The sequence below is a fragment of the Lynx rufus genome, unplaced genomic scaffold (genome assembly GCF_022079265.1).
Source record: "Lynx rufus isolate CCGP_SWC_20201006 ecotype Redwood Valley unplaced genomic scaffold, mLynRuf1.p SCAF_4, whole genome shotgun sequence".
NCBI classification, from domain to species: Eukaryota; Metazoa; Chordata; class Mammalia; order Carnivora; family Felidae; genus Lynx; species Lynx rufus.
In genome coordinates, this window is record NW_025814856.1 from 133,478,989 (window position 1) to 133,551,077 (window position 72,089).

The window sequence follows — 72,089 nt, forward strand, 5'->3', positions numbered from 1 at the left end:
ATTTCTCAAAAAATTTTCAAAATAAGTACTCTGTCCACAATTTGCACATAAGAAAACTAAGACTGACGTTGAGTAATTTCTCCACAGCTAGTAAGTGGAGAAAGCCAGACTTAGTCTGTAGGCTTTTCTATATTCAAAGTCCATACAATTTTACTACTATAAGTTGATGATTTTATTATTAATTAAAAATAAATGCCATAAGAATTTCAGAGAATTACTGTCTACAAAATTTTATTTAAAAAATTATACTTTGCCTGTGCATACAATGTTAAACCTTAGAACCCTATTAGGTATGTATTATTACTTTCAATTTGACAAATAAGAAATCTGAAGCAAAGAGAGGTTAAGGACAATGTCAAAAATCTATGAATTTTTTGTGGTAGAGCATATATTTGAAACCAAATCTTCCAAGGCTAGAGTCAGTATTGAAAGGAATGTGGTTACTTTGTCTTTTGCAAACCTAGTATTCACATTGGTCAGTAACAAATGGTAATGGGTAGGATTTATTGTAAATTAATTGTGTTGTGTTATGTATCATGTACAGATTTGATTGTGTGATCATACAAAATTAATTTGTTGTATGACATACATGTGCATTTGTGTCTGAGGAAGATTTAGATTATGTGTGGCTGTTCCTCGTATGTTATTTTCTATTTAAACAAAATTATATTTTATTCTCAGAGATATCATCACTATGTATGTAGTGGAAGGCATGGGTTCTTTGGCAGATTTATACCTAATTCATTAATATCTTTAGTTTGTTGCATATTTTATATTCAATTAAAATTAACTTCTCATATATTAGTTCATGTAGAGTATTTATTTCTATATATCAAGGCATGTCTGGGTATGTGATTTTTTGGCACGTTTTCACCATCTATGAGTGTACTCCCTAGTGAATGTAAACACATCAGAGCCTCTCTTCATGCAATTACAATCCATTATCTATTTTAATTTTGCAACAAATATTTTCAAAATGGAATGGTTCCTATTACGGGAGGTTAAACTATAATTTGAGTTTATCTGCTTCAAACTAAAATCAGCACAGCAGTACACTGCCTTTGTGATACTATTAAACACTGTGAAATCTTCTTTCCCATTGGTTTTCTGCCAGAGAAATCCATTCTTTTTACAAGTATAAAAGAAATGAATTTTATATCTATTATTAAAGTATAAAAGAGAGAGGGAGGATGCATAATAGATTTATATATGACACATGTGTATCCAGTGAAAGAATGGGTTGTGGAAAGGTCTTCTCCTCACTAGGAAAAGGTAATCATTCTAAGCAAGAGTTATAATGATTTGTCCCTCCCCCATCAAAGCTGTAACATTGCAAAAAAGGGAACACCTCCCAATTTTCCAGTTTACCCAATTACTCATTTTTAGAAGCAATATTATTTTCCTACCAGTTGGCCATTCAAAAAGAATTGCATTTCAGTATTCTTGTAAGTCAGTTTTATTTAAACAGTATGAAATACCATCAAAGAACTCATAATTTTCCTTCTAGGAGCAAGTGCAATATAAAAGCTCTGATGCTATTGTTATTTTTACAGTTTATCTTTATTTAGCATTTTACTCTCCCCAGTGGCTTCCTAGCTATTACAACTAGGAAACAGACGAAGAAGTTCTCACTTTTCTAGATTAACACTAGATGTTACATGTTAGATCTGGAGTCATTCTTCAAGGTGTCGAACTCTATAATTGAAAAATCTGTCAATCCTGATGCCTATCAGTATTTTGGAACTGAGGGGTTTTGTTTTGTTTTTCTGTATCACCCTATGTTTGATTTTCAAGGCAAGAGATTGTGATTTTGGCCTCATCACAATCTTGATACACAGAATATGTTGTGGGAATTCTTTGTCACTAGAACCTTCCCTTTTTAAAATTCAGCACCTTAAATCCCTCTTATTCTCTCACTGCAACTCCTTGTTTTCACTTTTCCTTATTATTCCTTTGAAAGGTGCTTCTTTTGTTCACTTCTTTGACCGTATCCCAGTCTATCTTTATGTTCAGATACCATGTTTAGTACTCTTTGAATGAGCCAATGCTCACTGTTTGTTTGTATTTTCTGCATACTTCAAGGTTTCTTACTTTTTATTTTTTTTTTCAGGGAAATTTGGAAATGCATTTCATCAGGCCTCCCTCTTCCATGCTTCTTATTAGATTATTTTTTGCTGATACTGTTGAGTCTTTTTTCTCCTTATCTGCCAGGCAGTTTCCCATCCCTTGCTTTGTCTCTAGTTGCAAATGAGATCTGCCTGCTTTCCAACATCACCTTGTCCCAATAAACTGGAAGATAGGAAAGCAGTTCCTCTTGGCCACCATTGTCTATGAGTGGGGTTTAATAACTAATCCTCATTACAGAAATGATACTATATACTCATCACTTTATCTTTATGTCATATCAAAACATTTGTTTAGGAAAATTTTAATATTTATTGTTTTTTAATTTTCTCTTTGCTATTTATCTGTGCTAGTAATCATTTTATCATAGATTATAATATTTTCATTGATAAGGGATTTATGTGTTTTTTACTTTATGTTTTCAGGTTTTCAACATTATGTAGAGATAAATTTAGTTAACACTTTAAAATTTTTGATTTTGACACTTCTACCAACAGTCTATAAGTGTTCCCAACTTAATGTAAAGTTGTTCCCCATATTAAGGTAGAATCTGAACACTGGAAAACAGAGAAGTTAGATAATTTCTGAATGTTCTTGCTTCTCATACCATTTACCCAAGCTCTTCAGAATTTAAGTGTATAAAATTACTAGTGTATGAAATTGCAGATAAGCCCCCATTTTTGTGTCAATGTAGTCTCTGAAATCTTTTCCTTCAAACTGAATTAAACATTTTTGCTCTCAAGAAAATACAAACTGTATGCAAAAATGACACTTTTGTACCGGGTCACATGGCAAGTTTCAAAATATAGTAGGAACTATGAAATTAAAACATCAGTAATCAAGATGGGTAATGAAAGAATACTGGATTTTTTAAAGCAATTATCTCATAATACTCACATGTCTATAAACATTATATCTCCCTTAAAGAGTTAAGTTAAACGTAACTTAAACTCTTAAAAGAGTTATAGGAGTCTGTATATTTTATCATTCAGAATAATTTTATTCAATTTAAAAGCATGATAGTAAAGGGCAGAATCAAAGTAAGGGAAAATATATGGGGTAAATAGTAAAGCTGGGATAGGAAATAGCTCACAAAAATAAATTCTCTGTAGGCCTTGCAGTTGCTAGGTTTGACTATAAGTCTGCCTTTGAGCTGTTTAGCAGGTAAATTAAAGAAGGTAGCATACTTATACTAGAAGATGAGTAGCATTTATAAAAGTTTTAAAAAACACACACAATTTCTGGAATAAATCCTAGTTTCTCCAGGTACTTATACCTGCAGAGATTTTTTCCTGGTCCTCATGAAGACACGCTGTGTAATAGTGGATGAGTAGTAACCCCATATCAGACACAATAAAACTATTTCTTACAATATCTGTCAGCATATGTCAAATAGATAATTCAAATGTGAAGTTGGATAAAAGCAACTTGAAGAGGTGCTAAAGCATTACATTAGTAGTTAGAATTCGTTCATTCATGGTCTGGTCAGATTGAGATGTAAAGTTTAGACAATCTGGTCTGAGTAACGGATGTGCTGTATGTCATTCAGGCAATCCTCCATAAATATTATTTCTTTCAACTAGAATTTTGATAAGGATTAGATAGCAAAGAGTACAGACCTTGTACTCTTTGGCAAGAATGTGCAGTTCAGAAATCATACATGGCTTAGACGGATTAGCTACAGAGAATGTAAAGTTGAGGTTTCTATAAAATAAGGTACCAAAATCAGACCGCTGTCTGAATAGATGACTCCCATTTCCACCTAGTCATGGGAATTGGTTTAGAAAGGATGAATGGGAAGAGCAAAAACCTTTTGCAAAAACAATTTTTAATTCACTCCAAAGGAGATGATTAGGAATTTAAGGCCTCGAAGTTTATCTATTGTATAATCTGTGGCTTCTGATATAATGTCTGGTACTTATTTGGGGGCTCAGGGACCAAGTTCTCATTGCATGGTATCTGTGAATCCGAACAGCTGTTCTCTGGTGTCTTTTAGTAAACAATAAAGCCAGAGTAAAGACTGGCACACTGTGGCATCTTTCATACAGTATTTTGCCAGATAAAGGTAGACTACACATTTTTTCTGATCCTGGCTATGTTAATCATTTTTCTCATGAATATACTCAAAGCCATTGTTTGCTATCACCTATCATAGCCACAAATAAAAGATGAGAAAGATTTCAACAATGTTTACTTTTAAGCAGGTTAGCCCCCACTGAACAGCTTAGAACACGTGTCTTTAATGGACCAATAAAAGTTAGGGATAATATGGTTAGGAGATTTACCTACCCTGGATAGAGAGTCTTTCAGATAGTCTGTAATGCTCTCCTTTCTCAGAGGCTTCACATAGGCATAGATTTCTCTTTCCTGTCCCTCACACCTGCTTTGTTAATGCCATTTCATTCTTTGGGTCAGAGTTCAGAGATTCACTTCCTCTGTAGAGCCCTCTGACATCACAGGCTTGATTAAGTCTTCCTGATACATGTTCTCATTGCATGGGCTTTTTCCTTTCACATCAGTGATCATAGTTTGCAGTGATATATTTGTGTGATTATTAATTTTGTCTACATACCTCATGAAGATACTGTGTCCAGCACCTTCTTCTTCTGGTACTTAGCAGTAGCTGACACACAGTTATTCAGATATTTGCTGAATGAATACATGAATGAATGAGCAAATAAATGAAGTATCACTAAACTTCTCATCTAGTCCATAAAACTGTGATTTGTTAAACTTAGTCATCATTTAATAAGTGTCTTGATTCTTGGAGTTATTACATGTAAAAAGCAGTATTAAGTATTTCCTGATATTATATAAGTTTATAGTATACTTTATAACAGATAACTTTACTTTGTATTTTCTTTTCATCATATTCTGTTTTTATTTTTGGACATGAAATAATAATAATTCTGTTACCTGGAGTTTAAAATTTAAGATATTTGAACTAATTAGAACAGAACTATGAACTCAGAAGCAAGTAAATGAACAAGCAAAGAAATACAAGAAGTTTCTAATTCATGTCCTACATTCCATTATCTTTATAGTGGAATTGATGCTCTCTACCCCTCGTCCCTTGTTTATCTGACTTCCTAGTCCACTGGCCATCAAATTCCATGCCAAAAGTGATAGCTTCATATCAAGGGAAATATTAAAATCCCTTGAAATAATGCACAGATTAACCATGTTATACTCTCTGGGTTCATCAAGTGAATGGTGAGTGGCCCTACATGTCAGTGGCCCTGTGTAATTTTCATGTTAGAACATTGTACTGATCACCATAGTAGGAGGAGATCAGGTTTTTTGTGTGTATCTGTATACCTTGAGAGAGAAAGGAACGATACATTAGTAAAATATTGTGAAACCATGAGCTTCCATTTGATTTAAGCACTCCTACAAACAGGAACATTATATTTTTGGCCTACGTAAAAAGCCGGATTATATACTGATTAATGGTGTTTGCCTTTAGCTACTTGGAAAAATAAATAACTTGTGGCACTTTATGCCCCATGATAATGGGTAAGTGAAAACATTTAGTTGGATAATAGGAGTCAGTTCTCTGTGAAAACATTTCATGAGCAGGGGCCTACCTCCTTACTTTATATGAATATATAACAACAATATATGTCCTCTTTCATTATTTGAGTCTAATATTTTTAATTGCTTCAGTTCTCTTTTAGGTTGTTATATTATGTACGGAAAACTTCTATTTCAGTTTAACTGATTTTGATAATTTTAGTTCATTACAATGAATAGTTATTGTTACTCTTGATTCAGGTCTATAGATCTTTTTCTCTGATAGTATTTTAATAAATATTATCCCAATGTCATGAGGTTTATGCCTTCATATTATTAATTTAAAAATAGGATTAGATTTAAACGTTAACCTGGGATGGCTATTTGTGAATCTCTTCCTTTGTTGAGCAATTTATATTCTACCATTAAAAAGTTTCATTCTGACTTAGGAGGCATATGTGAAACATGGCAAAGATAATGAAAGTTTATAACTGAAGGAAAAATATTATATGAATATACATATGTCTGTATGAATATATGTGCATGAAGTGTTGGCAAAATGGTTCTGGAAGGAAATATTTTTAACTCTGAAGAGATTTATATAAATCATAAGCATAAAGTAACTTACAGGAGGGCAAATTATTAAAGGTAATCCAAATTAGCTTTGAGGACAGCCACTAAAAATATTGGTTATACATTGTCAGCAAATACATGCTTTTTTAAAATGTTCATTTATTTTTGAGAGAGAGAATTTTGTGCGCGTGAACAGGGAAGGGGCAGAGAGGGAAGAAGAGAGAAGATCCCAAGCAGACTCCGTGCTGTCAGTGCAGAGTCAGCCCCGGGCTCGATCCCACAAACCGTGAGATCATGACCTGAGCAGAAATTAAGAGTGAGATGCTTAACCGACTGAGCCACCCACGTTCCCCAAGATATACTTTTTATAAAAAGAAGAAATAATACATTTGACACAAATTTCTGTTGATATTCCCCCCAAAACACCAGATAAACAAAGATAGCTATGTAGGCAACATAAGGCATTGTTTCTAATAACAAAAACACAAATCTTTTTATTAACAGTAAATAATAATTGGCAGCCTTTTTTTTTTTTTTTAAAGAGTAATATTTCCATTAAACATTATGTTGCCCAGGGGCGCCTGGGTGGCTCAGTCGGTTAGGCGTCCGACTTCAACTCAGGTCACGATCTCGCGGTTCGTGAGTTCCAGCCCCGCGTCGGGCTCTGGGCTGATGGCTCAGAGCCTGGAGCCTGCTTCCGATTCTGTGTCTCCCTCTCTCTCTGCCCCTCCCCTGTTCATGCTCTGTCTCTCTCTGTCTCAAAAATAAATAAAAACGTTAAAAAAATTTTTTTTAAAAAAACATTACATTGTCCAGTAAAAATACCCAAGATCATATTTTAGAAAACAAAATTGTGTAGGTGTGTTCTTGTGTGTCTATATTGCTGGGGCATATGTGCCAATGCCATTTAAGTTTAAGAAGGAGGGGAAAATATAACTCAAATTTTTAATGGTGGTTACCTCTGAGGGACAAAGGGGTAAAATTAGATGTATGGAGGCATTTCTGTATATATAATTATTTTTTTTAAATGAGAGCATGAAGAGGGTTTGGTGTTTTTTTTTTTTTGCATTTTTTCTTTATTTTTGAGGTCTTTTTTGGTTTGGGTTTGGTTTTTTGTTTTTGGTTTTTGGGTTTGTTGTTGTTGTTGTTGTTATTGTTATTTTTTTGCATTTTTAAAGCACAGCCAAAAAAATCTCAGAATATAAGACTGGCATTATTTAAGCTTGATTGTGTCCTATAAAAAGCACACTATGAGAGTAGAATTTTTGTTTAAAAAGACAGGTATAGTCTACCAGGAGGCTGAAGTAATAGGCTCCTTGAAATCATTGTCTTTGAAATTTTGACTTCTAATATCTCACTGGACAGAAATGGGCCTCAGAGTTAATTATGTCATTACTGAAGACAGAAGTTAACAAGCTCTCCATAGGTTTATCGGATAAAGATCAGTTTGGTGGAAATATTGGATATATTAAAGGCGAGTAATTCTGTTGTTAAAAAAATCTACTCTTTATATGACAGTTTATGTGAGTGGATATACGCTGAAAAAAGGAACTGGAGTGTTTTTAAGTTTTAAAATTACCTTCTAATTTTACAAATCCCTTTTACATATACCATATTTGCTCCTTGAAAGGTAGTATTTTAAACTTAGGACATGTTTTGTTCCTCAATACAATCTCCTTATATACTTAACTTAGATATATGACATATGACTGCCAAGAATCTAACAAAAACTTACAAAGCTTTTCTACAATTTGTTGTTGAGTGAGACTTCTCTCTGCATTCTCTCTTCCTGTGAAGTCCTTGGGTGACTCTAAAGTCCATTGTGAAGTTTCCTTATTATTTCTTTATCAAATTGTCATCACTTATAAATTAAATAATTGGAATGCAGATCTCAGCAGAACACAACCTTATGAAACACTTTATGATAAATAGGAAAAATAAATCTCTTAAGGATCAAAAATAGTTCACAAACTGTAAAAAATATGCATTTGAATTATAATTTAGTTTTATATTTATATATACTACCTGAACCAATGATAATATCCTATTATAATGTGTTTTTCAATTCCATTACTGGACATAAGTCTCAGGCTGAAGTGTTAGGAATAATGGTTAAAACAGGAAAAGACATTATAGTGATCAAATATAAAGAGGATCTTTCAGTAAGTATATATAACTGTGGAAGAATTAAAGAGTGTGTCAGCAATAATAGCTAAGATTAAGCACAAAAATGAAGCATGAAGATAAAGCTTGATGTATAAAAGTTAATATTCTTGGCTACTGTGTGGAGAAATGTGAATTGGTCATTGGATTGGTTGTGGAAGAAAATTTGTCACCTTCTACTCAGGCTAGGAAGTCTGTTCATTTTCTCCGAGGAATAACACTACTTTCTTACAAAATGTCAAATATTCTTAACTAGAATAAGTGCATCAAGTCCTTGCCTGACATTTTCAACAGCCACATATCATATGTGCAAACCAATGACAACTCTGTATTAACAGAAAGGCATACCCATCTGGTAAATTGCCAATTCTTTGATGAGACTGGTGACGTTCACCCAGATTGTTTACTCTCTGTGCCTGTGTGTGTAGGCGTGGAAGTGTGTGGGTGGGTGGAAATGTTAGAGAAGAATTGCAAGTGATAGAGGTAGAAGCAGTTTGGTGGAGTGAATATGGACACATGCAATGTTTACTGTTATTTTAATAATTTAGTAGACAAAATATGTACTTTTCTCTCTAGAAGAGAAAAAAAATTATTAGCCTATCTAAGGATTTTTTTCTTCATCATGAAATGGGTTTATAGTTATGTACCAAAGTGCTGATTTGGGCAATTAGTAACAAATTATTATTTTGTTTTACTCTTAGAACTTATGTATTTGATTACTTTTATTTAATTTTTTTAAAGTTTTTTTTTTAACGTTTGTTTATTTTTGAGAGACAGAGAGAGACAGAGCATGAGCATGGGAGAGGCACAGAGAGGAGGAGACACAGAATCTGAAGTAGGCTCCAGGCTCTGAGCTGTTAGCACAGAGCCGGGCACCGGGCTCAAACTCACAGATCATGACCTGAGCGGAAGTCGGACGCTTAACTGACTGAGCCACCCAGGCGCCCCAAATTTTTTTTAAGTTTTTATTTGAATTCCAGCTAGTTAACATACAGTGTAATACTTGCTTCAGGTGTACAAATGTAATGATTCAACACTTCCAGACAACAGCTGGTGCTCATCACAACAAGTGCACTAAATAGGTGATGAGAATTAATTAGTAACAAATTATTGCTACCTAGGGTTCTACCACAGTTTTTCAGTGGGGGATTGTTCTTAAAGGTGTTTAAAGATAAAGCTGTATAAAACAGAATTTATGTCTTGTGTCTTGATTTGTACTTTTTTATCTGTCAGTCTATCTGTGGGGTGATTGGAAATTACTATTTCACATGTCAGCATCGCGTATTGTATTTGTCTTTCCTGAGTAACTCCTTTTTATTCTCTTTTTCCTAACTCCAAATACTGCTACTCTAGGAGAGAGAAAAGTTGAGACTCAGCTATAAATATGTTAAGAATAATGGTGGATTGGGCGAAGCAGTTCATTGCCTCACTCATAACGTTGTCAATGCTGTTGCCTAGAGTTTGGTTTGTAAGACATCAGTCAGGAGTGAGTTTTCGCAGATTGGCAATGCTAACTCTTCCACAGCTGAAAATGTAGAAGCATCCATGATAAATCTTATCCTAGAAGGAAAAATATGTTATGTTACTGCAAACTGTCAAAAGTCTTCTCTTATTTCTCTAAAAGATCTAATGAAAGATCAGGGTCAGTGCAGGTTGGAAGAACTGATGAATTTATAGAAGATGCATTTCATAAAGAAAAAAAAGGTTAGGGTACTGTGGGTTCCCCTCTCCTACAAGGCAAAAGTTGGCACTCCAGTTCTGGAATAAAGAAATAGTCTCTTCCCAGAGGAAGAGTAATATTTCCAAATAGAAAATCTGCCAGTGAGCACATGCCTCATGTTATTGGGGGAAAGGGTAATAGTAATAATAATAAAAGGTTTTAGGTTAATCTCCAAGCCCACCCTTCTAGAAAAGATTACTCATTTGAAGAGTTGTTCATCTATTGGTAGCTTCCATTTTAGTTAGTTAGAGAGGAGTTTTTTAGAACCAAAGACTATATAAGTCATATTTACTTTTTCCTTTTCCTACTGCTAAAATTTTCCTTAATTTTTTTCCGTGACTATAGTTAAGTTCTCCTCAGGCTTCTGTGATTAGAGGTTATTTTCACCATTCACAAAACAAGCAACTACACTTAGGCTTGCGTAGATAAAAGTTTCCTCAAGCATTTTATTCCTTCTTTCTTTAATTCAGTTTTCTGTGAAATTTTAAGTATTGTGTTGCAGTAATTTGCAAAGGGTATACAAAAGGATTGGATTCAGGGTAGTTATTTAAGACCTGTTTTTTTTTTTTGGAGTTATCAATATTTTAAAATCTTGCAATGTAGTTTAGTTTTCTCACTTCTTGGTAAAAAAATTAAACTGAAATGCCTTGGATTATATGTATACTAGAGTAAAATGTGCTGCAGATCAACCACGAGTCATTAAAATTAATAAGCATTGATTCATTGCTCGTGTTCTAATGTTGGGTTAGCATTGTATATATTAGTGTTTGCATGACACCCACCTGTCCTTAAAATGTAATTCTATATTAGTATGGATTAGGTCTGGCAAGTAAGAGAGTAGCTCCCAAATTTACACCTCCCACTTAAAAAAAGAAAAAAGCAATTTTTAAAAAAAGAAATGACAATAATGGTGTGAATTATAGGAAATAGAATGGGGTCATTTGTGGTGTAGATTTTCGTATTTATGAATGATTAGTATTGGTTTTTAAATTTAATACAGTTCTCAGCTGATTTTGAAATTGAAATAAATAATCTAACTCCTGCCAAATCTAGCATTTTATTAGCTTGTGGTGCTTAGTTCTTCTTAAGTTAGTGGAAAAAATATCTATGTTCTTCAACTTAATTCAAAAAAAGCTAGAGAAACAGTTCAAATTTCAGACATGAGTTTTATTTGGGTTGTAGTAGATCTTTACATTCCACCTGAGTTTTTCCTTCCCCAACAACTGATTTTTGTTCATTAAAGTAATGAGTTTACTGTGTTTATGAAGTGACACTTCTTTGTTTTCAAAGATTGAAGTTGATTGTAAAGGAAGAAGGTTTGATGGGCTGGAATAAACAATAAGTAGATTTTTAATAAAGAATGTTTTTCTGTGTGTATACACAAATGCCAGTACTGACTTTATACATGTTTGTCTTTGAAGAATTAAAAGGTGTTCCTAATTTTTTACATAAAAGCATGAACACTGGATGTGGTTGCAAAATACTGAGTGACAAATTATATTGCCACTCTCTGCTTTCCTACAAACTCTTTTATCTGTGTAGTAGCTATGTGCTCAGACTTTGAGAATATAAGAAGTGAAGTACCCTGAAAAGTATCACATGATGGCACTGTTTCCATTTCCACATCCAATATTATGAAATAAAGCTATAATAAACTGGTATTAAGAATGGGGTGTAATGCCAATGTATTTTGTATAATTTATGTAAAATAAAAATCTAACTACTAAGGGTATTAATATAAGTACAAAAAGTAGAGTCATAGATTTTTTTCATAAAGTATTTTGTAAAAGTTTGTGTTTTTATCATGTCTCTAACTTAGGACACACACACACAAAAACAAATTTATCCAGAATGCTAGAGATTTCAATATGACAGAAAGCAGTTTCATTAAATATTTGAGTTGCTTTATGAATTATTTCTTATAAATAGCACAATGTATTTTGTATTTCAGTTTTATTTTGGAAGGATTAATGCTGTATGTCACACATGAGATTTAACTGTGGTAAACACGACCATTCGCAGAAAGACTTCTGAGGAATGCAAAAAAAGTGTGGAAATAAGGCTAACAAGAAGAAGGTACATAGATCAAAGGTTGAAGGGATCAAGAATAATTTTAGAGTCAACAAAATTCAAGTGTGGTCAACGTGAATATTTAAAGGGTTCATTAATCTGGAAGAATGTAGATGTTAAATGGTGTGTGACTTCAAATACCATATTTTATTATGGTAAACAGTCTCTCCTAAATAAAAAACATGTGGAGAAGGGCATTGAGCAATTATTTCAAGTATGAAAGTACAATAATTTTCCATTCACAACAATCAAGAAAAAAGATGGATCAAAACATGGTGCAATATACATTAAAGTGTAACTTATGTAGATGTGTATATTTAAAGATTAACCAAGCGTCAGAATTTCACCAAGTTGTATCCTTAATAATGAATTAACAAGAGCAGATATGGACCCGTCTTCCCAGTGGTATGATATATAAGTGTAAAGCTGGAATAAGCTGAAATAAGTTGTATATAAGCTGAAATGATGCCCCCCCTAGAGCTGAAGAACCAGATGGCCAGAAATTTGAAGTGTAGCATTTGAGTGCTTTAAGACTATTTTAAATTGTTGTCATTTTTGTTTGTTTTGATAATAACAGAAAAGAACAGACTTTGCACAGTTTTTCTTTCAGTTTATCTGTGAACTGAGTCAGGGAAAATATATGGATAGGAAGTTTTCCTACTGTCATTCTTTTTAAAATAAATATATAAAACCAAGCATGTAAGCAAACCACAAATATTTATCTTAATACAATGCCAAAAATCTTATATGTGTGAGGCATAAACCTTAAACCTTTAATCATAAAAGAGACAAGTACCTCTTACAAAAGAAAACGTGCATGGGATGTAACTAACTGCTCTGATATATTATTATTTTTAATTGATTTTCACTTCTAACTTTAAACAAATTGTTACATTCTCATTATGGAGATAGTAAATACCTTGGTAATCCATTTTAAAATAAGAGATTCTCATACTTTATAGTTTTAGGGATACGTTGGTGTCATATCACCCCTTTTTTAAAATGGCAGTTTGCATAATATTTTTCACCAAATGAGAAAATTTTTAATTGTGATATTGAGGAGATTGTTGAAAATTCGCTTAATGATACATTGATAAAAAGTATTCATAAATCTGTACTGTAAAAGAGAAAATATCCACTGCAACATTCCTTTCATTTGTCTTATATGAGAAGCCGGGCTGGGGTGGGGGGGGAAACCCCAGCATACTGAAATAGGAGATTTCCACGTTCACTGTATTTCACCATGCAAATTACTTGCAATTTCCAAATGCCAGTGTTACTTTTCAGGACAAATTTCACACAAAAGGAATTCAGTGATTATTCATCCAGTTTAATTAATTCAATTAAATAAGTCTGATGCTGTCAGGTGTTCTTTTAATAATTGAATCAACATGCAGATACATAATAAGCATAAAAGCGTTTCTATGGCTGCAGTTAATTTAGATCCAAAAGAATCTGCTGCTCCTCTATATTTGATATAGATTATTCTATAATATTTCAGTAATGGGTTGCACAAAGGCTGGCTTTTAATTCTTTGCTTTCTCGAATGTCTTTATATATAATGGTTTAAAACAGAAGGTGTTCAAGAGAGGGTGACCTTTTTTCCATTACCATGGTTCCTGTCATTAATGCATTATAATTTTCTTTAGAAGTCTGGAAAAATGTGTATATGTGCAGTACATAGCAGGTATGAATCAAAGCATGTTAGTGAAAGTTTAGAATTGTCTGTTATTACTTTTAAAAAGAAAAGATTCATAGGACACATTTTATTGTTCTCAGTATATATTTATTTTTCTTACTATGAGCAGTTAGACTGTTTTTACATATTAATCTCATCAGACTTAAAAATTCGGTTTTCATAAACTATAGTCATCTTACTAAAAATCCAAAAGTATGTATTGTAACTAAATTTAAATCAAAGAATAAAGCGGTTCTTAATTTTGATTTTTGCATAATGGTAACCTCACATACAGCATTATATTCTAAAAGGATGTTAATCATATATAAAGAGGAAGGTTTGGGGTAAATGATTTACTTGGAGTTCTCAGCAGTGCTTGATGTCATAATTATTGTAAATATTAATTGCTGTGCTAAAAATGTAAGCAAGCCGATTTTGTATTAGATGAAAAATGAAAATAGACTGTGTACTGGTAAATAGATAATCATACAAAAGTAATTGGGGTTTTAAAACCCCAATCTATTCTGCCAGCATGAGCTCGTTTGCATGTTAATCACAAGAGTGATTTCCTACTTCACAAGGAAGTCCACACTCTTTCATAACCACTTTTAATTGCATTTAAAATGATTCAGGTTTGTAACATTAGAAATGAAGGCGTATCTGTGTCAAATTAATAAAAATGTCCCTGAAAATCTTTATAGACTATAAATACTCAAATATTTTAAGGACTTCTATTTTTAATTGGAATATGTAGAGGCCTATTACATATTTTGAGTGTTATTAATGATAGCATAGCTATGGTATAATGTGCCAATTTTAAAAGATCACTTAAAAATAGAGTGTTTTATTATATTTTCAATTATGTGGAATTTTCTCTAATTTTAATATGCAAATACTTATACTGAGACTTGAGTTTTAAGTTTTTATAACAAAATCTGGGTTTATAGTAAAATAATGCATGCTGATATTTTGTAGGTTACACACACACACATATATATATATATATATACACATATACGTACATATATGTATATGTATGTATATGTATATGTATGTGTGTGTGTATATATAAATATATATATATATATATATATATATATATATATATATATATAAATTGCTAATGGCAAGTGACTTCATTGTTCAGTCTTCTTTAGATGCACACATTCTCAGTATTAAATTTTTTACCAGCACTACGTTGTTCACTGACAAAATTTAGTGCTTAAAGATACTAAGTATTTTTAGCTGTGTGCATTATTTTAGTCTTAACTAAAAAGCACTTTATTACTAACAATAAATATTAAAACTATCTTTTAAAAACTATTATGGAATAAGAAAATGTGTTACATCAAAAAATACTTTATAACTCTTAAAAATCATCAGTGTCATTTGTTTCTTGGCCCATTGCAAATGGTAGCTCAGTGTTCATGTCACGAAAGTACTCTAATTTGCTCTGCATTATGCAGTAAGTGTCAGAGTTAAGGCACAGTTATTTATTTACAGAACATAAGGAAGGACTACATTTTTGGTAAATTCACCAGGATTACAGTCTTATCAACCACAATGGTACAGAAACTACATTCTAGTCAGGATGTTTTTGTACACACACACACACACACACACACACACACACACATTCACATTCACACACACACCTATATACATACTTGATGAAAAGTTTGATGATTAAAGAAAAAGCCCTCACAATTTAAAAGAGGGTATATTTGCTTTCATCACCAGGTGTTCTTTCTAACATAAATGACCAAGATGATGTTTCCATAACATAGCTTGAGGTGCTCTGGAGATTAAAACTACCAAAACAGATCTATTAAATTTTTCATGGAGAGAGTCCACAAGGGATAATAAGCCAATATTTCTTGTCCCATATTCCAGATGTTTTATGTAATTCTGCATCTTTCTAAACTAAATTGTAGCTTTTCCAGAAAAAAATGTGCTATAGAGACAGAGATGAAAGGCAAGAGCTGTTGAAATGTTAATTTTACTATCTGCTGTTGAGGTCTGCTACCTTTTTGTATTTTTTTTTTTACTCCCAGTAGCTCAGGTCTGTTTTATGAATGTTGTGGTATTTCAGTTGTTTGAAGTTTAGCAACTAGGAGCATGACTTTTGCTTAATAGAATGCCACATGGCATAGGACAATGTGATAGATGAACTTTATCTTAATGATACCCTCTTTCAACTTTAGTGTATTGGGAATGGTCTAAATGTTGTTGTGATTATCAGAAATATAATAATGAATATAGAGTTCTTTTGCTTTCTGTGAGCTTTTAAAATTGTAGACAAGTGATTAAGGAAGAAAATGATTGCTGATGATGACCCTGTTTCTTTCATGTGCTTAGTTTTTCCTTTAGGTTTGGTTCGTGGCCACAGTTCTCCATCATGGGTTCAATGCAGATCATTTCCTGAGGTTTTACTCTTTTTCAGCATGTAGCTGGGTGTCAGTAAATTGCAGCCCTTTTGAGATGATAGGCCTGTGAGAGGATATCTTGATACTCTAGTTGCAAATCTTTGTTTTCCGATAGGTCATGTTGTAGCATTTTAACCCTTACATTCATTTTATTCTTTTCACTGAACATGTAACAATTTGTGTGACTGTGTGTATTTACATATTTAGGTATAAGAAAGAGGCCCTTTCCTTCATTTTTTGAGAATGTATTTCTTTTTACTGGGAATAAGATGCCGTTTTATGATCACCTGGGGGTCACAGTGGTTTACACAAACCTCCTTTACAAATGGGGATTCTTATACTTTTTTTTTATCTTATGTAGTGGGTAAATATCTTTGAGTTTATGTTTTTGAAATGGTTTGATTTTGCCTCACAGCTGTAGCCTTGTTTGGTGTCTTTGTTTCCGTTGTTTTTGTTTGTTTCCAACAGGTTGTTCACAATCAAAAAAGCAACTACCTTGGTCATCTCAATCTAAATAGTAACTGGTAGTGTCTGGTCTCCTTAGGCAATTTGGTCAGAAAACTTTAGAGAAGGATTCCTCATTCCCAATATTATTTAAGTAAAACTCTTGAACCTCAATGAGTAAAACCATTTTTCTGTTTGTATTAGAAGAAATTACTGTGGGGCGCCTGGGTGGCTCAGTCGGTTAAGCGTCTGACTTCGACTCAGGTCCTGATCTCACAGTTTGCGAGTTCGAGCCCCGCATCGGGCTCTGTGCTGACTGCTCAGAGCCTGGAGCCTGCTGTAGATTTTCTATCTCCCTCTCTCTGTGTCCCTCCCCCGCTCACAGTCTGTCTCTGTCTCTCTCAAAAATAAATAAACATTAAAAAATGTTTTTAAATAATAAAAAAAGAAGTTACTTTATGTGATGATGATTTCTTAGGAACCCCTAAAGCCATTTTGTATAATTTCTTGGTTTTCACTTGAATTTGTGAAGATGATGATTCAGTAAGTTGGGAAACTGAGTAGCGTGTGTTATGATGATATCTATGTTTTGCCATATTATCTGGAAAAAGTGTGACTCATTTAATTGCATGCACAGATGCAGTAAGAAACATAGAAAATAAGAACTGTGTTGTGGTGACAAAATAAAAATTGTGCCAAAATGTATGGTACACATATATTCTTTAATTCCCTTCCATATCACCTAATTAAATGCTTATCACATGTTGTGTTTAATTCTGGACTCAAATTCAGGTATATACACTGTTTATTCAATCTTGCGATCCTGGATTGACATTTATAACCTCTTGGAGAAAGTTACCCTGCCACATGCTTCACATGCCTTTTTACAGTATAAAACTTAGAGATTTTTCTTAACCACTGGAATGTGATTCTGTAGTTGGTGGCATTTGTTGACAGTACTTTTTGAAATTTACCGGTATGAAAGTTGAGTTTTGTCACATTAATGTTGCAATTAAGTTGTTACTGCCTTGTGTTTTTGCTGTCACTGTGTTGCAACACTGCCCTACAGAATTAAACTTGTTCAGTTTTAATTTTCTTGTATAAATATCATTGAAATAATTTGAGGTTCAGGGCACCAAGGCGGCTCAGTCAGTTAAGTGTCTGAATCTTGATTTCAACTCTAGTTATGATCTCCAAGCCCTGCATGGAGCTCTGCACTGGCAGTATGGAACCTTCCTGGGATTCTCTCTCTTCCTTTGTCTTTGCCCCTCACACACACACGTGCGTGCACACACACACGCGTGCACACACGCACACACACACACACATATACACACTCTCTCTCTCTCAAAATAAATAAACATTAAAAAGAAATCATTTGAGGTTCAGGGATCTTTTAGACATTGTGTTTTGAATAGATTATCTTGTTTCATCAAATGTTTGAATTTTAAAATCAACACTCAAAGGCAAAAGTATCCTTAAAGATAAGCTAAGTGCTTCATGTATTATATTTAAAAAAGCAATTTTTTTAACTTCTAATGATTGAGAAAATAAATTGTATTTTTACTTGATTTAACTTACTTACCTGGAAAGCATAAATAATTACTTAACATTGAAAATCACATCCAACATCTTCTAAGCTATACCATTTTATTATGATTGAATCCTTTAATTTCTTTTTCCTAATTCAAGTAAAGTGAAGATCCTTAGAACTTCCATATATTGGGGCACCTGGATGGCTCAGTCAGTTGAGCATTTGACTTTTGATTTCAGCTAAGGTCATCATCCTAGGGCCCCAGAGTCATGGGATCAAGCCCCACATCAGACTCTGTACTGAGTGTGGGGCCTGCTTAAGATTCTGTCTCAGCCTCTTTTCCCTACTCACACTCTCACTCTCTAACAAAAACAAAACTAAACTAATCTTTCATGTATTTGTATTTAGCAGCAGCGAAGAATTGATAGGTAAGGATGATATTGAAATTAGAACATGATATGAAATATACCTAAAATATAATTTTTCTAACACAATAAAGCATCATCTTTATTTTACAGTGGTTCCCTCAAGGGTGGCTGTTATCAAGTATAGTGTCTAGAATGTAGCAAGAACATACACTATACATTTGGGAATAAGCTTATGAATTATTGAGTAAATGTAGATAGATTATAAATAATATAAAGATAGATAAATGGATACCTCCAGGATTGTTGAAAAAACAAACAAAGCAATCTAACAGTGTATCCATGAGGATAGTTTCCCTACAGTGAATACCACATGTATTTAAAAATAATTTATTGCTAAAAAAATCATGCTAGTAGGTGTTGATGGTTATTAATGAGTAATTATAGTTATCATACATAATAGTCCATCTTTCCATCAATTACATTTCATTTTTCTGTTTCAGAGGAGGACTTCTTTATATTTTACTTTTGAGCTCTCATTTTTTTCTTTTGAACTTGAAGAACTGAAGACAAATGTTCATTCCCTCATTAGTTCGCTAGGCCATTTTTCAGGAATCTTTTCCCATTCTTCACCTTTATGGTTTACATTCTGACTGGATCAGCCGCCAGGCCAACACTACATTTTATAGTCGGCTCATAAACTTACCCACCTGGCAGTAGTTTTGACTGCTCAAAGGAATCACTGCCAAAGTCTACTAGATTCTTATGACTAGTTTGGAAGCTGACCATCAGGAATTCAGGGTTCTATTCCTGTCCTGGGACTTAACCTTCTTTACGCTTCATTTTGCACCTTGATAAAATCGGTAACTAAGTCCTCTGAGGCTATAAGATTCCCTGCCAAAGGTTTTACATAAGTGTAAGGTGTTTCTGCTCATTGGTTCACAAACTTTTGTAAGATGTTATTGCTATTACTTGTGTAACAGTAAAGAGCCATCTTGAACTTAGAAACACCAACAAAAACTTCCAATTTGACTACTCCTCTTATTCTCTGAAATTCACATCAGTAAACATAAGTTTTAATAGTTTTGAATGGAAATTATTATGCAGGCCATACAGAGTCTTCTAAATTTTCAAACTGTTCTACAGTATTATGGTGTTACATATGATAGTATTTAAGTTACAATTCTTAAGTATTTCAACATAAAAAATTTGTTTAGTATATATTTCCAAGCATAGACTATTATATTTTGAATTGTTGAATACAGGCTTTTCTAATCATGGATTTTTTCATAGTTGATCTTTTTATCATATTTATAAACATGTTTACTTATATACAATTTAGATACTACTTTAGATCAAGACCTAAAAGTTAGATAAATACCTAAAATTAATTATAAGGTCAAATGATAACTAGTTTTAAGGCTTTGAATATCTACTGTCAAACTAGTCTCACAGTTTTCCTCTCCTACAGCTTGATCGATATGTGCATCTTGAAAGTGTATTTTTCTCACCTCAAAGTATCCTACCTACTGTCAAAAGCTCACCCTCTCAGCTGTCCCCTGTCAATACCCTTTATCTCAGCATTGAAGATAAACAAGGAAATAAAAAAGGGTTCATGAGATATGATTAATAGTTGTGTGGTAATGAACTATATAACCACTTTATTTAAAGAAAATCTTATTATATATTCTTAAACTCTTTAGAGAAGAAAACATTCAGAAAATTAAAAAATGCATCGAGGGACACCTGGGTGGCTCAGTTGGTTAAGTGTCCAACTTCCGCTCAGGTCATGATCTCAAAGTCTGTGAGTTCGAGCTTCCCATCTGGCTTTGTGCTGACAGATCAGAGCCTGGAGCCCATTTCGGATTCTGTGTCTCCCTCTCTCTGCCCCTCCCCCACTCATGGTCTGTCTCTGTCTCTCAAAATGAATAAATATTAAAAAATTAAAAAAAAAAGCTCAGCAAGTACATACCAAGCACTCACTTTTCTGTACTTTTTTCTTTATCACCCCCAAATTGTAGTTTGTGGGTTTACAAGTATTTTTCAAATGTTATCGTTAGAACTAAGGATTGTCTGCATGTATTCTTTCTTTGTAGGTGTTTGTGGCTTAGCAAACACTTCCCCATACTTCTAATACATTTTATTCTCAGAAATTTCTGAGGGTTTACTCTATATCCACATTTTTTTCTTTTCCACTATCCTATGTTATTGATAATTTTTTGTTTTCAGATAAGCAAAGAAACTTGCTTAATTAACTTAGCTATTTAGGGGCAGAATTGTTCATGAAAATACATTCATTCTTATTCCAAAATTTAGTGCATTTTTCTTCTGTCTGTATTGCCACTCATTTATGGTGAAAAGTTAAAAAAAAAAGGTGGGATAAAAGGAGTAGGGGAAGAGAGGGAGTGTAGGAATTAAACAGAGCACCATAGTATTAAGTTATCTACTCCTGAGGTTATCTAATAAATGTTAAATAGAAAAGGAATCTGATAATGATTTACATTATGCCACAATTTTTTTTATATCTACCAGATAATTCACACTTAAAAAGATTGTCCTTGCCTGAATAGTGACATATAATTATATGTGTACATTTCTTACCTTAGAGCCTCTGTATGGGCTGTTGACTTGAATGTACTTTCTTAAAGTGTCTGAGTGGTTATCTCCTTTACTTTCTTCAAATATTTGCTCCTTTGTCACTTTAATGTGACTGTTGACAGTTTTATTTAAAAATGCAATAATCTCACAGTGCTCATCATGGACAACACTGTGCCTAAAAAATAAAAAATGCAACAAACTCTTTTTTCCCTGGTTCTTCAGTTTAGTCCGGTCTCTCCATGTGTGTCTCTTCAAACGTTCAATATAATTTGCTCATTTATTATGTTTGCTGTTCATCACCCCTGGCTAGAATGTAAGCTTCTTGAGGGCAAGGATTCATGTATTTATTTTTTATTATCTGTCTCTCCCTCTAAAAGAGAAGTTAATGATGGCAAGAATCTTTGTCTGTTTTATTCATTGATATAATCTGAGTGCTTTGATCATTACCTGCCCTATGATTCTCAGTCAGTACTTGTTTACCAAATTGAAAATCTCGAGTGAAGGGTGTAGTATCAATATAAAAGCACTATAAGATGTGGTAATTCCCCAAGATGCAATCTGCTGTCAGCATGCAACACCTGTACATTGGCTTCATTTCTGAGATACTCTTATGAAGTACATGACAATGGCAGGGGAAGTTGGACAGGAGGGAAATCCTATGCCCACTTAGAAAGCTCCATAGCTATAGTCTGCCATTTGTGGTGCACAATGTCATGTTACAAAGACATTAACATTAACACAGCATCCCACAGCAACAAGAAAGTCCATGATTCTCCATTGGATGCCAACACACTGGTTGGAAAGCATAATATGACACACCTTTACTCTTCATTTGGGACGTTTCTATATTGTATTAGTGCACTGTGTACTATTTCAGTGGACCAATGTTCCAAACGTAAGCTGGGGTTTGGTGCCAGGTGGCATGCCTGAGACACATAAAGATTTTATGGATAACAGATGTAGAGAAATGTACGGCTTTCTCAGATTTACTTTAGACATATTTTCTTAAGAGATACACACTATATTCTATTAATCAATATTTAAGATAATGAAATTGTTACCTAAATATAGCCCTTCCAAATTGCAGTTGAATCCTTATGAAATAAATGCAAACTGTTTAGCCTTAAGCTTTATTTTAAAATAAAGGTAAAATAATCATTTGTTTTACTTTTTATATTGCCTTGTGTAAACAGAAAAAACAAAATCATCTTAAAACATACAAAGTGTACATAATCTAGTGGGCGTTACACAAATTCTAGCTCATATGCACAAAAATACTCCCTTTTTATTGTGCATTTTTTTTACTACCAGTTCTTTTTTTATTTTGTAAAAATCTACTGCATTTATAAAAGGAGTACATTTTGAAAGAATTGCATAAACAGGGAAATGGATTGGAAATAGAAATATTTAAAATTGCTTTACTTTAGAATCAAGACAATTTGTTGTGACAAGAAATATAAAAATGTGTTTTTTTATTCTTTCAAAAATAAGAAATGGTAAAAATACTATTTTTGCACCAGTTTCCACTTGAAAGAGTATCATGCAACCCTGTTGTTGAATTGTATAGTTTTCTTAAAATATTTCACTAAAAAATAAACAATATTGAAATTGAATATTTCCCAAATAAGACACTATTTTAAAATTGTGTAGACTGATGACAGCCAATTTTATGAAGTAAGCAGATTCCGTATGTGGTATTAAGAAAATCTGTTTTTTTGATTTTGATAGTTGTGTATTATGGAAGATAATCTTGTAATATACCATTATGTCTGAAGGTATTTTCTGTTACTCTACATACAACTTATGATTATTTAGTCTGCAAATACTTAAACTAAAACTTCTTTCAAGGTAGTGTTTAACAGTTGTTTTCAAAGCAAGCGCTAGGTCTGTGAGGGCATTCCTTAGTATTTTCTCTTTCTTTCTTTCCTGGCAGTAAGAGTTTGATTTGTGTTCATGTTCTGAGTTCCTAGTATGGCTGTTGAAATCTATACTTCATATGATCTCATTGTACTGCCTGCATTTCATTAATGCCTGATTCTGTCTAAGGCTTGGGGAGGGAAATATTTTTCATATGACACGACCAGAAATGAGTACAGTGCACCAGCTGCAAAAACCACAGACCATCTGATTTTGTGGCTTTCAAGGGTGTGAAAAGTTCAATTGCTTAAAGTAAAGCTTATATCTGTATTATACCTCATGGAAGGGGGACTACTGTAGACTGAGGACAAATGTCAAAAATACTATATTCCCATCAGTAGGCTCGTTTCAAATAAAGATGAGTAATGTACGGATGTTGCATTTGACTTTCTTAACATTGGCTACATCATTATGGTTTTTATAGTTACTACCAAAAATACCAGCTTGATCAAAGAAATAAAAGTAAGTGATTATGCACAGGTGTATAATAATTTTTATGATTTTAAAGTTAAGTTATGGTTATATAGGATATCTTCTATGAAATTTTTAACAGCCATAATGATGTAGAAAATTATAGAAATTACAGATGCAAATTTTGTATTTAAAAAATAACTTGATCTTGAGTAATTTCAAATCAGTTAGTTCCTAGGTATTATAACAAAACAAACTTAATTTTAAAATAAATCAGAAGACATATATTCCCTTGGTCCAGATAAAGCTATGATCTCGTTTTGATAACAACCATTTAAACCAAGTAATAATATTTTATAAATGTTGGTTATAGAAACTAACTGTAAGAAATCCCCAGCCTATGAACCATATATATGCCACTGAAATTATAGAGTGCTTTTGCTTTCTGGATGTGTCTACTAGGCTTCCTCTGAAGAACAAAATGTACATATATATGTGTATACACAAATAGACATGTACACTTACATATATTTATATATTAAATATTTTCATGTCTCATATTTTAATATACATTAAATATTTTTGTTTAAATATATGCGTATGTATATATAGTGTTTATAATAGGAAGAGTGTAAGACATATTCACACGCATTCTTGCATTTTATATTTTCTTGGTAGATTTGCTGTGCCAGCTTATTTCTAATCGATTGGCAGTTAATGCTGTCACCCTCACCAGTTTCATACCACAGCAACAATTCCAACCCTGAAATTTGGTATTCAGACATATAAGGTTATATCAAAAGGGAGTCTTAGAGAATGTCCTCAAATAACAGGCATTTATTTTTGGAAATATCTGTCAGACTTACATATGGGTATTTTATACACTGAACAAGGTATGAGGTTACTAAAATAAACTTTATCAATTGCTGTAGTGCTGATTTAAAAAAAACAACCACGTGTGGGGAAGTAGGTTAGCAGAAGAGGAATCTGAGTGATACTGGGGTTGATCAAATGGCATAGGGTAAGAAGTGATTTATCTGAGATTCTGAGTCTCTTACAAAAGAATCAGGACTTTCTTGCTACCCAATTTCTGTTTGGTTAATATAAAATAAATAATATATTCAGGAATATTATTTAAAAATCTTGCCACTTGAATAAAGGAATTTTCAGAGAAAAATTGGTTAAAAGCTATAATTTTAAAGACACTCTAAAATGTAAATAAAATTTAAAAACTTGTGAATGGAAACAGAATCAAATTTAAAAATCTTAACATTTCTAGATAATTTGACAGTGTAAAAATCTGTCTTACTCTTTTTTCTTTAATTCTTATTTGCTTGAGAGTACAAAATTCTTAACCAATCTGTTAAATAGTTATGTGCTTTGACAGTTGAAATATGAGAGCTTTGTATCGAGATTTGTCAAGGATATCTCATTACCTGTAGCAACATTGGTAAATCAAAACCTTTAACAAGCCAAAATTAAAAAATTAGATACCATGACAGAAGTGTAACTTTCTTTATAGGGTTATCTAAACTCACCATTCTTTGTCTTTTTCTTTTTATGTTTATTCCTTACTCCATTTACTGTATGTTCATTGATTTTCTTTCTCATGCTTTTCTTCTTTCCAAGGTCCCCCCCCCCAACCTTTTCCTCTATTTTGTTCATATATTTCTCCCTGAGGTGTATAAGGCATGCTGGCTTGTGTCATTAAAAATGATGTTCTTGTACATTTCAATCTTCTTGTTTTCTTTTTGTCTTTTCTCTCCTTTTTTACTTTCTCTGTTCATGTTCCTGGTTCTCCATCTCTCTCATTCTGCTCCACTAGGAGCTTTAGTAAGTCAAAACTTATTTAGAAATTTCTGACATATCTGTTCTGTAGCTTTGTATCAGCTGTTTCTGGTTCTCCTTGTAAAGCCATGTCTTATGGAAAGAATACTGGCCAGAATCCAAAAAAACATTGGCTGAGTCCAACTCTGGCCCCAGCTTTCTTATCTATAAAATTAGGAGATCAGAATAGACCAGACTGATTTTTTTTTTTTGCAACTCTAAAATTCTATGAAGTATGCTTAGATGTGTGGAACCAGGAAGGCTAAAAATTTTACCTTTGGAAGAGAGAGGGATGCTTTTAGAAGGGTCACGTAATGTGACAGCACCCTACCCTGCAGCAGTCTCCAGCTTCGAGGCAGAGAATCCAAGTATCAGCTTACAGCTCTCCAAAACCTTGCCTCACTTTTCCCTGACAGCCAAATGGGCTAAATGATAAGGCCACAATCTGTGGCAATATAAGGGCCCAAATATATTTCACAGCCAGAATTTTAAGATTCTAGTTGTGAACAATGCCTTAAGATTCATTGATATAGATCATACAGGTGGATGTAGACTTACAGAGAAACACATTTGCTTCTGTCTGAAAATGCATTTTACCACAAGATATTATTATAGAGGCAGTTTTAGACAGTGCTTTTGTCCCAACAGTGCTTGTGGCTTTACTATGTTTTTCTCTATTCCTCAAAAGCACCTTAGACTAACTTTAGATCTCAGATGCAATTGAGAGATATTTGAAACAAATGATAAGTAACATTTAATAACTAAGGCATTTCATTAAAGATTCTTCCAATGTGCAAAGTCTTTTTTTTTTCTTCTTCTAGGAATGTATAGGTTTCAGTATTAAAATTCAAAAGATAGAGCTGTAACAATATTATGAGATGGTAACTTTTATCATTCCATTTTAGTGATAAGGAAGATAAGGCTTAGAGACATCAATAAGGAGCCCAAAGTCACAAGCCAGTGAATAGTGAAACAGGATGCAGTGTGGATCCTGTATTCTTAACCCCAGTGCTGTCTTTCCATTAGATAAAACAAATAGTTTTGCATTTGTCATTTATTATGTTTTCCTTTGTGGCAGTATACATTTTGAGTGTACATTTTAAAATATCATAAAACCATTTCTAAGACTATTATTTAAAGGACAGTGGAGGGGCGCATGGGTGGCTCACGTGGTTAAGCATCTTGTTATCAGCTCAGGTCCTCATCTCAGTTTCTATCATGGGATCCAACCCTGCGTTGGGCTCTGTGCTGTGCATGGAGCCTGCTTAGGATTCCCTCTCTTTTTCTCTCTTTGCCCCTTTCCTGCTTGTGTGTGTGTGTGCGTGCTCTCTCTCTCTCTCTCAAAATAAATTAATAAACTTAAAAAAAAAAGGACAATGGAATTTTACTTAAGAGGTATTTTGAGTGTTTCTCTTACTTTACCAAAAAACGAGTGCTATTTTTTTTGCCTTAGCTCTTCACTCATGTATTAGTTACCATGTTTTATAGTCAATTAAACATGAAAATAGAAGAAATAATAATTTATGGAGATGCATACTGGTATGGATGGCATTTATTAATTAAGTCAATTAGTGTCTAAAATCCTAGGTTAATCTGATTTGTTACACTTATAATGTTTCTGAATCATAAAATAATTGCATAATTATGAATTACACATTGATTAAAGTGATTTTTAAAGGATGACCATACTTGGACTTGTGGAATATCTCTTGAGGAAATTCTATGAAACAAAAGCCCCTACTTCTATAGAGAGAAAATGACTTCAAGATAGCATTAAAGATCTATATAGTACTATATATCAAAAAATAAGCATGCCTGTCTAAAATTTAGCCACACATAAATATATTCATAATGAATGGATGGTCATCACCATTCAAAAATGGTGTCTTATATTTATGTTTTCTTTAAGTACTTTGTTGCCGATGCTATTTTTTAACACTCTTATTGAACATTACCCTTGTATGAATCTGTCAGTGCCTTGTTTAATGTCATTTGTGGTGTAGTACTAAGGCCACTCAGAATGAACTTGGCCATGGTCCCTTGAGTAAGCCCCTCTGCTGGGAGTCCCAGCTACTGTTTCAGGAATCCCTCCATATACAGTTGACTCTAAATCCAGAGGTCAGGGGTAACTAAGAAGGCACTTTTGCTTTACACTTTTCATAGCTTTATTGAGGAATACCGACATAAACTGCATATAAAGGGTGTAGTTTGATAAGTATATATACCTGTAAAAACAACATCATAATCAAGGTAATGGACACATTTGGCAACCCTAGAGATTTTTTTCTGCTTCTTTATGGTCCCTCCTTCCCACCTATCTTTGACTCTACCTCTTCTGCAAACAACCACTGGTTTGCTTTATGTCATTATAGATTAGTTTGAATTTTTTTTAGAATTTTTTTTTTATTTTTTTTTTCAACGTTTATTTATTTTTGGGAGAGAGACAGAGCATGAACAGGGGAGGGGCAGAGAGAGAGGGAGACACAGAATCGGAAACAGGCTCCAGGCTCTGAGCCATCAGCCCAGAGCCTGACGCGGGGCTCGAACTCACGGACCGCGAGATCTTGACCTGGCTGAAGTCGGGCGCTTAACCGACTGCGCCACCCAGGCGCTCCATTTTTTTTTAGAATTTTAAATATATGGAAACATATCTTTCTCTGTACTCTTTTTTGTCTGCATTCTCTCATGCATTAATTATGTTGAGATTCATCAATATTGTGTTTATCAGTTCCTTTTTGTTGCTGAGTAATATTCCCCTACCTGCCTTGCACAATTTATCGTTTCACTTGTGAATGGGCATTTGGGTTGTTTCTAGGTGTGGGCTGTTAAGCATCAATCTGCTCTTGGGCATTTATGTACAAGTTTTTTACGTGGACACAGGTGTTCATTTCTCTTGGGTAAATACCTGGAAGTGGAGTGGCTGGATCATATATAGTAGGGGTAGATAAACTTTTTAAGACACTGCTAAACTGTTTTCCAGAGTAGTTGTGCAATTTTATATTCCCATCATCATTGGATGAGAATTCTGATTTTATCTATTCTTGCTAAAATTTGGTATGGTCCATCTTTAAGCCATTTAAATAGGTATGTGGTAGTATCTCTGTGTAGTTTTACTTTGCAATTTCTTAATGACTAATGATATTGAGTATTTTTTCATATGCCTATTTCCCTTCTGTATACCTTCTTTTTTAAGTGTCTGCCCAAACATCTTGCCCATTTTTGAAAGGATTTTTAGAAAGCATCAAGGACTCTTCTTGTGTTGACAGATACATTTCTTGCCTAAAGAGCTGGTATGAGTTATCTCATCATAACTTAAGTAATGGTGTTGAAAATATTTATAAAATTATTCCCATGCTTCTTTATATAGCACTTTATAGCCAGTGGTCCATGTCTGTTGCAATGTGATTTGATCAATACAATAAACCTTGTTTGTAAATATAAGAGTAAACTATTAGAATAAAGTATAAATTAAACCATTGCTATTTTAAAGAATATATATAGGATACTAATGGCATATTTGTTGTTGGTACATCGTATCATTTGAAAACCTAGTAGCTTTATTATATATTATATGTGAATACCTGGCATGTTGTCCTTAAGAAGAAGAAATCAGGGCACCTGGGTGGCTCAGTTGGTTGAGCATCCAACTTCGGCTCAGGTCATGATCTCTGGTCTGTGGGTTTGAACCCCGCATCGGGCTCTGTGCTGACAGCTCAGAACCTGGAGTCTGCTTTGGCTCCTGTGTCTCCCTCTCTCTCTGCCCCTCCCCTGCTCTTGCTCTGTTTCTCTCTGTCTCAAAAATAAATAAATGTTAATTTTTTTAAAAAAAGAAGAAATTATTATGTGTGTAGGATAAATAGTAGTCTTTAAAAGTGCTTTAAAGGTAAATTGAAAATATTAGTGTTTGATGATCTAACTAAAATTATAACTTAATCCAAATTCAGTTGCTTTTACTTTATTTTCTTGAGTTATCAAATATATTTTACCTTAAATATAGTTTGTTTTACTTTCAGCCTTACCAAATATATTTATTTTTCTCTTATAAATGTATCATATAAAGTAATAAATATTTTCCCCAAATGTTACAATATAAAATGTAAAATATGGCCTCATTAAGACAGATCATATTCTATATTATATTATCTTATGTAATAAGTGTTAATGGCACAGATGGGAGAGTCTGTGTGTTTTTAATACCTCCTTCTGCACTCTTATGGAGGTGCTTGAATTAATGTCATAATCATATGTATTAAATAGCAGTATGACTAAAAAAAAAACCACAAAACTGTTTTTTTTTTTTTTTTTTAGAGTTGATGAAGGTGTTTCACCGTAGCACTCTTACTGTTGTGTCAGATGTAGGAAGACTGTGTAGGATGTGCTGATTGTGTTAGGTCAGATGTTATTTCCCTGTCTGAACTGGGTGAAGTTTCAAGTACATTGAATTAGAAGGTTAGAAGGGACATAGTTGCTGTACTTTGGGCTTTAGGACTTCAACACAGCTCCTCTTCAGCCTTTTTTTTAGAATTCTGCTTTGTGATTAATCCAAAGGCAGCATCAGTAGCAAAGAACAACAGTGTAAATCATTGTATTAGTTTTTTTACAGGCCTGCCATAACAAAGTACCACAGATTGGGTGCCTGAAACAACAAAATTTATTTTGTCAAAGTCTGGAGGCTGGGAGTTTGAGATCAAGCTGTTGGCAGAGTTAGTTCCTTCTGAGGTTTGAGAGGGAAAATTTGTTCTCGGCTTTTCTCTTTGGCATGTGGTTGACTGTTTTCTTCCTGTGCCTTCACATGGTCTTCCTTAAGTGCTTGTCAGTGTCCACATTTCTTCTTCTTATAAGGACACAGCCATATTGGATTGGGGCCCACTCTCATGACCTCATTCTAACTTAATTACTTCTCTAAAGATCCTGTTTCCAAAGGCAATCAAATTCTGTTATACTAAGGGTTAGAACTTCAACATATGAATGGGGGAGCATGGCACAATTCAGCCCGTAACAATTGCCCTTTATCCTGGTAGTTTTAGATTTATATTTATGGTGTTCTTGACAGCTTTTCAAATGAAGCCTCTAGGTCTCATTTGAATGATGGGGAAACTACATTCCTGAATCCTTCAACCCACTAGATATGGGGAAGGAAGAGGCTTTGTTACTTTTATCTGAAATGAGTTTAGGCTGAGAAGTATCTAATCCCTCTCTCATGGGGGGATTTCTTGACTCCACATCAGCTTCTCATCAACTGTCGGATGGACAGCCCTTTAGCTCCATGAACACCCCCCAGACCTTATCATATCCTGGCATGACAGAAATCTTCTAGCAGTGTTTTCATTACCAGAGACAAGTTCTTCTTGTCAAGACTGCTCTGAAGTTTTATTTCCTCACTCATGTATAGATGATCTTCTCCAAGGCTCCTATTTTTCACAAACTTTCCTCAGATATCATCTCTTCTGTTGCCATTTGTTAAGCTGTAGATGAGCCTTTTTTTTTTATCAGAAGCTCTTTCCATTAGAGTTTGAAGGCAGGTTTTATGTCATCCTAAGTCCCCAAGCCAACTCTCACTTTTTTAACCATCACTTAATTAAACATGGTATTCCCACACTTCCAAGCAGAATTCTGAGCATGCTAGCTGTAATGCCAACCCCCCTTTTCACTGTGAAAGCATATTGGAATTTGCATGAGAGTGGTGTCATTATGGATTGAAACAACATTCAATCCATTCTAGTTTCTTTTAAAAATCATCTGAAAGCTTTGATGATTTCTCTATTAACACTTTACTCCCTGCAGACCTCACAAGTGATCAGACTGCTTCTGAAACCTTTTAAAGGAATAACTCCTTTTCTAAAACCCAGTCTTCCTTTCAGGCTTAGGTCATTCAGCTGTGCCACTTTCTCTTTCCCTGCTTGCCACTGTCATCCTCTGATCTTTAGGTCACTTCTCACATTGAGCAAATAATGTGGCATGTTAGCTCATAGTCTCCCTCCCTATTCTGCCTCTCACCATCACACTGGATGATGTTTGAGTTTATGGATATGACTTACCTCAATGGCTGTAGGGTCTCTCGAGTAATCCACATGGCCTTTATTTCCACTCTCCTTTAGTACCCCACTGCTGTTGGCACATCTGAATCTTGTCACTATCTGAAACAGCTTCACTCCCTAAATTGAAAACTCTAGTATTCCATTTCCTAAACATTACCATTATCTTGTCATATCTTTTACTTCCTTTTTTCCAGTACCTATTCAATGGTCATGAATTTCTCCCACCCTTTCTCCTTTTCTCTATTAACTTTGACTCTCAGTCTCATTTATCCTTTCGTGATATACCTGGTTGGCAAAATGCCAACAATGGTGAAGAGGCACCAAGATGGCAATTTCTTTCCTTTCCTTCCATCTGTCTGTCAGGGAGAACAGATAAGGGTGAATCACTCCCATATTAAACAAAAACAAAAACAAAAAACAAAGGTCCCTCTGGATCCTGTAGATGACATCTCAGTTCTTTCTTATTCCCTTCAAATCCAAGTCCTAAATGACGTGTGTCTTCTCTTCCCCCCATCCCCCCACCGCCATATCATATACGTTTGCTAAAGGAGTTATTTTGTGAGCATTTGATCAGTTATTTTTAATCCATTAGTTCTCAAATCACATATACATGAAAAATGTACAAATGACATTTTTTTAAGTAGGCTTCATGCCTGTGTGGAGCCCAAGTGGGGCTTGAACTCACGACCGTGAGGTCAAGACCTGGGCTGAGATCAAGAGTCAGGCACCTAACTGACCCAGCTACTCAGGCACCCCACAAATGACTTATCCAATAGTTTATTTAAGTGTGAGATATTCTGAAAAGGTATATGTTTTGGAGAGAGTGTATGAAGTATATAATTACAGCTTTGATGTATGCATTTAACAGCAATTAAAATTATTTTCCTGTGTGAAAACAAATGAGCATTGCCATTTCTTTTCCTTTCACTATTTGCAGTCCTGAATTTTCCTCTTTGAGGAAATGAATAAGTCATCCATTTATAATTATTTTGTATTAGACGATATATCTGTAATATTCTGACTATTGTTCTCTGGGTTTTAGAGTATTACTGTGGTGAAAAAATACTCTTTTGTCATCAGAATCAGCCCCCCTCCATTCTAGGATTTAGGGAAATAAAAATAATGGGCATTCTTTCAGAAACACACCAGGCTACCAGGGAACTGAGCACCTAGCCTGACCTGTATGGGCCCCTCTGTGGAGTTAGCAAGTACCAGGTTAGTTTGGCCTCCATAGGTGGTTCAAGTGTGGAATGAGATCAAACTTGACTCTCACTTTGATTTACGTGTCCCATGGGGAGGTTGGAGCTACTTTGGGCTTTTAGGCTTGGGGCCTGTTCTATGAAGGTCCCAGAATATCCAGTAACCATATGTGCAGTGTTTACCTTTGTTCTGGAGAAACAGAAATAAAGAATTCATTTTTTAAAAATAATACACTTAGGTCAGAAATCAGGTACAATCATTTCTCTGAAGACTTTCCCTGTTTTCTGTGGTTCAGATGAGATTCTTTTGGAATGTGATGGAGACTGCATTTTGGACCTGGATTTCAGTGGCCTGACACATGCCACACAGCTGATTCTTATCTGTAGCAAGTCACTTATGTCATTTTTAAAATCCCTAACCTTTGATCTTGTGTATCAGCTGGGAGACAACTAGACTTTGTGTGTCTGTATGGACCAGTGCTATAGCCTGTTGAAGGGGGGATGGTCAAGGCCAGTTGAGGAAAAAAGGGCAGAGTAGCACTATTTCTTACACCTGTGGAAAGGTGCCTCCATACCCTTCGTGCTCTGTTCTTTTAGTGCCCTGGACTCCCTTCCTGTCTCATTTGGCCGTTAACTTTTCAGCATGGCTAGTCATTCTGCCTACATTTTGGTACCTCAGATGCCAGAATCTTACGGCAATGGTTAACTCTATTTAAACTACTTTTTCCCTCATTTGATGAATTTCTGGCTTTTTTCTTGCCATCACTTCCATCAGTCAGTTGCTCTCATTATGCTTATCACTTACCGTTACTTAACTAAGTGCCTCCATTGAATTTTACAAGACTAATTGGCTTTTCCCCTGAAGAAGCTCCAAATCATAAAAAAGTTAGCCTTATTAAAAAAAAAAAAAGAAAAAAATTAGCCAAATTAGCCTTATTCTCTCATAGTAACAAATAGATAAATGAGTAAATAAGTAAATAAAATGTATCTTCTAGTTCTTGGAGTAGCTGCCAGTTTTTCACTTAAGCGACTGATTTTAATCTTATCACATATTTGCATTTTGTCAGCTTTGTGTGCCTCACAGGTTAGCTTAGTGATCGATCAGAGAAATAATTTCATGAAATGACCAATCATCTTGTTATAGGCTACATGATATAAAGGACATTCTGTTAATTCAGGGTCGGACCAGATGGTAAGGCAAGAAGTTGGCCTCTATGTGGCTAAACTTGAAAATGCACAATTGAGAAATTAAATGAGGACTCCAGGAAATAGCACCTCTAGGAAATATTTCCAGGAAATAACACTCAGTTAGAAGGTAAGGAATGATTGCTGGTTGCTAAAAATTCAAGCATCATATATGTGTAAATATTGGCAAGCCTGAAAGCCTGGGTTCAAAATCAAGGAAAGCTTTGTGGGTACCACAGGTTACTGCAGATTTCTTAAGTAGTGTCAGTGACAATAGTAGAGAAACATTTTTATCAATTAAACTAATAAAACAGAGGCATCCTTATAGTGTTTTTGGTTAAAGCTGAATCATGGTAGTTGTGATTCAAAACAATGACAGGATGCTTGTTGGCATATTGTAGACGTAGACTTATTACATTATAGTCATGATTGAATGAATTAGTATCCATCTACAGACAGGAAGCTAGCACATAGTACTCAAGCATTTTCTTAGGCTTAAGGTCTCTAATATTTAACTGTATGATGTGGGGAGGTGTCCATTTTTGCCAACGAAGAGCATATTTCAACCACTTGCCAATAAGAAAAGAGTAAGTGTTGGGAAACCCCTAGTCTCAGTTCACAGAATTGCTTGGAAGAAGTAGGCATGTACTATCTAAATTATCAGGCGTTTTTAATAATTCAATTAACACTTATATTTTTTCTTGCCCACTTGAAAACACATATAAGACTGTAAGGATAGGCTTTCATTTGCTGGGAATTCATCATAATAATATATGTGATTGTATGTATTTTGGGTGCTAACCGGTACAAAGTGATCCTGTGTCTTGAAAAAGCACTGCTCCTAAGTTAATAACTGCAAACCACTATCCCCTGGGTAAATTTAGAAGTGATGGGAAATTTAATTTAAATGTTAAAAAAATATTAATGGGGGTTTATCAATTCAACTAATGAGATACCAAGAATTAGTTGGATTTCAAGTTTGGTTTGCTTTGTTGGTTCAGAGGTGTCATGAAGGGTCTGTCCCCTTTGCCTGTCATATCCACTTTCTCTCCCTAATAGTAGCCTTATCCTAAGGCTTATCCTAAACTGTCTCCCTTTAGGGCTTGCAAGATGGCTGCCAACCATTCAAAGGACTACATGGTTCTCTACCATTTCTCAGAAGAGAAAAAAATAGCCGTATTTAGAGTTCTCTCATAAACTAGAGACCTTTTCCTTAGAAGTCTCCAGTAAATGGGGGTGCCTAGGTGCCTCAGTCTGTTAAATGTCCAGCTGACGCTTGGTTTCAGCTCAGGTCATGATCTTGCAGTCTGTGGGATCAAGCCCTGCATCGGGTTCTGTGCTGACAGGGTAGAGCCTGCTGGGATTCTCTCTTTCTTCCTCTCTCTCTTCCCCCACCCCCACTTGTGCGTGCCCACAGGCACTCTCTCTCTATCAAAATAAATAAACATTAAAAAAAGAAGAATTCTCTAGAATTCTTTTCCAGTCTCAGTGAGCAGACTGGGTCATATGGCACCCTAAGCAATTAGTTTCCAAATGCATTGACTCAAAGGGTTCTGTACCTATGGATACTTAGCTCTTTGTCCTGAACGTATATTTTTCAGTATTTATTCCACTGAATAGTCTACTGAGTAGCAAAAATGCAGTTTGTAAAATTAATGTTATCTTCATTAGTCTAAGAGTAACCCCATCCTTTCTGCCTACAGCTGGTTCAGAAATTATCACATGATCCAATTTTTATCAGGGGGAAATGAGGAAAGGTTGGCTGGAGGCTGCTAGGAAAGTACTTTCTTACTCTTAGAGAGTGATAAGAAGAGTGTTCTCCCTTCCCCACCTGCCACTTTCATCTGTTTCACTCCCACATTCCTCTCCCCTTGCTCCCTCCTTCCTACCCATTTCAGGGGAAAGAAAGAAAGAAGCATTTTGCCTTGATTAATCCTGGTAGTCATCTTTTGACTCTGAGAAAACCCAAATTCAGGATAAACCCAATGCTGTGGAGCCTTGTTGATATTATTCACTCACTAAGTCAATCTACTCTCAAATGCACCCTACTACTTCTGAGTTTCCTGTTATGTGAAAATGACATTTCCTTCTTCCTTAAACTAGCAAATTAGGTTTTCTGATGCTCATAGCCAAAAATATCCCATGTAGTTTTTGGGCTGAAATATCAGTTATCATAAAAAAGGAATATTGGTATTAGAAAACTACCACAATATTTACTGTACAACCTAAGATATAAAGAATATAATCACTTCTTAATTATCCAAGCTAATAAATACAAGCAGAACAACATAGAGTCTAAATTTGCAAACCATTCAGAAATCATTTTAGTTTGGCTTTGAATAACATTTGGTATTTTATGCACAAAGGAGCCCACAGGCTTTCTCCTGTTAAAACTGAACAGTGTATACTTCAGATTTACTAGGAAGTGCTGGCAATTTTCTAGTTTCCTTAGTCTCTGAAGGGCAGGCACACAGTGTTGGAATAGGATACCATCCTTGTTAAGCAAGACAGATCTGCCCTTCCTTTGCTTCTCTTCAGAGCCTTCTCTCTTCCTCTGGATAGAACAATACTTTGGTTTCAAAGGTGTCCCATTAGAGAAATGTTAGGGAAATATGAGGAAAAATTAGGGACAGTACTCAAATCATGATAAAACTATATAACACATTATATTTGGTGTTAAGTGTCAATAAGAACGTGAAAGCACAATTTGCCTAGAATAATTAAGAATTGATTTCAGTCTCATGTAAGAAGGTAGAGAAAAACAAACAGAAATTCCTCAGTGGACTTAATTCTTTCTAACCAACATGAAAAAAATGGTTGACAGTGGAAAAGGAAAGAGAATATTGGGAGATAGTCGGTGTATTAAATTAGAGTTTGAAATGGCCAAGGAAGAAAATCCTATATATAGCTGGAAAGATTGTACGCTTTCAGAAAATAGGTTTCAAATATAATTTGTTCAGCCATAATAATGATAATTCTGTAGTTAAGAATTCTCAAATTATACAACAGCTATTTTGATGGAAAAGAAAAAGTTTTAGGAGCAAGAGAGTTGACAATAAGTTATTTTTTTCCATAGAAATTTTAGTAATGATTTTTTTTGGTGAGCAGTCAGTGTACATTCACACAGTTCAGCAAACTTAATATTTGATGACCTCTCAGGAACTTCTCCTCTTACCATTTTTGGTATCATCATTAAATTGAGATGTCTTAAACATTATTATTTTTTTTTGCAAAGTATTATGAAAGCATAGTAAAAGCTCACTCAAAATAAAATAGTGGAGTTGCTTATAGAATGCATTTTTTCCAAGACTAGGTTGGTAGTTCTTGATGAAGATTGAAACATAATCTAGAATGATCTGTGTAGTGCAAATAATATCTCTAAGTCATTTATTATTTCTTTTAGTTACAAAGATCTGCTATAGTCAGAATGCTTACAGATCTGGATGAGCCCAGAGTTAAAAACACTAAAAGTGAACCTGGCTAAAAGGATGAAAGAGTTCAAATATAAAATTCTAACAATGCTGATATGGTGAAACTGTGATGGCCTAGGGGGTGATCACGAAGCATAGTAAGAAAAAAAATACTTATACAGCAAAAGGGTAATAAAAATTAGGATTCATGACTATGAGAAAAATATCAAGGAAAGTGAACTCGAGATTAATGTAGGGCTTACAAAAATGGCCAGGAAAATAAAAACAGGTCTTTTTGAGGTATGTTCAAATCAAAAGAATAATGCTTTTGTTTGTTGCTTAGAACAAATGTTGTAATGTTAACAGATTATGGTTAGAAAGTAAAATTCACGTCCTACTTTTCTTCTTCTCTGTCAGAGAGAATGGTCTGCACTGGATACAAAAAAACAGGTTTCTGAGGAATTTTAAGCTAAGTGAGCAATGGTGAGAGAACACTTAGCTACTTTAATATTCAGGATCATACAGAATTCAGGTACTGAAACAACTTTTGGTTATCATAGAACCAAAGTGGGTGATGCATGAGGTGACAAACACAGAAAGAATTTAAATGATTGGAGATGATTCTTAAAAGTAGAAAAGCTGGATTCTAGTTGAATGTCCATATTTATCTTGTGATTTTGATAATTGGATAGGTTTGTGAGCCATTAGAAGTTTTGGTATTACTAAGAAATAAAATGTGTTTTTTTGTTTTTTTTTTTTTTTTTTTACTAAAAATGTGCTGTGCAAAATCTAACTTGTTTTCTTTTTTGATAGGCTACTTAGTGAATGGTGTGGACATAATTAATACTGAGTATAGTAAGCCTTTTGACAAAGTCTTTGAAAATATTTGTGGAAACAAGTTGGAGAAAAAAATAGACTGTAGAACTAAGTGGAGCTGCCTGGATGATTATACTCAAGGATTCCTTCTTAATGGATGGATGACAACTCGAAGAGAGGGCTGTGATTGACGTGCCAAAGACCCTATCATTTCTAACTTTTATCAATGACTTTGACTGAGAAAAATATAGGAGACCTAACTATCAAATTTAAGGATTATACAAAGGTGGGAGGCATAGTTAATATAATCCTTATTCAAATGTGTCTCAGTGGGGTAATAGACCAAAACAAAGAAAGTAAAATTTAATAGGGATTTATCCATTCTTTCTTCTATTCAGAGTTCACTTATTAAGCACCTTTTATATGTAAAACACTTGTTGCTAAAGAGGCAGAGATGAATAAGACATGTCCCTGTTTTAGAAGTGTACAAGAGGAGACATTTTAACAAATAATTACAGATAAATATAAGCGCTGTTCTATAAGTATGTACAACTTGTTATTATGGAAGCTCAGGGTTGTGAATAAATAATGGATTGAGTGGGAAGTATGAGATACAGGTTTTGGATGACTTACAAAGTAGTGCACATGCTTAGTTTAACATTATGAAGGAAAAATGTGTCAGTGGCATAATGTGAGAGCCTTACAATGTAAATGCATTAAAATTATGATGTTTAAACAAAGTAAACAGGCATTGTTGTATCTGGTTCTGAGCTCACCTTTCAAAAGAATGTGATTAGAAATGAAAGAAGACTTGGGGTGCCTGGGTGGCTCAGTCAGTTAAGCGTTGGACTCTTGGTCTCAGCTCACATCAGGATCTCACAATTCAGGAGTTCGAGTCCATATCTGGCTCTGCACTGACAGCACAGAACCTCTTGGGATTCTGTCTCTCCCTGTTTCTTTGCCCCTCCCCAGCTCACTCTCTTTTTCTCTCTCTCTCTCAAAATAAATAAACAAACAAACTAAAAAAAGAGGGAAATGAAACAAGACCAACACAGGGATGTAGATCTAAGAGGAGATGGCAACTAAATAAATTTTCATGTTAATGAGGAAAAATCCTAATAATTGAGTAAATTATGGCTGTCCAGTTCTTTCTGTAAGCATAATGCTTATTCTTACTTGATCTTTAAAAAGATGATACATTAAAGATGTGCATAATAATACTACAAGACTTCCTTCAGGTTAGAAGTTGCCATATCTCATCCCCTGTTGCTGACTTGTTTGTGTGTGTATGTGTGTGTTTCAAAAGTAAGATTTACACCAATGGCAAGATAAAGGAGCAAACTTAAGGAGTAGGTTTATAATTGCTGCCAATAAGGGATACTTGCTTATATGTTTTCAATAATTTTCATTAAAAATATTTTGTTAGAAGTTCATTTCATTCAAGGCCTTCCTTTTAAGAGGCATTTCAATTTAAAGTTGACTTTTAGAGCCATCTGGGTGGCTCAGTCCAACTTCAGCTCAGGTCATGATCTCCCAGTTGGTGAATTCAAGTCCCACATCGGGCTCACTGCTGTCCGCGCAGAGCCCACTTCAGATCCTCTGTGCCTCTCTCTCTGCCTTCCCCCACTTGCACTCTCTCAAAAATAAATAAAACATTAAAAATAAATTAATTAATTTAAAAATAAGTAAATAAAGTAAATAACATCGACTTTCAAGCAACTGAATTAAGCTCAAGCTTTAAGTATTTAATGTCTTTTTGAAGTTCATTTTCCCTTTTAATTTTACAGTGGTTTCATTGTAATGATGGCAGTGTTGAATTTCATGAAATTTATTTCTCCTACCACATTAGTGTGAGAAAATGTATTGAAGAAAACAAAAAAAATCGTTTCTCATATCAATATATTGAAGGTTGATGTTGGCGTTTTCAGCCTGGCAAAGTATACACATATTGCAATCAGTGGCCAGTTAGCTCACTTGGCTCCCCGTGTTGTTAATGAAGTAGGGGTCATGGGTTTCATCCCCATGCAGGCCAGCAAGCTTGTCTTTGTTATGTGGCACACGATACGCCCCTCACCCCAGCCAGCTGGCTGGCAAATGTGTGCAGTTGGTGACAAGGAGAACTGGGTGAGACTGTGTAGATGGATTGGTGCAAATTCATCACCACAGCTAGGAAAATACCCGTGAGCAAATGCCTCCCTAATGGACAACACATGGTTGTTTATATTCAATTGAATTGTAGATATATAGTTTGTCATTAATCTTACTAACAGAAAATCTCACTTTTATTTAATGGATAAAATAACTTCCTGCTTTAAAATTTACTGGATTAAATTTTTATAACTGTGTTTGACAAATATTTTACATTTTGTTTTCATGTAATACAGTCCTTTTACATGTAAAATTTTGTAACTTTTCAGGACATTTTGGATTCACAACAGTCTTGTTCAGTTTGTGATGCCATGGGCAAAAATCACCTGAGCATTGATGATTTTGATGAGAATAAATCAGTCTGTGCTGAATATTAATTGTGAAAAAAAATGTTACGTGAAGTACATATTCTTTGGCTAGTGCCATTCAGACGTTTCTTCCTCTGCATTTATTAGTATGATTTGGGTAAAAGAGTAAATTTAGTATTGTCTTGGTATTTGGAAGTCTGTGTGCTTTAACCAGCACAAATTAAATTAAGCTATTCACTACTTTCAAAAAGGGCGCTTAATAATATTGAGTAAGCTTTCAAACTCAGTTTACTTCAGCACACACTAATTACTCCCATCTAATCATGCTGTATCATGTAATTAATATGAACATAGCTAGGATCCACTTTTAATTTTTTTTTTCCTTCCAGAGGCTCTCATATAAAATAGCATTATGTATAATTAAAAGCTACAACTTAAACAAGTCTAACTTTCCCTTTAAAAGCAATATACATTTCATTTGGTCATCTCAGACATTTCATAAGAGGCAACCTTCCTATAATTGTATGCATTCTAGTTTTAAAAAGGTGAATTTAATTTAATACAGCAGAAACCTGTTTCATTCTTTCAGCCTAATTAATCAACATATATCAAAACCTTAGTTTTAGAACAAGTAGATTATAGAATGTACACAGTGAATTCCTGTTACACTCAAAATGGCTCTTTTAAACCTAGAGTTTTGATTCTAATACAAAATGTAAAATATAAATGTTAAAACTGAGTACCACTATTAGTAAGGAAGTCTGAGAGCCATGGAATATATAATTATCTAGGCTTTTCAGAAATTAAAGCTCTGTGGTTTTCATTGTATAATTTTTTTACATTGAAATGACTTCTGTGTTTAGAGAAGATTAATCTCTTTAGATCTCTCAAAGACCATTTCCAGACCATGAGGATCTGACAATAGCCCTTTACTGAGATTTTAAGTTGTTTCAATCTAATTTTTTGCAGTAAGCTATAGTGCAGGAAAATTGATAGCAACCATTGTATAGATTTCTTTTAATAAAAGTTTCAGATTTTCCCCTATAGAAAGAAAGTGCTTAGGACTCCTCATGCCTGATTTCCAAAAAAACAATTCTATGTTTACGTTCTGTGGTTATTTGACATTCCACACAAAAGAGAGACAGACAGAGAGACAGAGAGAGAGAGAATTTAATTTTTCAGTGTTTTTTTTTTTTTTTGGTGGAAACTTAGGAACGTGCTACTAATCATTTTTCCCGAAATTCCTATTTTTATGAGTTTTAGGGTTTTTACAGTCAGTATGAATTCTTCTGTCAGAGTGCAGACCCATTGACAATACAATCATTTAAAAATCTAATTACTTTCACCTGTTTAAATAAGTGAAATTCATGCTGGAAAACGTGTGCAAACTGCCACGGGAAGTAGTCGAACTCCAGCTCAAGGAAGGTTTTCCAGGCATCCTTTTTGTCCCTTGAGGTGTTAATGTCCTTTTAGAAGTCTGTATGGATTTGGTCTATAGCCACAGATTTGTGACTAAATGACTGTGTGATCGAAGCTACTAAACAGTAATAAGGCTTGGTAATAGCTGTTTGAGGTTTATTTCAAAAGCTTCATGTCTAATCTCATTAGAATACCTATGGGTACAAACGTTATTTTCCCCTTGTGTGTTCTAAACATAGAGTAAATGATAGATCATAATTAATGTACTAAAAAGGCACATTCTGCCTTTGTTTTTGTTTTACAATGTGTAGTTAGTTCACTTAAACCAGACAAATATGCATTCGTTTCCTTTTCCTTTTTGCTTTGTTTTTGTTTTAACTGAAAAGCCTGAACTTATAATATATATAGACAGAAAGGCTGGATGTTTGTCACTGAACTCCCCTGGCTTTAAACAAATCAAAACAAAAAGAATCATTCCTTAATAGTGTCGTAACATATTTGAAGTGCAGTCGGTTGTTTGTTGGGGAAGATGAATGGAATATGTGCTATGAAATTTCTCAGCAGCAAATAGTTCCACATTTTCAGTTGATAGACTTCTAAGCTGTCACATCTTTATTTTCTTTTCCTGGCAACAATTATTGCGTCATGAAATGAAGATAATTGTAATTTTGTTTTGTCTTAGATGCCATTTATAAGATATGTTATACATATTATTACCTCTCATTCCTATTAGATTTTTTTTTTCAGCAAAATTAGAGTTTAGTTGATTCAGGGGAATTATACTACTGCCTTTAAAGCATTATTAGCATTTTGTTAAGATTGGATATTAAGGAATTCAAATGACCAGGTCTGTTATTAGAATAGGGAAACAAATTCGACTTAACTATTTTGATTTCCCCCCTTTCAGTATGTAGAGCATGTACTTTATGCATAGGCTAGCTTACAATATACATGTGTGTTCGTGTATGTGTGTTTTATATCATATTTAAACAGATACTTTAGATAATAGGATTTACAAATCTAGCTCAGAAGTTTTGAACTCCTATGCTTTTGGGAGCCAGACAAAGCCCACAAAAGAATAAAATAGGCTTTCACCAAGAAGTTATGACGTGGTGGAGACAGACAAAACTGGAGATGACAGGCCTCTTCTAAAGATATTCAAAGTCAGTTGTTTTAAAATACACTGTGTACTGTCATTATTAAGGAAAACACTTTGGCCGACTGAATTTGGTCTTTGGGCACCACTTTGAGAGTCCTAAAAACGCCAGCATTTCTATGTATCATCAGTCAGGGATTTTCTGCCATGGAGGAATCACTCACTCTAATAGCCTTTCCAGTCATAAGCTTTTGTTTGAGGAGTGTGTCAGGATTTGTCAGTGGAAGTGTTAGTAGGTTACTAAATATTCTAGTCTGATGAATAGAACTCTGAACTATAAAGACAAACAACCAGAATCTTAAAATTAGTGCTTTAGAATACACACAGTTGTATCTCTCTACCATCGTAGGTTTTTACATTGTTCAAGGCCATTTCCACTGAGTCTTAAATCCAGAATTTTCTATGCTTACAGCAGACACTCCCCTCCACTGTTCCCTGGTCCTCCCTGATGCCCAGACTTTGTAATTCCGTTCCTCTGAAGCCAGCATTTCCTTTCTAAAATCATGGAACATCACCTCCTTCTTGTGAAGACAAGAATATCTTTGTAGGAAAGATGACTAAAGAAGCACTATAATACAATTGCCATTTATAGAAATACACGTTATGTATGTGCAATCCTAAACATAACGGATAAAAATTTTTAAAATTTTGGCCTGGCTTTGTGTAATGAAAAATATCTGCTTTTCTTTAAAATTCAGCATTACATTGAAACTGGTAAAATGACACATTTGTTTGGGCCTAAGGGCAAGTACTATTCCAGTTTTTATAACTGTTAGTAAAACATCTGTCTGATTTTAAAGGCTGAAAGGCATGCTAATTATTTTCTTTAATTTTTAATTATTATTTTTAGTTGCAGTGATACCCTCACTAGTCTGAAGTGACTTATGAAACCTGTTTTATTTACAGTATACATTTCTAATTGAACTAAATTATACACATTGGATAGTACTCCATGGCATATAGAATTTGAAAACAAAATTGGATACTCCATACAGAATAAGACAACACAAACTGGTGACAGTTTTGAAATTTACTGACTGACATACATGGCTTTATTTTTAAAACTAAACAAATGTCTCCATATTTAGAATTCATTATCTGAAGAGAGTGCCCTTCTGAGAATAGAATATAATTTTAGATAGTTTGTAATCACCATGAAGAATAGCATTCTAATTTTACTAGCTGATATGTAGGTCTAGTTTGAAGGGCCACGTTGATGGCACCACAACCACGAGTGTTAGCCTGAAGAAAGGTGGCAGAACGGTGGGTGTAAAATCCCTCTACCATTTTGTAAAAATCTTTCGTCATGAAGGGAACTCATAAGGAAGATGGCGCAGACTTGCCGGCAGGTCCAGCCGGGTGGCTAGTGAACAAAGCATACACGGCTTCAGCAGTGATAACGTTCTGCCCCTCACTGTTGTCTAGGAAGCATCATGCCAATCATAAATTACCTGCGGAGAAACAGAACTCTGTTGCACCTTGCTTCCAAGAGCATTCTCACAAACATTGCACTTCCCCATTGCTGTGTAACAAAACATCTGAAAACTTAGTAGCTTAACATAACAATCATTTGTTTACATGTGTACACTTCTGGCAGGGCTCAGCTGGAAATCTTGTTTGTTTCTGCTCCCTGTGCCTTCCATTGGGGCTGCTAGACAACCTGTAGGGCCAAGCCACCCAAGAAGGTTTACCCACAAGGCTGGCAAGTTGGTTCTGGCTCTGCTGGCTTGGAATTCCACCAGCGCTGTCAGCTGAGTGCTTTGAGTTCCTTTGAATGTGAATTTCTTGGGCTTCCTCACAGCTTGGCAGTAAGTATCCCAAAGAGTGTTCGCCGGCAGAAACTACAAAGGCTATGAGGCAGCCGTGAAAGTCCAAGGACATCACATTCTGTTTGTCTAGCAAGTCAGTAACGCCAGTCGCCAGTCCATTTTTAAGTGGAGGAGAATTGGATTCCATCTCACAATGGGAGGACTAGACAAGAATTTGTCATCCTTAACCTACTGCCGCAAAGGGGTGAATTGTGGGATTGGTGTCCGTGCCCTGCTGGAGGGGCCATCCTTATTCCAAGAATCCTGCACAGTCCACTTGGAGGAGGTTTCCTGATTATAAATGCCACCACTTTTCCCACGCACCTCTAACATGTAGGTAGTAGATACCATGGCTGGGCAATATACTAAATGCTTTATAGGCATTTTTAAGATTCCGTCTGACAACAGTTCTTTTAGGTAGATGATGGAGTTATCTGAGGTGCAGAAAGGTTAGGTTACTTGCCCAAGATTCATAACTAGTTGTTAGCAATCCAAGGTTCCAATGCAGACTCTCATGCTACAGTTCATACTCTAAACCACTATATAATGTAATCTCGTATGCGATGGCTCATCTCTCTCTCCTTCCTTTGACAAGCAGGCTATCAAAATACTACTCCCTCTGCTTCACCTAAAAGTCACATATGAAATGACTTCATTGAATACGGAAGTCTGATAACAAAGCGTTTCTCTAAAAAATCATCTTTTGAAAGCATTAGAGACCTAAAGGTCCCATGAAGATGGAGTTCTGTGTTGAGACAATGCAGTTTACAAGTTGAAAACAGATGCACACCGTGTCCTGAAAAAAAGATGTCATAGGATGCTAGAAGATATGGGGTGGGGACTGACCAAGGATTTGGGTCAGCACCCGAGTCAGAAAAAGTATATGAACCATAGTCGAGAAGTGCTAAGGTTAGAGTCAGGAAAGCATTAACAAGAGTCAGATCTGATGACAGAAATATAAACCAAAGAATGATTAGTGAGATGAAATGTTCCACTGACTTTGTAAACTTCCAGTATTCTCCTTTCCAAATCCCTGCCTCTTATGCAGTTTCCTCCATCCGTCTAGGACTTTTATCCTGATGCTTATCTGCTCTGAAATCTGTTGTTGTTAGGCTCCCTCAGAGACTACAATTTGCCTGTAAACTGGACATTTCTGCAGCACTGACAGCTGAAACCATGTTTCCTCGCACTTGCACCTTCTTGTTTTCCCCTTCCTGCTGACGGTAGACTGGTCTGGCTTGGACACCGCCAAAGACAGAACATGAAGTCCCTGATAAACAGCTTGATGCTTCATACAATGTTCCTGTCCTTACTGACTGCCATAGTGGCCAAAATAGCCAGTAAACTATTTTAATAGTTACTATATTATGTCAAAAACTTATCAGAAGTTTTTCCCCATATGGTTCTAATATATAGAAATTTTGCATCCTTTTATTTAAATTGCTGTCAACTGACTTCCAAAGGATTGTACAACACATTAAATTGTATTGTATATATAGGTATTACTTCCATTATACCATTAATTGCTTCTCTTCTGTGTCATTCATTAATAGTCTTTATGTTTGCCAAAAAAATCATATTCAAAGAATTATATTTCCCTGCTCATTTCTATTAAAAATTCAAAGGTGTATCCTAATGGAAAATATTTGGCTTGAGGTTGTCAGTATATCACACATTATGAGAGTAAAGAAGAAGAGTTTAATGTTCTGATTAAACCCAATTATCCTAAGTCTGTTAATGATATTGAGTTGTACTTGTTCTAAATTCAAAATATTGGGAAAGAATGATGTTGTTATTTTGATATTATTCCTGCTTTGTCCTTTAGAAATTTGATTAAGTTTTATGTCAGTCTCAGACTGATTTTTCTGCTTTTAACTTTTCTTTATTACCCTGTATTCTTCCTAGTATGTGAATTTACTGACCCTTCAGATGTATTCTCATTAGGTGTACTTGTATGGTTCATTAAAGTGTCCTTAGACAGATAGGGATCACACAGGTATGCAATGTCCGATCCTTCTCTGAAGCAAAGGAGTCGTGCCCCAGTGACTTTAGGGGCATTCACTTGTCATGCAGTTGGCTTTTGGCCAAAGAGATGAACAAATTAGTAGAGTGTACCTGTGTTGGCCCTGTTCCTAGTCTCATTTATGTAATTGATGTCTGGTGGCCTCATTATAGATCATTAGCATATCAACGTTGTGTCTGAGCCTGCTTGTGTAAAGTGCTGCTTGTTTTCAGGTATTCGCAATTTACCATAACATATAAAGCAAGAGAACGTGGACATTCTACCTGGATCATTGGGAAATCAAGATGGAAGCATAGGGGGCTCAAATCCAGTAACTCTTAGAGTTCCTTTGTGTTTGAAATAGTTAATAACATGTTTGGATTTATATTAGACTGTTTTTCTGTAAGAGAAAAGGTAAGTGTTGTGTTTATAATGGTCTCTAAATATATGATTCTTTTAAATATTTAAGTTCCTTCACATTAATTTCATTTTCAAAACTTTTATGTCTAATTAACATACATATTTGTTCTTACCTATGACCAATAATTTTTGTATTAAATACAATGGATTTTTAAGCCAAAAAATTACACTTTTTGTAATTTTTGTATTAAATACAATGGACTTTTAAGCCAAAAAATTACATATTTAGAGATGGTTTTTATTTATTTTAGTAAAATAATTGAGGATAAGAATTGACTGTTTTACAATCCTTGGGAAGAATCCTGATTACTTTATAGCCAATCTGAAATACAAGCTGAAATTCTCTATCCCAGAATTATCCTCATGAAGTGTCATTAGACTGCCAGTTGTTTATGATATGAAACAAAAGAGTGTTAGAGATACTTCTTATCCACTTAGCACTTCTAACTTAAGGTAGATTATACAGGGATCTTACTGTAACATTTACTATCATAAATATAGAATAAAAAGAAATAAAGTTATTTTAAGAAGTAAAAGAAATAGATGCAGATAAGTTACATTTTGTGCAAAGGATGTATATCTTTAGAAGTGGAAAAATAGGTGTGCCTGGGTGGCTCAGTTGGTTAAGAGTCCAACTTTGGCTCAGGTCATGATCTCATGGTCTGTGGGTTCGAGGCCCGCATTGTGCTGAGCTGTCAGCACAGAGCCTGATGCCTGCTTCGGATTCTGTGTCTTCCTCTCTCTCTGCCCCTCCCCTGCTCATGCTCTGTCTCTCTCAAAAATAAATACACATTAAAATTTTTTTAAAAGAAATGGAAAAAAAAAACCCGGTTCTAGGCCTCTATTTGTTATAACCATAACCTGCCACTTAATTCTTCACAGTAAAATCTGTTCTATTCATAAAATCAAAAGGATTAAAAAAAATACCATAGTGTAATTGTGCCTTTTTATCCCTGAGAGTAAATATTTTGTCATTTCAATTTTCTAACCCCAGTGCTCCAGGTCTAGTACGTAGTAAGTACTAAATTAACATGCAAGTACTAAATGAATGTATAAAATTCACCCTTACTTTTTTAAAAATAAAGTTTTTGTATTTTTATCTAATTACCAAAATGAGAATGTATTGTGAAGCATAGACAAATAATGAAAAAAAGAAAATAGAAATCATTGGTAATATTTACTTTTCCCATCTTGTTAACAAGAATATTCTCTATTTGAATCTATGTATTTATACTTTTTAAAAATTAAAATATGGTGATACTCTAAATAATTGATAACTTGCGTTTTTCACTTAAGCACGAACACTTTCCCAACACATTAAATATCCTGTGCTTCATTTTCTTCTTGATACCCAATAGTAACTACTATGTAGTGAGTCCTAAGTGGGTGCCAAACTGAATTCTCTATTAAGACCTATAAATACTTTAGGTAGTTTATTCTCTGAGGTAGACACTAGTTCTGTTTTAGCAATATAGGAATTGAGGTTCAGAGACACTGTTACTTAGCAAGGTGAAACAGGCACTAACAGACAAAAGAAAGATTTGAATTGAAGCTGCCTGACTTCACAGTGCACACCTTTAACTCCTATAATGTATCATCACCCAATACTAATGCAAATTTACTTACATAGTACTCCAGTTTGACCTTTAGATGGTCCATTCTTTACTATTACTACATTGAGGCTTGTCTGAGGACAGAAAGGGAAGAAAGAAAGGAGTGAACAAGGGTCAAGTGGGAATTTTTAGGGGTGATAGATATTCATTATCTTGATTGTGTCAATAGTTTCAGAAGCACAAATGCTCCTTGAATTGTGTCGGGGTTACACCCCAACAAGCCCATTTTAAATTGAATATATTGTAAGTTGAAAATGTACTTAATACACCTAACATACTGAACATTATAGCTTAGCCTAGCCTACTTTAAACGTGCTGGGAACACTTAGTTAGCCTAAAGTTGGGCAAAAGTATCTAATAGGAAGCTTGTTTTATAATGAAGTGTTGAGTATCTCATGTAATTTATTGACTCCTCTACTGAAAGTGAAAAACAGAATGATTGTATGGGTACAGAGTGGTTCTGGTGTATTGGTTCTTTCCCCGTGTGATCATGCGGCTCACTGGGAGCTGTGGCTCACTGCTGCTACCCAGGATCACAAGAGAATATTGAACTGCATATCACAGTCTGGGAAAAGATGAAAATTCAAAATTTAAAGTATAATTTCAACTGAATGCAGATTGCTTTTGCCGTATCCTAACGTTGAAAATCATTAAGTTGAACCATCATAAGTTGCGAACTGCCTGTATATACATACAGTGAAACTCAAAAAACTAACCTGATGTGTAGCTTAATAGGCATTGATTATATGTAAACAAAGCTATAGAAAATGTTTGAAAAGAAAACTACACTGAGATAATGTTCCCATGTAAAGATTTGACCGTATCTATGGTTTATCTATGATAAAATTCATGAAGTTTTTTGAGGAGATCAAACTTACTCATATTATTTTTATAGGCATACACATGTGCACCAGAAATGTTATATGAATGTACACTGCTTCAATGAGTGTATGGAAATATTTGTTCTAATGTAAGAAAATAATAATAACTATTATTAGTATAAAATATTATTTATTATAAAATATTAATTATAAAATAATTAAGAAAATATTTGTTCTAAAGTAAGAAATATGATACTGTGTATCATATATTCTACTAAGTGCTTTATTATCTGCTTTAATCTTCATGTCACCAATTTAGATGAGATATAAAAAACAAATACTCAAAACATTACACAGCTTGACCATGGTAATATAGCTAGTAAATAGTAGATGAAAGATACAAATAGTAGATGAAGGATATGATCCTCAGGCACCCAAACTATACTGCCCTGTTCTCTACTCTCACAAATGCAAGGTATTCACTAAATCCATGTGTCTATATTGTAGAAAGAAAGATGGGAGGAGAGGCAGTGAAGGAGAGGAGAGGAGAGGAGAGGAGAGGAGAGGAGAGGAGAGGAGAGGAGAGGAGAGGAGAGAGAATCCCAAGCAGGCTACAGGCTCAGTGCAGAGCCCAACACAGGGCTCAATCCCACAACCCTGGGATCATGACCTGAGCTGAAACCAAGATTAGGATGCTTAACTGACTGAGCCACCCAGGTGCCCACTAAACCCTTCTGTTTTGTATACAACTTTTGCAAAGCTGTGACCAAAGGATAAAGGGAAGTGCCAAAAGAATACATAATAGGGAGGGTCCATTCATAAATAAGGTGACTATATAAATTTTCATCCAAACTCATACAATTATAATATGAAAAGGGGTGCTGTTAATAATTTGGGAAAACAAGTATAAAGAGAATATCACCTGGGAAAATAAGGAAAAGAAAAAGTGGAGAAAGACATGCATTTTAAAATATTTAAAATATTAAAAATATTATTTACCAAGCACGGAGTAAGTACCAGTCTATGCAGGTTTATCTCATTTTACTCCTCACGATGGCCCTTGAGATATTTGTGGTCAGTTTCCTCAAAAGAATACAAATGCAGGGCGCCTGGCTGGCTCAGTCAGAAGAGCTTGTAACTCTTGATCTCAGGGTCATGTGTTTGAGCCCCACATTGGGGGTAGAGATTACTAAAAGAAATAAACTTAAAAAAAAAAAAGAATATAAATGCTCTGAGAAGTTAAGTGCTTGGGCAACTTCTCACAAAATTAGTGACTAGAATTAGCCAATTCTACCCAATTCCAAAGCCTATCATTACTCTATTAGCTTTCTTTCTATATGTAAATAAAACAAGGTTAATATGTTCTCAAAAAAGCAAATAACTGAAGTTAAGAGAGCTATTCTAGGGGCGCCTGGGTGGCTCAGTCTGTTAAGCATCCGACTTCAGCTCAGGTCAGGATCTCGCGATCTCGCGGTCCGTGAGTTCGAGCCCTGCGTCAAGCTCTGGGCTGATGGCTCGGAGCCTGGAGCCTGCTTCCGATTCTGTGTCTCCCTCTCTCTCTGCCCCTGCCCCGTTCATGCTCTGTCTCTGTCTCAAAAATAAATAAAACGTTAAAAAAATTAAAAAAAAAAGAGAGCTATTCTAAGATTTCTCATAAAGGAAAAAAAATGTTTTCCTTTTTTCTTATTCTTTTTTTTAAATTGAGCTAAAATTGGTATATACCACTATATAAGTTTCAGGTGTACAACATTATAATTTGATATTTGTATATATTACAAAATGATCACCACCAAAAGTCTAGTTACTATTCAATACCACACAATTAACCCCCTTACCCATTTCATCCACTCTTCAGCCCCCCTTACCCTCAACTTGTTCTCTGTATCTGTAAGTTTTTGATATTGTTTTGTTTGCTTGTTTGTTTTATATTTTACATATGAGTGAAATCATATGGTATGTCTCCCTCTGTCTTACTGATTTCACTTAGCATAGTATCTTCATGGTTCACTCAATTGTCAGAAATGGAAAAATTTCGTTCTTTTTTATGGCTGAGTAGTAATCCTTTGTATGTACCACATCCTCTTTATTCATCCATCCATCCATCCATCCATCCATCCATCCATCCATCATTCTCTTTATTCAATTAGGTTGTTTCCATACCTTAGCTATTGTAAATAATGCTGCAGTGACCATAGGGATGCACACATCTTTTGAATTAGCATTTTCATATTCTTTGGATAAATACCCAGAAGTGGAATAATGGGATCATATGGTAAATCTATTCTTAATCTTTGAGGACTCTCTGTACTATTTTCCATAGTGGATACACAAATTTGCATTCACCAGAAATGAATATGTACATTTTCCCCACATTCTCTCCAACATTTGTTATTTCTTGTCTTTTTGACAATAGGCATTCTAACAGATGCAAAGCGATATTTCATTGTAGTTTTGATTTGCATTTCCCTAATAATTAGCAATGAACATCTTTTCATGTGCCTGTTGGCCATATCTACATCTTCTTAGGAAAAATGTTTAGATCCTCTGCCCATTTTTTTAGTTCTTTTACTCAGATATCACCTCACGCCAGTCAGAGTGGCCAAAATGAACAAATCAGGAGACTATAGATGCTGGAGAGGATGTGGAGAAATGGGAACCCTCTTGCACTGTTGGTGGGAATGCAAACTGGTGCAGCCACTCTGGAAAACAGTGTGGAGGTTCCTCAGAAAATTAAAAATAGACCTACCCTATGACCCAGCAATAGCACTGCTAGGAATTTACCCAAGGGATACAGGAGTACTGATGCATAGGGGCACTTATGCCCCAATGTTTATAGCAGCACTCTCAACAATAGCCAAATTATGGAAAGAGCCTAAATGTCCATCAACTGATGAATGAATAAAGAAATTGTGGTTTATATACACAATGGAGTACTACATGGCAATGAGAAAGAACGAAATATGGCCCTTTGTAGCAACGTGGATGGAACTGGAGAGTGTGATGCTAAGTGAAATAAGCCATACAGAGAAAGACAGATACCATATGGTTTCACTCTTATGTGGATCCTGAGAAACTTAACAGAAACCCATGGGGGAGAGGAAGGAAAAAAAAAAGAGGTTAGAGTGAGAGAGAGCCAAAGCATAAGAGACTGTTAAAAACTGAGAACAAACTGAGGGTTGATGGGGGGTGGGAGAGAGGGGAGGGTGGGGGATGGGTACTGAGGAGGGCACCTTTTGGGATGAGCGCTGGGTGTTGTATGGAAACCAATTTGACAATAAATTTCATATATTGAAAAAATAAATTAAGTTTATTTATTTTGAGAGAGAGAGAATTCCAAACAGTCTCCATACCAGCAGCACAGAGGTGGATGTGTGGCTCATACTCATGAACCATGAGATCATGACCTGAGCTGAAACCAAGACTTGGATGCTTAACTGACTGAGCCACCCAGCTGCCCCTGCCAATTTTTAAATTTTTTTTAATTGTTGAATTGTATAAGTTCTTTATATATTTTGGTATTAGCCTCTTATCACATATATGATTTGCAGATATCTTTCTCCAGTCAGTAGATTGCCTTTGCATTTTGATGATACTTTACTTCACTGTGCAGAAGCTTTTTAGTTTAAGATAGTCCCATTTGCTTATTTTTGCTTTTGTTTCCCTTGCTTTTGAAGTCAAAGCCACCAACATATCACTAAGACTGATATCAAGGAGCTTATCATCAATGTTTTTTTTCTAGGAATTTTTATGGTTTCAAGTCTTACATTCAAGTGTTTAATCTATTTTCAGTTAATTTTTGTGCATGGTCTGAGACAGTAGTCTAGACCATTCATTCTTTTGCATGCAGCTGTCCACTTTTCCTGACACCATTTATTAAAGCAACTGTCCTTTCTCCATTGTATATTCTTTCTTTTGTTGTCATAAGTTAATTGACTCTGTATGTGTGGGCTTATTTATGGGCTCTTAGTTCTGTTCCACTGATTTAAACATCTGTTTCTTTATGTCAATACCATACTGTTTTGAACACTATAGCTTTGTAGTACAGTTTAAAGTGTGGTAGTGGCTTTGTTCTTCTTTTCGAGATTTCTTTGGGTTTTAAGGATCTTTTGTAGTTCCCTACACAGCTTAGAATTACTTGTTCTAGTTCTATGAATAATGCCATTGGAATTTTGTTAGGAATTGCATTGAATTTGTAGATTATTTTGGTATGGACATTTTGACAATATTGATCCCTCAAAATCTTGAGCACAAAATATCTTTCCATTTATTAATCTTCATTTTTTTTTCATTAGGCTTAGAGTTTTCAGAGTACAGGTCTTTTACTTCCTTGGTTAAATTTATTCCTTATTGATGCAATAGTAAATGGCATTGCTTTCTTAATTTCTCCTTCTGATAGTTTGTCATTAGTGATATAAGTTTCACATATTTTTATATTGATTTCATTTCTTGTAATTTTATGGTATGTGTATTAGTTCTAATAGTTTTTTTGGTGGAGACTTTAAGGTTTTCTATACATAGTATCATGTCATCTGCAAATAGTGACATCTTTACTTCTTCATTTACAATTTGTATGCTTGTTATTTCTTTTTCTTGCCTTATTGTTGTGGCCATGACTTCCAATACTATGTTGGATAAAAGTGATAAAAGTGGGCATTCTTGTCTTCTACCTAATCTTAGAGGAAACCCATTTTTTAATTTTTTTTATTGTTTTCAGTTTTCCACCATTGAGTGTGATGTTAGATGTGGGTTTGTCTTATATGCCCTTTATGATGCTGAGGTATGTTCCCTGTGTACCCACTTTGTTGAGAATTTTTATCATAAATGGAAGTTGACATTCGTCAAATGTTTTTTCTGCATCCATTGAGATGATAATATGATTTTTATCTTTCTTTTAGTTTTTGTGGTCTATCATGTTGTTTGATTTGTGGATGCTGAAACATTCTGCATCCCTTGAATAAATCCCACTTGATCATGATATATGATTCTTTTATTTTATTACTGTATTACTGGGTTAAATTTGCTAATATTTTTTTGAGGATTTTTGCATCTGTGTTTCTTAGGGATATTGGCCTATAATCTTCTTCTTCTTCTTCTTCTCTCTCTCTCTCTCTCTCTCTCTCTCCCCTTCCCTCCCTCGTCTGTGTGTGTGTGTGTGTGTGTGTGTGTGTGTGTGTGTGTGTGGTGTCTTTGTCTGGTTTTGGTACCAGGATAATGCTGGACTCATGAGTTTGGAATGGTCCCTCCTGTTTAAATTTTTGGGTGCATTTTAGAAGAATATGTATTAAATCTTTGAATGTTGGGAAGAATTCACCAGTGAAACTGTCTGGTTTTGGACTTTTGTTTATTGGGAGGTTTTACATTACTGATTCAACCTTCTTACTGGAAATTGATCTATCCAGATTTTCTGTTTCTTCATGATTCAATCTTAGAAGATTTTGTTTCTAGGAATTTATTTATTTCTTCTAGCATGTCCAAAGTGTTTCTGTATAATTGTTTGTATTAGTTTTTATGATCCTTTGTATTCCTGTGGTATCATTTGTAACTTCTCTTTTTCCTGTTTTTATTCATTTGAACCCTCTTTTTTTCTTGCTTACTTTAGCTAAAAGTTTGTCAACTTTAGATTTTCAAAGAACCAGCTCTTAGTTTCATTGAGATTTTTTGTTGTTTGTTTAGTCTTTATTTAATTTATTTCCTTTCTGATCTTTGTTATTTCCTCCCTTCTACTAACTTTCGGCTTTGTTTTTTCTTCTTTTTCTGGTTTCCTTTATGTATAAAGTTAGATTGGTTGTGATTTTTCTTGTTTCTTGAGGTAGACCTACGTAGGTCTGAACTTCCTTCTTATATCTGCTTTGCTATCTCACATACATTTTGGTATGCTGTATTTCTGTTTTCATTTGTTGCTAGGTAGTTTTTTAAAAACTTCCTCTGATTTCTTTAATGACCCATTGGTTTTTCAGTATCTGGTTGTTTTATCTCTATACTTATGTGTTTTATCCAGTTTTTTTATAATTAATTTTTTTAAATTTATTTTCAGAGAGAGAGAGAGAGAGAGAGAGAGAGACATAGTAAGAAGGAGACAGAATCCTAAGCAATGAGGCTCAATCCCATGAACTATGATATTATGACCTGAGCTGAGATCAAGAGTTAGACACTTAACCAACTGACTCTCCCAGGTGCCCCTTGTAATTGATTTCTAATTTCATGTCATATGATCATAAAAGATGCTTGATTTGATTCCAGTCTTCCTGAATTTATTGAGTCTTGTTCTGTGGTCTAACAGGTGATCTATTCTGGAAAATGTTCCATGTGTCTTTGAGAAGACTATGGATTCTTCTGCTTTTGGATGGACTTTTTGTATATATTTAATAAGTCCATCTGGTCTAATGTAAAGTTTAAAGCTTATTTTCTGTCTGGATTATGTATCCAATGATGTAAGAAGGATGTTAAAGTCCCCTATGATTATTGTATTTCTATCAGTTTCTCCCTTTAGGTCTAAGAGTATCTGTTCTATATATTTTGGTGCTTCCATATGGGGTGCATATACATTTATAAATGTTATATCTTCCTGCTGAATTGATCCCTTTATAATAATATAATGCTTTTCATTGTCTTTTATTTTTGTTTTAAAGTCTATTGTTTTCTTTTTTTTATTTTTTTTAATGTTTATTTATTTTTGAGAGAGAGAAAGAGTGTGAGTGGGGGAGGGAGGGGAGAGAGAGGGAGACACAGAATCTGAAGCAGGCTTCAGGCTCTGAGCTGTCCATTCAGCCCCTCTCTGTCTTTTGGTTAGAGAATTTAGTCCATTTACATTTATTTTTTTAATGTTTATTTATTTTTTAAAGAAAGCATGCAAGCAAGGGAGGGCAGAGAGAGGGGAAGATAGATGGTCAAGTGAGGGAAGGGCAGAGAGAGGAGACAGAGGATCCAAAGCAGGGTCTGCACTATCAGCTGAGAGCACAGAGCCCAGTGTGGGGCTTGAACTCCCAAACCATGAGATCATAACCTGAGCTGAAACCAAGAATTGGAAACTTAACCGATTGAGCCACCCAGGTGCCCCAGTCCATTTACATTTAAAGTTATTATTGGTAGATATGTATTTATTGCCACTTTGTTGTTTTTTGGCTGCTTTTGAAGTTTTTCTCTGTTCCTTCCTTCTTTCTTCCCTTGTAGTTTGATGGCTTTTTTCAGCATTATATTTAGATTTCTTTCTCATTTTATTTTATGTATTTACTGTATGTTTTTACTTTATGTTTATTATAAGATTCACATGTAACTTCCTATGCATATAATGGTTAGTTTTAAGTTGATAGGAGCTTAAATTTGAACACATTCCAAAACTTTGTATTTTTATACTCTCTTCCTCACTTTTATATTTTTGATGCCATGTTTTACATCTTTTTATTTTATTCATCCCTTAGTTAATTATTGTAGTTTTAGTTAATTTTACTATTGTAATTTTAAAAAAATTTTTATTTATTTTTGACAGAGAGATACAGCACGAGTTGGGGAGGGGCGGTTAGAGAGGAAGACACAGAATCTAAAGCAGGCTTCAGGCTCTGAGCTGTCAGCACAGAGCGCAATGTGAGGCCATACTCACAAACTGCAAGATCATGACCTGAGCCAAAGTCAGACACTTAATCAACTGAGCCATCTAGGTGCTCCATAATTTTACTACTTTTGTTGTTTAACCTTCATACTTGCTTTATAAGTAATTTGTCCAGTGCCCTTACTATATATTTATCTTTTCCAGTAAAAATTTTATGTCCATATGTTTTCTTCTTATTCATTCTTATGATTTATTTTCAATTTAAATAACTCCTTTTAACATTTATTTTAAGGCCACTTTAGGGGTGATAAACTCCCTTAGTTTTTGCTTATATGGAAAACCCTTAATTTCTCCTTCAATTCTGAGTGATATCTTTGCAGGGTAGAAAATTCTTGGATTTTTTTTCTTTTTCTTTTATTTATATGACAATGGATATTAACCAAACCTATTGTAATCATTTTGCAAAATATATAAATCAAATCATCATGCTGTATGTCTTAAACTTATACAGTGATATATTTCTTTTTTTTAAAAAAAATTTTTTTTTTCAACGTTTATTTATTTTTGGGACAGAGAGAGACAGAGCATGAACGGGGGAGGGGCAGAGAGAGAGGGAGACACAGAATCGGAAACAGGCTCCAGGCTCTGAGCCATCAGCCCAGAGCCTGACGCGGGGCTCGAACTCCCGGACCGTGAGATCGTGACCTGGCTGAAGTCGGACGCTTAACCGACTGCGCCACCCAGGCGCCCCAGTGATATATTTCTTAATAAAACTGGGGTAAAAGCAATTATTTGTCATAAATTGTAAAAGAAAAGATTAGATATCTAGAATGCTCAATATGATTAAGATAACTATGTGGATCTTCAACATCTTTTTTTTTACTCTTTCTTTTATGTCTCAGTTACAAGTACATTTATTTTTTAATTGGAATTCAAGAATTTGTCCATGTAATCTGTGTAGATCTGTGTAGTCATGCTGGCATGGAGTCTTAGAATCAAATAGTTTTCATGTTGCAGAAAAACTGATCTCCAGAACAGTATTTAATCCAGTGGTTCTCAAATACAACCTGTGGGTAAGTGCCAACCATAACAAAGTGGCTTGTGACAAACAAACAAAAAACCTCCAAATGGAATGTTCTTTTGATCATTACCTCCATTACTTGGAAAAATATACAGTTGGAATCCCAACATTCTTCCCAGTTTTGTCTTGTCTTCTCTTCTTCCTCCTCTTCTTCTTTTTCTTTCCCTCTTCTTCCTCCACCTCCTCTTCCTTCTCCTAGAAATGTATAAGTTGTTGAATTCAACATGCTGATATGCTCCAGTCAAAGTCAGTCCTCTTTTCTTGCAGAAGAAAAAAGTGGACCATTGGGATATTAAACTTGTTAGAGTACCCAATTGTAGCTATGGTTTTCATGCCTGGGCTAGGTGCTTTTTATACATTGCTCATTTATACTTAACAATATCTATGTAACTATTCTTATATATGTTATATTTGAGAAAACTGAAGTTAAGAAAATTTCAAATGGCTTGCCCCAAAATTATGGAATATAAGTGGCAGAGCTCAGAGTTCAAGCTTAGAACTGCAGAAACATGTTTTTTTTCCCCCCACAGTTGCCTCAAAGAGGCTTTGTTATCTCCTGATCCACTGATCTTCCCATTTTCCTCAGTTTGTCCATTTTATCTACATCTCCTTGTACACAATTTTAGAATTAGGCAATAATTAAATCAGTAATATAACACTATTTTCATTTGACATTTCACAATCCTCAATAGGACAATTAACCTAGAAAATACAATTATACGTAGTATATAGTCCTTTTGTTTATCAGGCAAATTTTGATGACAACAAATGCTGTTAAAATAATACTTTCAGAGCAAGCAATTTATAAATTTAAGGTGATAGATTATTCAAGCTTCATAGGTCACACAAATTTCTAATAAAATAAAAGTAATAAGACAATCTCCTGAAATTTGTTGTAATATTATTTAACTTGGTGCCTTATTTTGAGGCACAGTAAAGTAAAAGTTCATCAGTTTTCCCTCAGATACTCAAAATAACGTGATATTTAAGGCAATTACCAGTTTCTAAGTATTTATTTGTGTTCCTTAAATGAATCAGGAAAATACCTTAATATTTATTGGATGTTCACAATAGGGAAAATGGTCAACCAGAGGCTGTGAAGTACAAAAATCATATGATAAGGTTAGTGTTTTGCAGAGGCTTATATTTTAGTAGGAAGGGAAATGACATACATGGTGCTTCCATCAAGTGGGATTAAGGGATCCGGTAGCTTTCTCTTTGGGGACTCACTATTTACAATTTTGAGTTGTAATCATTTTTGTACAATGATTTATCTCCCCTACCACACTGGAACTTCTTGGTTGAAATGATTGTACCTTATCCTTATTTGTAATTCCCACTAACAATGTATCACATAGTGAGTAGCCCATAAATAGCTTTGGTATGAATAATACACAGAACACTAAGAATACAAGACTCTATATCTGTAGGTCTTGTGGTTTTCTTATTTCTTGAGGTAGACCTGTATTGCTCTGGACTTCCTCTATATCTCTTCTGCCCAAATGCATGGAACTGGCAGCAAGTGCTCTAGAAGTTCATGGGGATTGGGTTGCTCAGGAGAGTTTCCACAGAGAATTTAGCTGAGTGAAAATGTGAAAAAAAGAAAAGCAGAGAAATAGTGGTGGTGGTGGTGGAGCATTCCAGGCGGTGGAAAAGCAGGTAAGATGTTTATAAGTTATAGTTTTTATTATAATAAGCAGAAAAAATGTTTATTTATTTTACAGAGAGAGGGAGAGTGTGAGTAAGGGAGAGGGGCAGAGGGAGAGAGAGAATCCCAAGCAAGTTCCACAGCATGGAGCCAGACACGGGGCTTGATCCCAAAACCCTGGGATCATGACCTAAGCTGAAATAAATGGGTGCTCAACTGACTGAGCCACCCAGGTGCCCCAAGAAAAGATGGAAGAAGATGCATTCTTTTTCATAAATGAATATGTTTCTTTCTATTTTTTTCCCCTGCTTTCCTCCCAGAGAATGTAATTCTGTGTTTTAGAACCTGGGCTCTCTAGGTAACCTGACTTGCTACAAATCCTCTTTCAGCCATTTACTGTAGGTACTTGGTTAAATTACTGTATAGCTAGAATATAGGATCTACTCCTGTCCAAGACACAAAATAACAGTGGCTGATTACAGTATACAAGTTTGTTTTCATAAAAGTCCAACTGGTATAGGGGCGCCTGGGTGGCGCAGTCGGTTAAGCGTCCGACTTCAGCCAGGTCACGATCTCGCGGTCCGTGAGTTCGAGCCCCGCGTCGGGCTCTGGGCTGATGGCTCAAAGCCTGGAGCCTGTTTCCGATTCTGTGTCTCCCTCTCTCTCTGCCCCTCCCCCGTTCATGCTCTGTCTCTCTCTGTCCCAAAAATAAATAAACGTTGAAAAAAAAAAAAAAGTCCAACTGGTATAGTGGCTGTTTTAGTTATATTCTTGTATGACAAACTGCCTCAGAACTTTGGGGTCTCAAAAAAAGCTATTGATTCAAGGGTGTGAAATTTGGGCAAGGCTCAGTGAAGAGGGCTCATCTGTGCTTCATATCATGTCAGCTGGGCTGACTGAAGTGGTTTCTTGAGCATTCAAGATCTCCTACATCATATGTATCATGTGTTTGTGTTGGCTGCAGCTAAAGCCTCTTGCTTCTCCTACATGTAACCTCTCTCCCTTTCTGCGGTCGCTCATCATTTGGCAGTCTAGCATGAGCTTCTTGATGTGGGTGCTGGCTTCCAGCAGGGTGCAAACAGAGGCTTCAAGGCCTCTTAAGGTCTAGCCTGAAAGTCATAATGTCGTTTCTCTTGCATTGTATTGGATAACCCAGGTCACAGCCCAGATTTAAAGGGAGGGAATATCTCTGGATGATAGAGTTGGCAAAGTAACAGTACAAAAGGACTTGTAGAATGGGAGGAATTACCGGAGCTATCTTTGGAAATAATCTGTCAAAATGAATTGGTTCTCTGAGGTCTTAAGGGGCCCTTACTGCTTTTTTATCTTGCTTTGCTATCTCTAGAGTGTTGCTCTCCTTTGTGTGGTCCAAGATGACTCATCACTGTATTTTCTTTGCATCCAGAAGGCAAGGAAACACATGGAATAGCATAGCCAGGATTCAGGTCTTTATCACAAGACCAACCTGGTTAGAAGCATGAAAATAAATAAAGTCTTTGTTCTGGATGTCCATAAGACACCTGAAAGTTTCATGAGAGACAAATGGAGAATGGATATTGAGGGACAGTTAATCATCTCTGTGACAAATTACTTAACCTCTCTGACTCTCAGCTTCTTTCTGTGTGTATTGGGGATGAAAGCTGCACCTACTTCATGGGGCTGTTGTGAAGGTCAATGGGCAGTATGTCTGAGAACTTAGCAGAGTATCTGGGGGCAAATGTTAGCCATCACCATTTTTTGGTTAAAAGTCACAGAATCCCTGCCACCTTTCAGGCACTGTTCTAGACTCTTAATATACAAAGGTGCATAAGATACTTTTCCACACCTGGAGAACTAAAACTCTCCTGAGGAAGACATACTTCAAAATAAATAATTGCAGCATGAGGTGAGTGGTAGTATGGAAACATGGATAAAGAACTGTGGAGATGGGTGGGAAGAGAGAAGAAAGGCAGGGATTCCAAAAGGAGCTAACACTTAAGGTTGACCATGAAAATTGGGTCAAAAATGACTTACTTCAGAGGCACTAAACAGTGTGGCATATTTAGGAAATGGTCAAGAGGCTGATTATCACTGACTTGTAGAATTGTGAAAGATGAGCTTAAAGAGAGGAGATAGGGTCAAATTGTGAAGCACCTTATGTTTGATACCCATGATTTTGGGTGTAATACAGCTTCTCCTGAATCTCCTTTAGCTTCAGATATTGGGATAATAATAGCATAGGATCATGGTGCGGAATAAGTGATAATATAAGGTACAAAGCACCAGTCCCGGACATATATTAAGCCCCCAATAAGCATTAGCTATTGTTAAAGTGATGATGATGATGATGATGATGATGATGATGATGGAGGGTAAGGAATCAAATATGAAGTGTTTCTAAGATAAACTTGGTTAATGTTTAAAAGAGTGATAGATGGTAACCTTACTTTGGGATTTCTAGTCGTTAATGAGATATGAAATTCAAAGTGGATTGGAAAACAAATACAGTATTACAAATACTGAGTTTGAGATACTTTCAAAATGTCTAATGAGCAAGAGGTAAAAGGAGTCAGTTGAAAATATTTGTCTGGGATATAGAGGAAAGGTCAGAGTTAGAAATAAAGAATTGCCAGGTATTGGCATCTCCCACTTAGAAGAGAAATGAGTTTGGTCATCCTGGGAATAAATAGAAAACAGGTCCAAGAAAAATGAGAAAAGGGTGATTGCTATCTCCAGGTAGCCTTCAAAAGTCCGTTTTAGCTATTGTGAGTTGGGGGTATACTTCAGTGCTGTTAGAATGAGAAAAATTAGTTGGCATTAATTCTATGGTGATATGCAGTCATATCCCCCACCAGATATACCAAGGGCCTATCTCCACAATACAGTTGGAATAAGGACATATCCTGTTCCTCTGACTAGACAGTGGGCAGGGGATTCCTAGAGCTCCAGGGTTCTAGTGAAGGATGAGACGGTCGTGGTGTCCCTTGGCTGTTGTAATGATCTCCTAGAAGCTTTCTTCACATTCATTTTTGCATCCTTTTGAAACATTCTCTTCAGTGCAGCCTCACTGATTAGTTTAAAAAACAAAACAGGGCACCTGGGTGGCTCAGTCGGTTGGGCGTCTGACTTCAGCTCAGGTCACGATCTCGCGGTCCGTGAGTTCGAGCCCCGCGTCGGGCTCTGGGCTGATGGCTCAGAGCCTGGAGCCTGCTTCCGATTCTGTGTCTCCCTCTCTCTCTGCCCCTCCCCCGTTCATGCTCTGTCTCTCTCTATCTCAAAAATAAATAAACATTAAAAAAAATTAAAAAAAATAAAAAACAAAACAAAAACAAATCTGATTCTGACTTAAAATCGTGTAAAGGATTCCCATTGATCTGGGGATGAAGAAGAAAACCCTGCGTACCTCACGTCCTCTTGCCATCATTCACTCATAAGCAGATAGACTTCTGTAATCATGGACTGTGCCATCCTCCTTTTACCCAACGCTGTGTTTGCCTAGGATGCTCTCTCCCCTCCCTGCTTTTACCTGGGGAGCCCCTGCAACTTTCCTTTCTGAGTTCAACTGGTAGTTCTCTTACTCAAGAAAGCTTTCCCTGACTTTCCAGACCCAGTCAGGTCCTCTTGGTAGATGTGCCCACAGAATCTTTGTGGTATTCAGCCTAATTATGACTGAAGTTCTACTTGTGCAAATAATGGTTGGATAATTCTTTTCTTCACACCACTGACATTATAGCTCCTCCACAACAGAGAAAAAGTCTGTCTTATCTACTAATGAGGCTTGACTCACTCCTGCCTCCACCTCCAACAAGGAACAGATTGAGAAGTAGACATAGGAGTCAGACTGTCAAGATAACAGCTTTACTAATGCTAATTCTTCTTTAGAGAATCCAGCCTGATCTGTGGTCCAAATTAGGCTTCCTACTCATTCTCTCAGATTTGAACTTATTTACAGAAACATCAGAAGAAAAAAGGCATAACCGCAGGCCTCTCTGCTCCATCTCTGGTGATCTCTGGTACCTACAAGAGTTCCTTGTTTGGAATAGTTGCCTGCTTACATGGCATGGCTTGTTACCTTTCGATTTTTTTTTTTTTCTCTTTTAACCGATGTCTTCTTACTTCAGATAAGCGTTTCTAACATCCCTAATCAAGTGCACAGTAATTACTTACGGTTTCTCCTTTATGCTTCTTTCCCTGCACATAACACACAGCATAATAAACAGTCCTTTAAGGTTTCTTAAAGGTTTTACTACAAACAGCAGAGGGGAAAACTATAGGAAGTAAAACAACTTTCTCCTGTATCCCCCTGCTTTCTGCTTGTTAAAGCTTTTCAAGCTTTACTTTTTTCTTACTTTGTATTGAAGAGCAAAAGCACAAAAACATACTAATAGTAGAGTTTGTTTACCAAACGCAGGACGTTTTAGAACTGAGAGGAAGACTGAGTGCAGGCTACCTTCGGTCACATAGGTTCTAACAGCTACTTCAGAGTTGAGGGCTTCCCCTGGACCAGCACGGTTTTGTGAAAGGAGCCAGGGAGCATGGCCAGGACACAGGAAGGGCAGAAGCAACTCTCCAGTCTTCCTTCTTTTCTTCCACTTTTGCTGCTTTGTCTCTGAAGATGCCATGCTGAACTAGACTTAAGGTTAAAAATTAGGGAAAACCCCGGGAAAGAATGCTAATCCTGGGCAGCAATCAATCGACAGAGGTGAGAGGAAAAAAGAGAGAAGAATCATTTTCAGAACTGTTTGGAGATCAGGGTCCTCAGGCTATTTCTAAGTATTTGTATATAAGGGCATTTGTATATCTGGGAATGTTCCTATTCAGTAACATTTAAAATAACTTAATTTGGGGTACCTGGATGGCTCAGGTTGAGCATCTGACTCTTGATTTCAGCTCAGGTCATGATCTCATGGTCTATGGGTTCAGGCCCCATGCAGAGCCTGCTTGAGATTCTCTCTGCCTCTCATAAACAAACAAACAAACAAACAGACATTTAAAAATAGTTATTTAATATATTTCATACAAGAAAAATATATGCTTACTGTGGACATGTTTGAAAAATACAGAAAAAGTATAATAATGAAAATATTAATTACATGTAATCATATCCCGTGTCACTTCTTGCAACTGAGCTTCTTGCTTTTACATTTAACATGATTAAAATAGATTGAGGACAACTTAATCTTACCAGAAAAATTATTCAGAAGAACAGTTTTTCCAGTCTTTTGTAACACGTTACAGAAGTATTTATTGTCACAGGTAGTTAATGTTATATGAATTTAACTTACAAAGTTAAATGCTATATAAATATAGATAAGAACACATAAATATGTTAAACCCCAGATATCCTCTAAGATTAAGAGGTTCCCCTCTAGTTTTGTTTATTCTTTCATTCGTTTTTTTCAATCTCTTATTTATCTTATGAAAAATACTGTTGACATGGGCTTTGAAAATACCTATATTTGGGGGGGATGGAGTTATTTCATGTAAAAAGTATGTTAATCGTCACAAGTTTCACTAGAACATTGGACATTTGTTAAAAGTATTCTCTTCTCTTGAGGAAATTGTATTCCATTCCACCCTGACATACCACACACTACAATGCTGATGTCATTTCATTGTAAGCAGGGACTGGATAGGACATGAGTCAATTCTAAGTTGTTAAGAATTTCCTTCTTTTCCCAATGGAATACACATGATTGCTGTTGGGAAATGCTCTGAAATAAGATTTAACCTTTTGTTTAAGTTTTTTTTTTTCTTAATAGAATGGAGGAGATTTGGGCCAGTAAAAGTGTATTTTTTTTACTACATGTTGAACAACAAGATTTTGGCTAAGATGTAAGCATGCAAGAAAAGTTAACAAACTCAATAGACACAAAACTTTTTCAATGTGTAAATGGAAAAAATGTTACAAACTTTCGTAGAGCTAATGAAAATATTCACAGTAAAAAAAGTTCTTGTAGGGGCGCCTGGGTGGCGCAGTCGGTTAGGCGTCCGACTTCAGCCAGGTCACGATCTCGCGGTCCGGGAGTTCGAGCCCCGCGTCAGGCTCTGGGCTGATGGCTCAGAGCCTGGAGCCTGTTTCCGATTCTGTGTCTCCCTCTCTCTCTGCCCCTCCCCCGTTCATGCTCTGTCTCTCTCTGTCCCAAAAATAAATAAACGTTGAAAAAAAAAATTAAAAAAAAAAAGTTCTTGTAATTTGTTATAAAATGCACTATTTCTTAATAATATCCTAGTAGGATTTCATAGTTGACAGACAAGGTAAAGTAATTAATTGAAAATTAAGGGGTGCCTGCATGGCTCATTCAGTTGAGTGTCCGACTTCCACTCAGGTTATGATCTCACAACTCAGCTTGGCTCATGAGTTCGAGCCCCAGCATCAGGCTCTGCGCTGACAGCTCAGAGGTTGGAGCCTGCTTCAGATTCTGTGTCTCCCTCTCCCTCTGCCCATCCCCTGTTCATGCTCTCTTTCTCTCCCTCTCTCAAAAGTAAATAAACATTAAAAAAAAAAAGGAAATGTGATGGCATAGTGCTGTTTAAAAAATAGATACAGGGGGTTCGGGGAAAAAGAATGAGTTAAAGCACCATCAGAACAATAAAAGATTTTGAAAATCAGAGAGACCTGTTGCAATAGAATTACTTCTGTCCAACATTCTATTTCAACTGTATTTTTAAATTTCACCTTAAGTTTTCAATCATGGAGTTCCCAATATTAAATACTTATATTTTAATATATAATGTGACAGGAAAAGGTGCAAGATTAATGCCATTAATATACAAAGTGAATTAAAACAAGGCTTGACAAAAGGTTTAAGTTTGGCCAACTGGCTATTCAAATCTCCTAGGTCATATTTATTTCACCTCAACTTCCTTGAAGAGTTTTCCTTCAATTTTAAGGCAGGTGTCCTTCTCATACTCTCACCAGATTTGGCAGCTGGGCCTCCATTACCCAGTGGTGAATTGTAAAATGAGCCTCGCCACTGTGACTATACATTTCGATCCTGTTATGGTTCTTTAAAAATGGCAGTTTGTGCCATTGGACAGTTGTTTATTTAACTTGATAAAGAAGCTGTCTTTTCTTCTTCTTATTGTTTTGATCCTTAAATATTTTACATTTTAAAACCATAGGCCTTCTTATGAAATAGGGTTACTGAAACTTCTGGGAGCCTAAAATTGAATGAGCCTGTTGTTTCTTTGCCACAACCACGGAGTTTCCCCATTACATCTCTTTTGCTGTTATTTAAAAAAAAAAAAATAAGGACTTATTATTACTAGCTGGAGTTCTGATAGTCACATTTCAGAATTTATAATACTGTGAACTTCACAAATTTGGTAAACAAACAAGTGTTAGAGGGAAAGAAGGGAGATCATCATGAGGTCTCTTGCATTTCATCTATAGGCAGTAGCTTGTTACTTTTCTTCTGAGATTCTTAACACACTAATGTTTAAACAATTTTTTAATGTTTTCTATTTATTTTTGAGACAGAGAGAGACAGAGCATAAGCAGGGGAGGTGCAGAGAGAGAGGGAGACACAGAATCCAAAGCAGGCTCCAGGCTCTGGGCTGTGAGCACGGAGCCTGATGCGGGGCTTGAACTCACAAACCAAGAGATCATGACCTGAGCCAAAGTCGGACACTTAACCAACTGAGCCACCCTGGTGCCCCCACACTAATATTTAGATATAGGGAAATTACAGCCTAGAGAAAAAGTAGTAAGAAAGCATATATTGGAAATGTTATGAAGTACTAGATTCATCAAAGAAAAATAGATGGAAATTGTCAGTGGTTTCATATTAACATTATTTGCTTATAATCTTTAAGGCCAAATTTTGCCACACAGCCTATAAGAATACACGAGTAAAATAGCATAGAATAAAAAGGTGGAACTTTAAATATTTAGAAATGAAAGTATAAGGTGAAGATCAATAAAACAAAAGACTAGAGTATTGCAATTATTGTTAGATGTGGGATACAAATCTGGCTTAAGCCGCATTTGTTCTACCCTTTGGCTATGACCAGCTTTTCCTGAGTGGTGAGGTGCCACCACATCATGGCTACAGTGAACATGATCATGCTTACCCAAACCTGTCTGTTTTCATACGTTCTGATGGAATATAGGTAGTGCTCCAAAGTGCGAATCAGTAAAACTAATTTTTTTATTTTTATCACAGACCAAGAAATGTGGCCCATTTATGTAGTTCTCTGAAGACTCCTAAGAAATAGTCTTAGAATTTCTGGTGGAATGAATGAATGGCTTCCCTCAAGAAGGTTCCAGATGAGAGTTGGGCCCCAAACATGTGAAGGGTACTGGAGCCTTAAAGTAACTTTTATTCTAAGTTATTGACTAAATATGGATCCTCCGCCTTCCTTAGAGATCGTATAGGCAGACTTGAAGGTTGACAGCCTTCTGTAAAAATTAAAGTGCTAACTAAAATCTCTCTTTTTCTTCTCCAAAAAGAGTACCTATAGGCAAAGATAGGATTTTTCACAGGAAATTACTTTCTTAAGAAAGTGCATGTGAACAAATTACTGATCAATCCCCAGTTGTGTCTAAACACCATATGGCCAGACAAAGATGATTGTAGCTTAAAGAAATTTCAGAACAGACCATAGAATATCAAATGACATTTAAACCACGAACAACTTATTTATGGTAAGAAAAATGCATAAGAGGTTCAAAGAAGAGATAGTGATAATTTTTTGGCATAAATATTTTTATGGCATAAATATTTTTATGGCATAAATATTACCAAATGATACACTTACAAGATGTATACAAAAAAATTCAAGAACTTAAAAGTAAAAGAAATCATGTAGCATAGTTAGCTTAAACAGTTTATCACAATTTAAAGAGGCAGAGAAGAATGAATGTTTTCATATGAAAATGAGATGGAACAGAATTTCTAAAGATTAGCAAGCACTTCATGAATATCACTATCAAATACCACTAGTTGGGTAGGTTACACATTCCACAGAGGTGGTACTCAGGGGCAGTAGCTGAATTTGCTTATGGGAAGTTACATAAGATATAGGAAAGAGATAAGATGTAGGAGATACTAAGATCTATCTATCTATCTATCTATCTATCTATCTATGTATCTATCTGTCTATCTATGGTATTAAATTGGATCATCATAAACCTAAGCTTCACCATTTGTTACATTATATGTTGCACACTGATGGCTTGCAAGCCAAATCCTCATCCGTGTTTTCTTTGACCCCATAATTTTTAAATTGGTTTTTAACATTCAAAAATCTGCTTCTTGAAAACATTGTGCTCTTGCAGTACTAAACCCACGTTTCCATGTAGCAGCACGTCCCTTTAGATGGGGCATGCATCTTTCCGTTTGCCACATTTCCTACCTTGCATCTTCAGTGGGTTAAATAGCTGCTTAGCCTGTGTGAGCATTAAGACTCCTGCTTTAGGTACTTTTCTCAGTATCTTACTCAAGACACCATGCCTCGAGAAATGCAAGGAAAAGATTCAAATGCAAAATTAAGAATATTGTGATTGCATGTTTTCTGAGTGATACTTTGGTGAATATTTGTTTTTTGCAATTTAGGTAAGCTCAACAGGGGCACAGAGCACATCTTATTTGCTTGCTTACCATGGTGTCTGCAGAACATGGCACAGCTCCTGGCTTGTTCCAAGGGACGATAAAAGTTTCTATTACTGAACATAGTAATCCAACTGGCCACAGATACTAACGTAACACATTCCTGTTTAAAATGTACTTCATTTTAGAAGTTAAAACACTAACCATGAAAAAGTTCTTTTTGTTCATAGCTAACCAGGTATTAAGAATCAACTGACCCTTTTATAAGCCAAGAAAATATTTAGTCCTCAAATATCCACATAAGCCTAATAGTTTGGAAATCTAAGGACTCACAATAAAACCATCCTTATTAATTCTAGTTTGAATTCAGCTGTGTACTATAAAAAGAACATTAGTTAGAATAAAAGCATACCGACAGAATTCATATATGTGATTTTAAAATAAAATAAATACAGGTGGCCCTTGAACAACATGAATTTGTACTGTGTGGGTGCAGTTCCACACAGATTTTTTTTTCAGTAAATACAGTACAGTACTGTAAATGTAGTTTTTCTTCCTTATGATTTTCTTAATAACATTTCTCTCTAGCTTACCTTATTGTAACAACATCATATATAATACATATAGCATACAAAATATGTGTTAACCAACTATTTGTATTATCTGTATGGCTTCCAGTTGATAGTTGGCTATAGTAGTTAAGTTTTGGGGGAATTAAAAGTTATACATGGATTTTTGCCTTTGTAAGAGGTTGGTGCCCCCATCCTCCACCTTGTTCAAGGGTTTACTGTATTTTAATTTCATAATTGTGAATATATGACTTATAACATTTATGTCAATAGAAAATATGTTGTCAAGATCCTTAATACAGTACCTGACACAGAGCACGAATTCCCTCGTTTGTTGTGTAACTGAATCTCAATGTTCCAGAAAGAGTAAGGTATGCTCAGATAGTGAGATTCTGCCAGGTGGAAACTGAAGCAGTTTTTCAATAGATATAAGGGAGAGGAGCATTTGGACTAACACAGAAGATAAAAAGTAGTGTTGATATACCCTTGGGAGCCAAAGTCCAGTAAGCCCACATGGGAGATTGGAGGAGTTCCAGACAGAAGGATCCAGAAGTCACAGTGAATGTGAACTTGTGGGACCAGAAACCTAGGAACCAGGGTGGTGCAAATACAACTGAGAGTAAATGAGGAAGGCTTTGAAATGTTGTCAAGAACAAATGTGCAATCTCAACTTGTTTTAGGGAGTGAGTAGATCATGCAGCATGGATGAAACAACTAGTTTTAAGTGGCCAGCAGTAAAAAGACCTTTTGGAATAAACCCTGAGTGACTCCGAAGCAGAATCCATGAGCACTTGTGGGATCAACTGGGAAGATAACTAAAGCAATCTGAATTGCCTCTTGACAGTGAAGATTTTCTGACAGAATGTACATCATTAAAGTTTCTTCCTTTAGCTCTGATTTTTATGGACTTCTTTCATCCCCTGGCTCCACACAGTGATCCCCACACAGTTTGGGGCTCTCTTCTTACAGTGGTCTCAGGTTCTACATCCACACATTACCAGCTCCAAGAGAAGGTAGAATTTGTATCTTATCATTCCCAGAAGTCACTCCAGACCAGCTTAGTCAAGTGCCTAGCCTTGTATCAGTCATTGTGGCCAGGTGAATGGCATGCGCTCATTGGCTAAGGTCTCATTCCACACCCATTTCTGAACTAATTACAGTAGCCTGGAAGATTGAGATAAGCTGACTGGCTTAAGAGAATCAGTGTCTACTTTTGGAGCTTGGTGTGGAGTCAGTCCTATCCAAACCATGTGGCTTCTTCTCAGGAAGAAGAAAATATAGAATGAATTCTGATGAGGAAAGCAATAAATTTCCAGCATATAAAGAGCTTAGCATAATCATTTTTGTTGTGGTAGTTGGAACATGGCAAAATATACATGAATATCAAGGTGATGTGCAATTCATCAGTTCGGGGGAAGTTGTTGCTGATACAATTTGTCATCCTCTTTAGGCCAAAAGAAGTTAAAATATTTTTCACTATGTATATTTCAAAATCTTTCTACCTAAAACAATAATAATAGCTCTTCTTCTTCCACCTTTCGTTGCCTTCCTTCTTTGTTTTTCATTCCCTTTTTGAACAGTTTTGTCCTAAAGCCATTAGGTGGGGCAAAAAATAAGCTGTCTGTATGACAATTGGTACGGAGACATTGTGACCCAGTGTGCAGTGTAAGAGCCTTACCAGGTTGTGGAAGGTGTCTGCAAAGGAGGGATGTCCTACTCAGGGTGTCAGAGCCTGAGCACAGAGAGGAGGATATCTACAAAGAAGGGCAGTCTGACATGGAGTATCAGAAACTGATCATGTCTACTTGGGATCATGTAAGGATCCCACTAAGGATCATGTCTACTTGGGTTGAATGGCCTAGTGTGGGGAGTCAAAGCCATAAAATAATGGTAAGGGCATATCTGCAGAAGGGTCCAGGGTATCAGAGCTCTGTGGCATGTAGGGGACCTCCATGTGGAAGAACAGCCTGGCATCATTGCTGGAATCCAAGCTCGAAGTAGAGTGC